Source organism: Sturnira hondurensis, unplaced genomic scaffold, assembly GCF_014824575.4.
Source record: "Sturnira hondurensis isolate 20B ecotype Veracruz unplaced genomic scaffold, ASM1482457v3 Scaffold0004474, whole genome shotgun sequence".
In the NCBI taxonomy this organism is placed as follows: Eukaryota; Metazoa; Chordata; class Mammalia; order Chiroptera; family Phyllostomidae; genus Sturnira; species Sturnira hondurensis.
The window spans coordinates 12,773,082-12,845,170 of NW_028077105.1; the positions used below are offsets into that span (position 1 = coordinate 12,773,082).

At 35.9% G+C, this 72,089-nt stretch overlaps 1 non-coding gene across 1 annotated transcript; it reads left to right on the forward strand.

The window, feature by feature from the left end:
* Nucleotides 1–19,233: 19,233 nt before the first annotated feature.
* LOC118986834 (small nucleolar RNA SNORA42/SNORA80 family) lies at nt 19,234–19,366 on the forward strand. The gene has a single exon (XR_005066465.1). It is a non-coding gene; the product is annotated as a small nucleolar RNA SNORA42/SNORA80 family (small nucleolar RNA).
* The last annotated feature ends 52,723 nt before the right edge of the window (nt 19,367–72,089 follow it).

Genomic DNA, 72,089 nt, shown 5'->3' on the forward strand with positions numbered 1-72,089 from the left:
AGTTATGAGCAACTGGGGATTTCCAGTCAAGTGTTCAGTGTTGTCCCATATAGTAGTGAGGATAAAGTAACAGTTTTAAAAAATTACTGATCCATAAAAGTCTTTTTAGTAGGCACATAGTTAGAATTCTCATATTCTGCTGTATGTCTTCACTGTGTTGTAGACTGCCCAGGGGAGGCAAGGCATTAGAGTTAATGAACAATGAAAGTTGCTATTTTCATGGAGACGGGTGGTGGGGATGGTGGGGGTGGAGGGGACTTTGCTTGCACCACTGGTATAGACACTCCCTTAGTTCTGCTAAGATGTTTTTAGTTACATAGGTGAGTGCACATTTAAACTCACTGAAGGCCAGCAGAGAAAGCACAACTATACCAAGATTAGTGTCATCAGGCAAAGGCAAGTACTTTTATAGTGCTGTTTGGCAAGAAAATTAGTCAATACCCCTCCCCTAGAAAGCTGTAAGAATCTTTCCGTTGGCATAGATGAAAGTGATACCTGTGATAATGGAAATTAAAATGGTCCACAACCCATTTCCTTTCCATTTGAGGATCAAATGGGTTGGTTGACTATGTCTGATTCCTGGAATGGCTGCGAATAATTAGGAAAAAAAGGGGTCCATAAGGAATCTCAATAGAAGGACAGTGTGGACTAGTGACCCAAGGGTAATCCTAGAGCTTAGGAAGTCAGAAGAAAGTGCTGGGTGTAAGAAAAGGTGTAATTGGTAGTCTAACCACTGAACCACGCAGTCTAGAGCAGCTTGAGGGAGCACAGTGAGTGATGACTGCTGGGACTCTGGGGGAAGGCCTGTAATCAGTCCAGCGCACACTGGGCAGGGCAGAGCTGGAAGGGGCTCTCTGAGGATGTGCTGCCATGGAAGCCTGGACCAGTCAGCAGAGACTAGTGTCTGTGAAGATTGGGAGTGATACTGTGGCAGAAGGCACTGGGGATACTAATCTGTGACCCACATTAGATACAGCAGCAGTAAAATGGAAAAGGGCAAATGAATCATTATCTGCACACAGATAACGCCGGTGTGCAGTCCTTATCTACGCCAGGTCTTGGTGTTTTATGAAGTGCCCAGCATTTTTGGTAGAAACTGTGTGGCCCCTTCAACTATGTGAAAGTATATTTGAGGACTGACTTCCTCAGTAGGGGAAAATAATCCAGACTAACTTCCTGGACACGAATAAGCAGCCCTGAGTATGCTGAGACATAACATGCAAGAGGGTGATGAAGTAGAAGAGATCGCACTTTCTGCTAATTTGGGGAGGTGTAAACTTGGAGTCTTTAATTTGGATATTAAAGGACTTATAATTTTATTTGTTGCCAGCTGATGAGATCTAGGGACTTGTATGTTCCAACTTCCGTAAACATATGTGAAGTTATGACAATTCTGTTCATTGGCAGGTGGTGGAGGCACCAGGGGCTTTCCATCTTTAGAAGATTATGACAACCCGACAAGCTGCGTTGTTACAATAAGACTTAGTTCAGCATGATTTGTTTTGAATGCAAGGAAATACATAACAGGAATTGACTTTCAAACCAAGTTGAAACTAATATCACCAGAGGTGTACCTCTGACATTCATCACCAACATTTTAGAAGCGAGATCACTAGAGAGAATCAAGACAGATATTCACCTTCCTATTTAGCTGTATCCCCACAACCTGGATCAAGTTTAGAGATGTAATCAAAAGCAATGAATATTTTTATATAAGCTTTCACATAGATGAAATTTTCTGATGTGTTAATGTCTCAAGAAATTATTCCTTTGAATTGCTAGTTGCAGAGTACCGTTCCTGTTCCACCTGTGAAGAGCAAAGTCATGGAGACTCGTCTTTCAACATGACAGTGACCTAGTGAACTGTCTGTTTTTCAGAATATTAACTTCATGATTTAAATTATAAATCCTAGTGACAAAAGAGCAAATCAAACTACCAAAAACAATGCTAGATTTGGAAGAAATTAGATGTCTATAAAATTCAGAAGAAAAATGAACCTATGAGATGGGAAAAGCAGGTTTACTATTAAATTACACTGCTCAGAGAGGAACTTAAATTTTTCCAAAAGTAAAAAAAATGTTATTCATTTATTTGCATTTCTTTTCCACACCACAAATTTAACACCATCTTTCTTACCAAGAAGTTAAGAAAGACACAGACCTATACCTTCCAAAGACAAAGAAGAACACAAGTACAAGAGCCCTGAAAACAGCAGAGGCATTGTTGCCTAGGAATTTCACTACTCTGAAATTAAACTTGGTGTTGTGGTTAAAATGAATCCACTAGAAGATGAAGATGAGGATGAGATTAAAAGGCTTCCCAGGTATCTTTAGGAAAGAAAAGGACTAAAATTAAAAAGAACTAGAGCTTTAGTGTTTGTACGATGATTAATTGGTAGACTATTTCTTCCAAGAAAATGTGTATTTTGACTTGGCTGTTTCCTGAAATAAGTGATTGAATTAAAATTAAAAGTTCATAGTCATACTATGCCACAATCATAAACGAATAAAGGAGATGCTAGCTAGATGAAAATCAAAGTATAACAAGTATAATAACAGAAAATGAAGGATTTTTTGGCTGCTCATTATTAAAAAGATAAAATAAAACCAGTAGGAACCATGTGTGCTTTCATATTCATCTAAATATTAAAGTAGTTTATATAAAACTTTCTAAATATTAAAACTTTATTATATTAAATAGCAAGTTGCATGACATAAATTATACTTTTTACTTTCTAAATAATTTAAAAAATATGTACAGCTAAGCAATCATAACCCGATTTCACTTTTAACAGAAGGTACTACCCTATTTTTTTTACTCCAAAACCTACTATCAAGACAAACTTTGGAAAACCCATCCATTGAATTCTTTTTGAGAAAATGCATTGATGAAAGAAGAAAAATATCTTATATATAATGTATTAAGGCACACTCATCTATCCTGATTCCTTCACAAAGAATCTCCATTTCTTCCTTCTTTTTTATTATGGCTTTCTTTGTACAGATATCATGCCTATAAATATACTGATATGTGAATCTGCAGCCAATTTAGTATCAATGTAATTATTTTCCAAATTCTTGAATACATTTGATGAATGTGATCTTTTTTTTTCTATACACTTGTATAAAAGAATTTGTAAGATGTGTTTCATAAAATCATTCTTCTCAAAGTAAGGATATAATTATACAATCTTATAGCTTTCCAATTATTCCCAATAGGCTGCAGGAACACTAAAAATAAATTGTAATAACATCAAATACATTAGTGTGGTATAAATGAAGACAAATATTAAAGGAAAAAGCTATTCACAGAATAGAAGTATAAGGGGTAAATTGTATATGAGGGTTATAACATAATCGACACTTAAGTCTTTCATGTTTTAATCAACCTTGCAGCCCTTCAACTTCAATAGAACGGGAAAATGTGTAGACGGTACAACAAAGTGGTTCAAGTGCAGGAAACAATCCTTGCTACAAGGGAATGAATGCACGGAAGAAAATAATGTCTGAAGAAGCTCTTCATTACATTTTGAATATCAAACCAAAACAATACCCAGAGTTTAAAGTAATTCGTTGGCTAGTCATTTAGCTGTATTTTTAAGTTCTCATGCCAGGAAATTGTTGGTTGATTCACCTGAAATTTGATTATGCAGGTAAAAGGTTTTTTTGTGTTTTTTTTTTTTTTTTACCTTCACCATTTATCCCTTCTAGGCATGACATTTACAAACTGATGGGATTCATCGTAGGCTGCACCAAAATGTGTTATGTTGGGAACCACTCTGCCTGGTTTAAGGAGTTGTAATTGCCCTCCATGGCTAAGGCTGAGTGAGCAACCTCTGGAATGCAAGCCACTAAGGAGACAAAGCTTGTCCCCTGCCCCCAGTGCTTGGTTGGTTTAGTCTATGAGGATAAGACCGCTCAGAGGAGGGGCAACCTAAGCCAGACACAATCACTTGGGAAGCCATCATGGAAGGACTCAGGGGGCTGCATGCAGCAAAGAGGGGGTGATGGACCCTCGCCCCCCTCATTCTAACATAGCCTGAGTCCCCATTTACGTCTGGGAGAAGCATTCCTGGCTCTACTCCACTTCAACCTAAAAACCTATGATGGGGAAGGCAGTGCAGCCCTTTGCTGGCTAGAGTGGGATCCCGGGTTATCAGGCCCAAGAAAGAATATGTGAAACCTGCTTTATCTGGAATGTTCTCATTTAAATGTAAGGGTCCAAGCAAGAAGTTTGTTCCTCAAGGTTTTATGGCTCTTTAGCTATCTGACCCTGACTAAGAATAAGCCCTCATAGTTCTTTGAATGCTATCTACTATTTGATCTGTACCTGTATTCTTGTGCCAATGAACCCAATAAAAGCCCATTGAGGAAAAGGATCTTGGCCCTTCTCCTTTGAGGGATTGGCCACCTTTCCTCCTCAAGCAGATCATGTCTTGGTAGTTTCACTTTCATCCGTGGCGGATGGGGGCACTTTGCGGGCAAAATTGCCCCCACAGAGCCACTTTAGCATACTAATGATTTTGAATTCAAATTACTTAAGAAACAGCCAGGGTAAGTATGCTGTACTGGAAGTTAAAGAGACATCCTCATCACCAGATGTAGGGAGTTCAAGACCAAGAGGCTCTATAAACAGACTTTATTATTTTACTAATTAATACCTCAATTCCAAACTTTGCTGTGTTTTCAGTTCTTCACACACACACACACACACACACACACACACACACACACATTATTAGTTTTGGTTACTTCTTTCAGACTTATATTTCTATGAGCTCCTATATATATATATATATATATGACATTAAAGTTTGTCTTTGTCCTGTTAATTTATGTTATGTTAATTTAGTTATTAGGCAAGCCAAAGAACACAGAAAGAAGAAGGTAAAAGTTTTCCTTGCTTACAAAATCATATTAGCATAGCCTCCAGATGGTATCATTCCAAATATTTGTGTTTTATATTTTATAAATCTTACTTCTGCCCACTTATGGTAGATAGAGAAAGCATTTGCATCTCCATTTTACAAATTAGAGACTCAAAGACATTATGCTAGCCCAAGTATAATCCACCCATAAGTATGTATGGGTCAGTAAAATTCTAAAAGGGAGAAGACAGAACTTTTCAACCACTGCTCTGATGTCATGTGACAGTGGGACACAGGAAGTAAGAGGTCTTTGAGCAGTGGGGCAGCCCTCAACAGTGAGCTGTACTGTTCCATTCCCGGGGTTTCTGCTTGAGCCTCTATGTCATTGACATCTTTGCTGCATAACTATAATGGGCTTTAAGGCAATTTCACCATAAAAGATTAAATAACAAGGCCCTGGCTGGTGTAGCTCAGTGGATTGAGCACAGGCCTGCAAACCAGAGGATCGCGGTTCCATTCCCAGTCAGGGTACATGCCTGGGTTGCAGGCCGGTACCCTGCAGGCCAACTTCCAGCAGGGGGCACACGAAAGGCAACCATACATTGATGTTTCTCTCCCTCTCTCCTTCCCCTCTAAAGATAAATAAATAAATAAAATCTTTAAAAAAGATTAAATAACAAAAAGAAACAGTTAAAAGAACACAAACTTTGCTATGACCTTAATTTTAAATTATGCAATTATTAGGTACCCCTCTTGCCAAGTATTAAGTAACTGTCTTTTAATGCAAGTTTTACTTACATAATTTTGGCATCACTCATTTTAGGGAATTAATGAATATTTCATGAGGATATATGAGCCCTTAAATATTCCTATAAACTGAGTTATAATTAAATAATTTCTTCTTGGGCGTACCAAATCTTTAGTTGTATAAAATGGTAAAATGAGGAAAACATTAGAAGCAATAATATAAAATATTTTCAAGAGCTATCAAATAAAATAAGATCATCACATATGTTTTAAAAAAGATAACTGAAGAGTTTTGGTCTAGCAACTCTATTTATGTTATTGTTTCTTGCTCTATAAATTTCAAATGTATACTTCTATTCTGTACGCACCTTATCATGACTGGAAAACAACTAGCCCTAAAAACATTTAGCTCATGGTCCACTGATACACAAGAAATGAAAACTGAGTGGCAGCTTACCCATGAATAAATATGAATTCAAGTAATCAGTGTGAAAGGAAAAGCAATCTGAGGGGAATGCTTCATTTCCTAAGTGATACTGAAAAGCACAATGTTTTTCATTTTAAAATTGGTTAAAGACAAATTATGTTTTTTGCATATTAACAGCAATGTCGAACAATGAAAATGAGGCAGGGTTGCACGGTGATGGGTAGTGTTTATGCCATAACAGAGGAGGTGGCAATGTACAGGGAAGGAGGCATCACTAGATATGTGACAAATNGAAGCATTCCTGGCTCTAATCCACTTCAACCTAAAAACCTATGATGGGGAAGGCAGTGCAGCCCTTTGCTGGCTAGAGTGGGATCCCGGGTTATCAGGCCCAAGAAAGAATATGTAAAATCCTGGGAAACCTGCTTTGTCTGGAATGTTCTCATTTAAATGTAAGGGTCCAAGCAAGAAGTTTGTTCCTCAAGGTTTTATGGCTCTTTAGCTATCTGACCCTGACTAAGAATAAGCCCTCATAGTTCTTTGAATGCTATCTATTGTTTGATCTGTACCTGTATTCTTGTGCAAATGAACCCAATAAAAATCCATTGAGGAAAAGGCTCTTGGCCCTTCTCCTTTGAGGGATTGGCCACCTTTCCTCCTCAAGCAGATCATGTCTTGGTAGTTTCACTTTCATCCGTGGCGGATGGGGGCACTTTGCGGGCAAAGTTGCCCCCACAGTGCCACTTTAGCATACTAATGATTTTGAATTCAAATTACTTAAGAAACAGCCAGGTAAGTATGCTGTACTGGAAGTTAAAGAGACATCCTCATCACCAGATGTAGGGAGTTCAAGACCAAGAGGCTCTGTAAACAGACTTTATTATTTTACTAATTAATACCTCAATTCCAAACTTTGTTATGTTTTCAGTTCTTCACACACACACACACACACACACACACACACATTATTAGTTTTGGCGACTTCTTTCAGACTTATATTTCTATAAGCTCCTATATATATGACATTAAAGTTTGTCTTTCTCCTATTAATTTGTGTTATGTTAATTTAGTTATTAGGCAAGCCAAAGAACACAGAAGGAAGAAGGTAAAAGTTTTCCTTGCTTACAAAATCATATTAGCATAGCCTCCAGATGGTATCATTCCAAATACTTGTGTTTTATATTTTATAAATCTTACTTCTGCCCACTTATGGTAGATAGAGAAAGCATTTGCATCTCCATTTTACAAATTAGAGACTCAAAGAAATTATGCTAACCCAAGTATAATCCACCCATAAGTATTTATGGATCAGTAAAATTCTAAAAGGGAGAAGACACAACATTTCAACCACTGCTCTGACATCATGTGACAGTGGGACACAGGAAGTAAGAGGTCTTTGAGCAGTGGGGCAGCCCTCAACAGTGAGCTGTACTGTTCCATTCCCGGGGTTTCTGCTTGAGCCTCTATGTCATTGACATCTTTGCTGCATAACTATAATGGGCTTTAAGGCAATTTCACCATAAAAGATTAAATAACAAGGCCCTGGCTGGTGTAGCTCAGTGGATTGAGCACAGGCCTGCAAACCAGAGGATCGCGGTTCCATTCCCAGTCAGGGTACATGCCTGGGTTGCAGGCCGGTACCCTGCAGGCCAACTTCCAGCAGGGGGCACACGAAAGGCAACCATACATTGATGTTTCTCTCCCTCTCTCCTTCCCCTCTAAAGATAAATAAATAAATAAAATCTTTAAAAAAGATTAAATAACAAAAAGAAACAGTTAAAAGAACACAAACTTTGCTATGACCTTCATTTTAAATTATGCAATTATTAGGTACCCCTCTTGCCAAGTATTAAGTAACTGTCTTTTAATGCAAGTTTTACTTACATAATTTTGGCATCACTCATTTTAGGGAATTAATGAATATTTCATGAGGATATATGAGCCCTTAAATATTCCTATAAACTGAGTTATAATTAAATAATTTCTTCTTGGGCGTACCAAATCTTTAGTTGTATAAAATGGTAAAATGAGGAAAACATTAGAAGCAATAATATAAAATATTTTCAAGAGCTATCAAATAAAATAAGATCATCACATATGTTTTAAAAAAGATAACTGAAGAGTTTTGGTCTAGCAACTCTATTTATGTTATTGTTTCTTGCTCTATAAATTTCAAATGTATACTTCTATTCTGTACGCACCTTATCATGACTGGAAAACAACTAGCCCTAAAAACATTTAGCTCATGGTCCACTGATACACAAGAAATGAAAACTGAGTGGCAGCTTACCCATGAATAAATATGAATTCAAGTAATCAGTGTGAAAGGAAAAGCAATCTGAGGGGAATGCTTCATTTCCTAAGTGATACTGAAAAGCACAATGTTTTTCATTTTAAAATTGGTTAAAGACAAATTATGTTTTTTGCATATTAACAGCAATGTCGAACAATGAAAATGAGGCAGGGTTGCACGGTGATGGGTAGTGTTTATGCCATAACAGAGGAGGTGGCAATGTACAGGGAAGGAGGCATCACTAGATATGTGACAAATTTTCCCTGAGTTCTAGTTTATTTTTTGCTAATTTATGAAGAACAGTTCAAGTGATTTAAAAATGGAAAATTGCTTTTGATAGCGAATGGATAAAATTTTTGAAAACTTTTACATGTTCATTGTGTGTGTGAAGTGTGTGTGTGTGTTTTAGTTCAGAAAAGTCATAATGGCAATGTGCCTTGGGAAAAAGGTGTTAGTAGCAGATACCTAAAGGCAAGTGTTCTATGTGATTTATTAAAAGTCATTCACATTCAATTAAAATTAATAAATAGTAGTGGGGCATAACAGCATCGGAAATGACACTAAGTTCTCCTTGAATAAAGTTGTATTAAGCTTGTTAAAACTGACTAATGATTTTTAACCTCTCCTTTATCAGTGAGTCTCATCTCACTCACTCTTTGTCAGTGAACACAAAGAGTATGAAAAATGGGCTCCAAGTCATTGTTCAAGGCTGGCCTGCAGCCCTGGGGCTAAATTCGTCTTCATTTTATAGGTCATCAACTTAACACCACTGAAACCTCTCCCAAGGTCCACACGTTTTGGCATGTTTTTGATTAAATGCTTTGTATTAAAGTAATAACAATAAAACAGTAATTAGAAGAAGAAGAAGAAAAGAATGAGTAGAAGAAAAATACAAGCTTTTAGAAGGTAGAACAAAAACTGTGCTGGAGTATACATTTTTAGACACAAACTACTTTGTGTCATTTTCAATGTAAATGCAAGCATTTAAGCTCTCCATCAAAAACTGATGGCAATATAATTAAAATAAGACATCCTCCAGTTGCAACTCGACGGTCCTGTGAATAAAATTATGTAGGAAATAGCAGCCTTATTCCCAAGGGGCAACCTTTGCACACACATACTAATTTTGCAATCTATAACACCCTGATAAAAAATAAATTCTAGACTAAATGTTCCAGTACATGCAGTAAAATATTTATTTTACAAAATTTCTTAACCATAGCTGGTACCTCCAAAAGACGGGGATTAAAGAGAACAAACTTGATCCCACTGTGTTCCAGAAAGTGGCAGGTCTAGGCTGACTGAGGTTTAACTGTGGAGGTTATACAACATGTTCTGGCGCTTGGGGTTCCCAAACGACTCAACATTTCTAAAACCACTGACAAGATGTCTACAAGTAAACACAGAAATGACCAGAGAAAATGACAACTATTCCAGGGAGGAGACAGCTAGGCAATCAAAAGGCATGCTGCAACAGAAACTGTTTACCCATCATTCGAAGGGTCAACTGCAGAGTATTTTGTGATGCTGTTATCAAGAAAGATTTATTTTGAAATAAATAATATAGAGATTATTATACCAAAGTGGTTTTGTAGTAATTACTACTCACTCCCAAAGAACATGCCTCCTTTAGTGTCGATTTGGCTGGAATTGTAAAAGAAAATTGTTAATAAATATCAGAATTAAATAGCTTGAAGGTGAAATCCTTTGTCAAGTCAAAACATTTTTTTCTTTTCAAATGATTGCTTATAATGGCTGTTTGACAAACAGATTAGGCTAAATATCTAAATCAAGAAAAGTTATAAATCCATACCATCAATTTGCCCCATCCATTGCCATAAAAACTAGCAAATACACTGGAGGGGATATCGATGCTGTATCAACATCCTGCCTCTTCCTACTATTGTAGAACACAGGAGAAGGGCGAAAGCAGAAATGAGATGCCTGTGATCTTACCATTTTTTACTTTCCTGTTTGTCAGAGATAAGTTTACAGACATAGAATGAGGGGGAAAAAAAGAAAAAAATGATAAAGAGACCATACTTGAGATCAAGAAGATATTTTTTAAAAGGAAATAATTCTGTAGTTATTTATGACAATAACATAAAACAAAAGCTCCAGAAAAATAGATGCTCTCTTTCAACATTTATATTGCCAAGACATTGCAAGAAGTAGAAAACCTGAAAAGACCAATTACTGTAGATTTAGAAAGGTGATTAAACAGCTACCATTCATCAAAGTACTAGAATTGGATGATTTCAAAGATGAGTTCTAGGAAATATTAATAGCTCTGACCATATTTAAATTATATTAAATCACAGAAGGAAACTTCCCCAAGTTATTTTATGAAGCTTCCATAATTTGCAAAATACAGGGTGGTAAAATGTAGGTGGTACAATGTAGTTGTTCATATGAAAAATAATGTAATAATTAATTAATAATACTACAAAAACAAACTCAGTTTAAAATATTCACAACTGTAAACCTACTTCTGCCCCACTGTGTATTACAAGTAAAAACTTATTTGAATCTTATATTCAAATAAAGATGTAAAGTGGAAATGCAATAATGGAAGTAGAATACAGTAATTGCAAATTTATAAATTATGAAAAAGTTATAGTGTAGTAAAGGAAGGTTGGGTTAATATCAAAATATTTATCAATCTAATTAAGTGCATATGACTTCCTTTTAAAAGGAAGTCATATTAACATACTTACACAGGTTAAAACATTTAACAAAATACATTGCCATTCATGAAAAGTGAAGGAAGCTACTTAAATATAGCAAACACTATTTACTGAATACTAATAGCAATTACGCAATAATTTACAAATACTAAAATCTTTACATTTAAATTCAGAAACTAGATTGAGAGTTTTACTATTACCACATATATTTAACCCTTTCTTAGAGAGTCTTGTGGAATAATAAGAATATAAAAGAAATAATATTAATATTATATATAAGTGACAAAGATTCTATCTAAAGATAGCACCTATAAACACCAAAGATCTGCTAGAAAAACTTTATAACAAGAAAATTCTGATATGAAGAATGTGCCAAAACAACATATTTTCTCCATTTTAGTGATAAACATCTACTGAGAGAAAAACTTTCCATTCACAGTCATTATACATTTGCAAAATATATAAGAACAAATATAAGAAATATAATAAGAAAAGTGCAAATTCTATATGAAAAAAGTATATATAGTCTTAATAAAGATAAAAAACAAAACAAGAGAGATTAGAACGGAATGACCACATGTTTGAATGGGACACCTAAATGTCATAAAGTATCCTTTGAAAAAATTAATTGTTTTAAAACAGCAGCTTCAATTATTATTATAATGTTTTGTTGTTATTAATATAATGACTTTAAATTTAATGTTAAAGAATAATGCTAGAGAATAGCCAAGGAAAGTATGAACAAGTGAAATACTGAACATATTTATTTTACTATCTGTCAGAACACATTACAAACCCATTGTAATCACCAATTATATAGTGACATAGAATACAAATGAATCAGTGGAACAGAATAGATAATTGAGGGAAAAAAACAGTATAAATGATTTTTTTTAATACAAGCAAGATATCTTGATTATCTAAGAAAATAAATTGTGGCCCAAATGATTACCATGAGAAAGAAAATAGTGTCGGTGTTCTTTAAGTACTAACATACATTCCAGAGTAGTTAGAATTTTATGATACAAAGATCAAACAATAATTATATTAGAAGAAAATATAAGATATTATATGTATGCAAAAACTCAGAAATTATAAATACTTTATTGGATAAAATTTAAAATAAAAATTAAAAGTTATTTTGGCCAAAATGACCAAAATAAAAACATGTAATATAAGAGATTTGGATATATTTTCATTACATATTGAAGGATGTCAAAGTAATTTCTATAATATTAAAATAGGTTAATTAGGTATAAACACAAACTAATCAGAAAAAAATAAACAGAAAAAATGGCTAAAGATTTGGACATTTTATGAATTGTAAATTAATTTAATATCTTCAAAGAATAATTACTTAATATACAATTAAATGTAAGAAGTTCATGGTAAGTATAAAATAAGAAGCAAAATGGCATGTATAACACGATCCTAGTTTTTTAAAAAGTGTGTGGATATTAAAGGAGTAGAAAATATAATTAAAAAAATAATAACAATGGGCTATTATCTCCAGCTATTAGAGATTTTAATGTTTTATTTTCATTTTTATACCTTTCTCAATTTTTCCTGGGTCCAAATGTCCTTATCTTTCTTGTCTTCTCTAGGTTAGTAATTGATAATTACATTATATCAATTGTTATTCAAATGTCAAGGTAGAGTAATTGTGAGCTCAGTAAAGAGAGTGTACTATGTACATTAAGTATCGGATAATGTGTTTGTACACACGGACACACAGACACACGCATAAAACTTTTACAGTGCACCATCATCCTATGACTTATTGCCTGCGTGTCATCTGCATTCCTCATAGCAGCTTAGATTTTGGTTTTTACAATGCTGAAATCACAGTGCCTAGGAGAGTATTTTGTACACAGCAAGTACAAAATAAATATCGTACAGTACAATAATTTAGTATCACTATTATAAGAAAATAAATCTATAAAGCTTTTTTTTTGTAAATTAAGTGGGTCTGTAGAGTTAAACATAAGGAAAGTATTGTTATTCCTAGGATTAAGATAAAAGACAGATTTTTCTTGTGTTTAAAGCAATGTTTTCAACAAAATTTTAAATAGATAAATGTCATAAATTCCTTATAAAATCATTTAATGTAGGTTAATCGGCATCTTGCTAAAATGAAATTCAGGAGTAAAAATACCCTGCAAGAACTAAACTGGTACAGTGCAGGTACGGAGCCCTGTTTCTATAGAATACATTACAGAGGCTGTGAGAGAATACGTGGCCCAGTTAACCTTTAACCAACTCTCCATAAATACCATGTGTGTTAACTTTGGCATGTATTGAGAAGCAATGATTTTGAGGTTTTGCTAAAAAGTACTAGGAATGCAGGCAGTCTCTACCACTGGTTAACTGGAGATCTGAGAGCTTTAACAGGCAGTCACCTAGCAGTTGGAAGGGTACCAGAAAGCTGAGGAGTCTGATAAGACTTGTACCTGACAATAAAAACCACTCACCTTGGCACACAGGCAGATTTGGGAAGCATGGCAGCAGGATCGTAGTTTTATTCTAGAGAAAATGCAGGCTTTGCCCTCACTGACAGAGCGACAGCTCAGGAAGTGGTTAAGAGCACGGGTTCGGCAGTTAGAAGGACCTGGGTCTACATCCTAACCCTACTATTTCCTAGACATCTGAGTTTAGTCAGAAGTTTTTTGTGAGGGTCGCATGAGGTTTATAGGATTTGTAAAGAGTGAAGAGTAACAAAAATATGACTCTTACAAATATTACTATATTTTGGTATGTTATACTCTTCTTTGTTTTTATAAAATGTAATAAATTTTTAGCTATTTTGAATTTATTTCTAGTTTGGGGACTGAGTTTCTTCGATTGAGCCAGTGAATCCAAACTCTCTAGGATATTCTTCATTCTTTCAAAATAACTTAAAATAACTTTGTTAAATAGAAAGAAGCAAAGAAAATGAAAGAGAAAGAAAGAGAAGGAAGAAAAAGAAAGGAAGGAAGAAAGAAAGGGAGGGAGGAAGGGAGAGAAGGAGAGAGGGAAGGAGGAGAAAAAAGGAAAAATGGAAATATTATTGAGCATTATGACAACATGTCCTTGGGCAATATCACCAAGAAAGCTGCAATTCCCTTAGAAATTAGAAACCTACACACTCCTTATATTATTTTAGAAAATGTAAAGGAGCACATTCATTAACATTTTCTTGTCATGAACTAATAAACATTGAATATTCCTAATCATATTTTACTTGTGTTAGGCCCAAATGAAGAAGCACTGGACAATTCCATTTATGACATAAGGTAATGTGTTTTGTGGTAGCCATTGTGTGTATTTACTTAGGAATATTCCACTGGAGTTCATCAGGACATCTTTTTTCGACCAATACTGTTGAAAATGACACATAAAGATGATTTCCATGAGTTCTAGCTTCAGAATTCCTCTGCTTGGAATTAAAAAATTTACTCTTACTTTCTCTTAACGTATTATATTCCTTGAAAACCAGAGGCCCCCTCAAAGGGTACTACTGAGTTCTTTTTCCAATTAACTGTTTTGAATTTAATTTTTTCTTCTTTACTATTTAACTTACCAATACTCTCAGAATTTCATTTGTTGCTACTGTGCTCAGTGTTTCAGATAATGTCCACATGCTCTGAGGAGCATTTTTCCAATTAAATAGAATAAAATACCCTATCAATAAATGAAACTCTTTATAAACAGCAAATATGGAAAGGGACGTATTTGCTTAGACTCTACTTCAGGGCATCTGCCTTCTTGTTTTAGTAGATTTAGACCTAAAGATAATGAAGACTTAACACCATACTTTACAAAAATATATAAATTTTACAATGTTTAAAGCAAATCACAAAGGGGAAGGAAGTCAATTTTAGTAAAAGAAAAATAATAAAAAATGAACATTTATAATATTTAAAGAGTTAATATTTTTACTATGTGATATATATATATATATATATACACATCCCTAGAGTATGTGTATACATATGTATATGTATAGATATAGTATAAAAGCTTATATATATGTATGTACACACACACACACACACACACACACACACACACACATATATATATATATATATATATATATATAAACTTTTATATAACTAGAACAGGAATTGGTACTAAAATTTAAGTGGCACAGTAACACAAACCCAAAACACGCAGCATTAGTTTTGAGACAATATGACAGGTGGAGGACAATATCGTACTCTGTCCCCCACTTGCCATATTATCTATCAGTAGAGACAGACACAAGAGTAAAGAAGTTGTTTTAGAGGAATGGAGACAAGAGAATTCGTGGTAATTGATGTCAGAACAATTAGCCTGACTACAGCCTGTAAAAACTGGGAAGATAGAAAGTGCACCTATAAACATGTGGACCCGGCTACGGGGTCTTCCCAGCAAACAATTGATGGTGTCACTTATGACCTTTAACCACATATAAAATTATGTTGAACAGAAAATTGAACTAAAGAAAAAAAGTTTATTTTTCAAGTATAATTTAGAGGATATATTTCCAACTCAGGATGTGCTGATTTAGAAAATAAAAGTTTCACATTTACAATATTGTCAGCAGGCAAAAGATTTCCCTAGTTAAGACATTGTCTCTAGGAAGAGATTAATTTCAGAATGCTGTCTGCAAGTCAAGATCAAATCAGCGATGTAGCTCTAAGACACATTGTTAAGACCTCAGAAAGATTTCAGAGACTTTTTGAGCTATATAAAAGTTCTAACAATCTTAAAGATGTCCCATGGCATCCATTTTTACCTTTCATGCTAGAGAGAACAGCATGTCTTGAAAGGATTTGTGGGTATGTATTTTATTCTCTAGATAGGGATGGAATTATAATTTGATACACAGAAATCAAGTAAAAATTTTTAAGTAGATTGGAATAAAAGGGTAGAAATAGTTCAACTAACAGCTTGGAATACCTTATTCGATTTTAAATTGCCTGCCAGCCTATTGCTAGTCTATAGAGTTTAGTATTATTTTCAAATAATAACAGCAATAAGAGAAAACATAGCTAGTATTTATTGGCCAATCTTAAACATCAAGCATTGTGCTAAGGTTATTTTATAGAATATTTCATTTACTCCTGAAAATAAACCTCTGCATTTTTAACTGTACAAACATTTTTATCCCAAGGACCTCATCAGAAATGGAGATGGTATATACATCTGTATGATGCCCAGAATGGCATCAGTTATAAGAATAAAATCAATAATTAAATTAAAAAATTAAAAAAAAATCATGGAGAAGCCTCAAAGTCTGATAAAAAGAAAGTTAAATGAAAAGTCTTTCACATAATGGCTTATAATGCATTCATTAATTGAAGCATATGACTTAAAGTAATTATTGGTTTCATTTTAAAGATAGGAACACTAAGAATCAGTGAGATTATGCTGTCTAAAGTCACACAGAGGTTGGCAGATGCAAGATTTCAAACTAGGTATTATGACTTCAGAAGACCCACTCCCAAACCCTGTAATATTGTGCTTATATTGGATCAAATTACAATTTATATCAGAAAATGAACCATACTACAAATATCTGTGCATTGAAAAACTTCACTCTGCAACAGAACACATCTGTCTTTTACAAGATTTACAAGGCTACACGCCTTTGGAGGTGACGTGCACTCATTTCTGGGTGTGTACTTTAGAGGAGGAGACTATGAACTTTTCACTCATCCTTAGCCAGAGAGGGAACCCCTGGGTCCCACCTGCCATCATATTGCCTATTTCTGAGCCAAGGAGCAGTATCTAGATTCCAGATGACAAAGGGAAGAGGTCATAGGGGAAATTTTATGTGAAGGAGGCCTTCGCGCAGCCGGAGACAACCTGCTGGTTTCTGTTGAATAAGGCAGAGCTTTACCTGTGCTATCTTCTCTGTGTGCCTTTACCACAAACTCACTTTATATTTTAAATAAATGCCTATAGACTTTTCCTTTTGTTAAAAAAAGAAACAGAAAAATGATGAGACTGAAAAAAACTACATTAATGAAGAGCTATAGCTGAGATCTGAGGCACATGCAAAAGTAAAAAATCCTAAATCATGGTTCCCATAGCAACTGCAATGCAGTTGGATTTCACTTTCATGTTAAGTTAAGTTTAACTCGGGTGGGAATGCAAAACACTGCCTCTAAGCCAAAAAGGGAATCATAGAGAACACAGAGATATTGGTCCAGATTCTTCTGGCTTTCAAGTGTGACAAATATCAACATTAATATGTGTTAACATTTTCACAATGAAACTATAAGTTCCTTCATATTAATGTTAAACTATCTTTATTCAATTTTAAAAACGTGATGATTTAAAATGGGAAAAATTCCCATTAAATCTATTAAATCAGAGGCCAAGACTTTATAATATGGAAATACAAGGGTACAGTTCTACTTCTAGTTACAGAAGAAACTTCAATGAAAGCACAATTGATAAGAACAATCTGATTACATTCACTGTCACGTGCTGTCAACATGACATTTTAAGTTATTGTAGATGTAACCCGAAATTATGAAAACAAACACATAGCACTTCAAGGAGAGAGTATACATACACATTGTAAAGACATTTTCATATCTTCTATTTCAATAACATTTTTAAAAGGCAAAAAGAGTACTTACTCCTTTTATGTAACGAGGTCTATATTGAATAGTTCCAAATAAACCAAGAATGACGATAATAATATGTACAAAATTTGCCAGGATAGGTGCCCACTGATATCCAAGGAAGTCAAATATTTGTCTCTCCAGCACACAAACCTAGAATATTAAAAAGGGGTATATATATATATATGAGCATACTGATGAGAGGGAAAGAAGAACACATTGACACTATACTTAGTGATTATAACTCTGTTACCATATCTGGCATTTGCCTTTAACAGTGAGAATGACCTCTTCAGGTGTATTTCAAATGAAGACCCCAACAGTCCTCTCAGGGATGAGTACATCGAGACTTCAAGCAATATTCACAGGACATCATCTGTGAGTCACAGGATAAATTATATTGTCCTACTCACTGTCAACAACTTGAACTCATCCACTAGAAAGTTTGGAAGTCCATGTGACAGGTTGGTTGTCACATTATACAAGGGAAGAGAACAAAGGGGGTGTAGTAGAAAAAGAACCACTCAAGTCAAGAGACACGGATTCTGCACGCAGATCTGCCCCTAAGCAGGTGCGATGCCCTAGGTAAGCCATTTCCCTCTCTAGGGGTCTGATTCCTCATAGGCAAAATGCAGGACCCCACCAATTTCTAGGGTTCTTCTAACCCTAAGAGTATTGGCTTATAAATCAAACATGGCTTTTTATCATACTGTTACCTATAGTAACCAGGTAACAGGAGGGCTCTGAAAGGGAATTAAAAATAGAATTAAATTTCCATTCCAATGGAAAAAATAAAGCATTTTAAAATCTCTCACATTCATATGCTTATAGTATTACAATTAAGGCACATGTAAAAATCTAAACATGAGAGGAGAAAAACAAGTCAACAAACCAAGTAACCAAAAAATAAAAAATAAAATTAAGGTTGGTTTACACTACAGCAGTGCCATTTTATATTAAAAAGTGAGATCCAGACAGCTGGTAAGTCTCTCTTGCATCTCACAAAGCCAGGAGGGCTGGTGTGAGTGAAACCCAGCTCTATTCTTCCGGCCGCGGTGGCACACTGTCTGCTCGGAGTGAGTGAGACATTGTGAAAGGACCTGATGTTCCAGACTAAGATCCGGCACTTTTCTCACACAGGTTTTACAGGAAAATTATTTTAAAATCCCTAATTTACTAACATCACTATGCTTTAAAGTTATTTCTTGTCAGAAGGACATACTAACTCTTGAAACAGAAAATAGAATTTTAAATTAGATACATGTAGCTCAGTTTGAAGACTTCTTGAATAAAAATCATTACCCCTCCCTCCCTCCCTCCTTTCTCTTTCCTTCCTTCCTTCCTTCCTTCCTTCCTTCCTTCCTTCCTTCCTTCCTTCCTTCCTTCCTTCCTTCCTTCCTTCCTTCCTTCCTTTCTCTCTCTCTCTCTCTCTTTCTTTCCCCTCTGCCTCCTTTAGCTGAACAGCACATTTTTCCATCAGGCACTGAGAGAAAAAATAAGCTCATGACAGCTATTTGCATAACACCTGTATTTCCTAAGACACACTGGGTACCACTGTAATGGTTGGGTTGTAACAGGAACAGTCCTGCCTAGTCAAATCTCCATTTTCAGTGCACGGGTTTGGATTTATGGCAGGACCATTTCCCTGAGTCTCTTGTAGTGCCCCATGCCCGAACAAACTGTGGCCCTGAACCGTTGCCAAGCTTCTACCCATAGGCTGCAGGCAAAGAGTGGGTTAGACAGTGGAAAAAATATTTATTTTCACTTAGTCACGGCAGTGGTTACTAAAAGAGAACCCAGGTCTGTTCTACCCTGCATAATCTAAACCCAACAGAGTTTAGATCCCAATCCCAATCCCAACAGAGTCTCAACAGTGGAATGTAATATTCTGATTGATTAATAAACAGACTGTCATAGAACTCACACATATGCCCCAGACTCCTAAGCCTTGAACTGCCTTCTGATGAAACCTCCCTCTAACTGTTACCACACGGTCAATAATTCATAGAAAGGAGGCCCACTGTGATGTAAGGCCGTGGTGCACGTGCCTTGTTGGAATGCATCAATAGCATCAGAATTAGGCGGTTAGTCTCAGAGTACCAGTGCTAATCACCTATGTGAAAGCTCACTCTTACAGAGAGTTCTCTCCCCCTTACTCTATGAATAAGCAGTAAGCAGGAATGCAAAATATCAGCAAGAAGAATCTAAACTCTAAATTATGAGCATCATAACTGTGGGGACACGACAGGGAAGAAGTAGGGAGGATGAAGTACATCAGTCAAACAGTGGGTAATCTCCCAATAAATGTTCAATTAGGGAAGAAAATAGCAGTACCATCATTAATTGTAAAAACATAGAGAGAGGATGACACACTTGCCACAACTGCAAAGCTAAAATGAAGTTACATCAACATGCATCAGCCTTTTTATGACAGAACTAATAGTTTCATCAAACATTACTTACAAGGTTATGCAGACTGAGTAAGTTAATGTGCCATTCTTCACTTATAATTGTTCTACATTTCTCCTCTTTTTGATTGGCCCTATTAGCCATCATAAGTAGCTTTATCACCGATTGTGTACTTTAGAGATAGGACTGAAGAATGGAAGGTTTTCTGAAAAATTCAGTGAGTATCGAGGGAGTGGTAACTTAGAGAAGCAGCTATAGTTTTTTCTAGCAATGCCCTCTCACGGGGTGTGTGCATCCACTGTGAAGTTTCTGGTCAGGGGGGTGGGGTGCGGGGTTGGAGGAAAGACAGAACAAATATTTGTTAAAACATTGTGTGCGCTGGGGATTTACAGTATTCACAATTCACATATTATCTCATCGACTTTGCACAAAACCCAGGGAGGTAACTATTACTGTCTCATTTTTCATATTAAGAACCAAAGAGGCGGTATGGCTAAGCGATTCTGCTGAAGTCTGAGAGGTGGTAGGTGGTAGAACAGAAATATAGGTCTCGGTGTACAGCCCCTGTGCTCTGTCCCCACTTTTTGGACTCCATCTACCAAACAAACAAACAAACAAGATAACAACAAAACAAAACAAAAACAAAAAATGCTTTCACTGTTTATGTTGCAGCCCTCTGCTCGTTAGAGGGTATATGCTACATTCTTGCCTCATGTTTTTAGTGCAGAGAATCTCTCTGATCACACTGGTCAGATCATGACATTATATCATCATCAGTCAGGGCAAAGCGCTTGTTTTTCTGTCTTGTTAGTTTTATTTTCTTATTGGCCTCTTTCAACCCATGTTCTTAGAGTTATTCCCCTTTCTCTCATTGTACCCTTTGTAATATACAGACTTTACATCCTTTCAATCACCTGACTTACAAATATATGTTTATGGCCTTGAAAAACATACACTGCTATTGAGTGTGTGTCATTTTTATATAAAGTATCTTACAGAGTAAGTCTCTTTTATGCTTGTCTATTTTATTCTATACAAATTTGTGTGTGTGTGTGTGTGTGGTTGACTTCTGCATATTAGCTTATTATAAATTCATAACTTGTTGCTTTCCAAAAAGAATTCTGTTCCCTTCCATTATTACCACTCATGAAGTTTTTACTTTTTAAAATAAAAATAGAGGCCAATCTTTAACAATCATTATTCATGTATCTACTAATGTAATTACTCCATTCTCTCCTTTTAGATCATTAATATAATTGATTATATTTTTAGTTTTTGTCATGTTCAATTCTAACTTTATCTCTGAGAAAATCTCTACTTGAAATATTTTCATCACAGTTTTAGTTTGGGTTAAATAAAATTTTATTTGGCAGCTTTGTATCAATAAACTAACCTATAATTCAATTTTCTGTATCTCTTTTTCTCTGGCTCTGTTATAAAGATTGTTCCAGCCCTAAAACATAATAAGACACAACGTTTATTTCAATACTTAAACTTGAGATAAACCATCCAGTCTTAGTAACCTTTCTCAGTTTGAGGAAGCACACTTCGGTGCATAGCTTTTCAAAAAACACTGTGAGGAGATACCAGCATATAGGCAGATATACTGGGTGGGGCAAAAGTAGGTGTGCAGTTATTCACTTGAAAAATAACACAATAATTAATGAATAGCAGTGCAAGAATAAACTCTGTGTTTTGTGTACTCACAACTGTAAACCTACCTTTGCCACATCCCAATGTGTATGTAAATTATTTTCACATCACTTTATTTACAGAAACAGGACTATATGTATACATGGCTTTTCATCTTGCACTTTTCACTGAGCGATGTGTGATGGAGGTTTCCCAACATTAGCACATCCCTCACTTATACAGATCTATCTCATTATGCCCTTAAATAGTCAATTTTATCATACATTTATTTTTTCCCCAATTTTTGGCTATAACACACACAAATGCATTAAACATCCTTGTACATGTGTGTTGATATAACCACAGGCTAAATCCCACAAAACAGAAATACTGGGTCAAATTATGATTATAAAATGTTAAATATTATAACAACTATTATTAATTCTTCTTTAATATATATGTATGTACTGGTAAAACAGGAAATTAACTTTTTGCATCATAGTAAATGTGAGTTGTAATTCACTTCTGCATTATATAGTAAATGTGAATTCTAATAGTTATTGTTTACCTAGCAGAATAGGCTTAAACTAAAAAAGTTTTCAAAAATCTAATAAGTACCATCACACAAAGTTTATTTTACCATAAATGACAACAAAATTCACAACAAGCTTCTGCATATTGTCAAGATAAAATAAATGTATTGACTTTTCAAACTGGAAGAGATTCCATACTCCTCAATTTATACCTGAGAAAACTGGGACAAATAAAATGACCCTTTCTAAAAATACTTTTATTTTTTCCCCAATTTTTTATTTAATTATTTTTCAAGTACAGTTTTCTGTCTATTACTTTCATCCCATCTCACCCTCGTGCTCCCCCCTCCCTCCCATTTCCACCCTTCTTAGTTGTTGTCCATGTATCCTTCATATATGTTCCTCTAAATCCCTCCCCTATTTCCCCTGAAATTCCCTCCCCTCTCCCCCCTGGTCACTGTCAGCCTGTTCTCTATTTCAGTGTCTTTGGTTATATTTTGCTTGCTTGTTTGTTTTGTTGTTTAGCTTCCTGTTAGAGGTGAGATCATATGGTATTTGTCCTTCAACACCTGGCTTATTTCACTCAGCATAATGCTTTCCAATTCCATCCATGATGTTGCAAAAGGTAGGAGCTTTTTTTTTTTGCTCCTTCTTTCTTTCTGCAGCATAAAATTCCATTGTGTATATGTACCATAATTTTTTGATCCATTCATTTACTGACAGGCACCTAGGTTGCTTCCAACTCTTGGCTATTGTAAATTGTGCTGCTATGAACATTGGGGTGCATAGGTTCTTTGGGATTGGTGTTTAAGGGTTCTTAGGATACAATCCCAGCAGTGGAATTGCTGGGTGAAAAGGCAAGTCCAATTTTAGTTTTCTGAGAAAATTCCATACTGTTTTCCATAATGGTTGTACCAGTCTGCAATCCCACCAACAGTGGACCAGAGTCCCCTCTTCCCCACACCCTCTCCAACAATTGTTTATTGCTTTGTTTACGATAGCCATTCTCACCGGTGTAAAGCAAATCAGTAAATGTAATATACCACATAAACAAAAGCAAAGACAAAAACCACATGGTCATATCAATCAATGCACAAAAAGCTTTTGATAAGGTACAACACCCATTTATGATAAAGGTTCTCAGAAAAATGGGAATAGAGGGAGCATTCCTCAATATACTAAAGGCCATATACAAAAGACCTACAGCCAACATCATGCTCAATGGGCAAAACTAAAAGCTTTTCCACTAAGATCAGGAACAAGACAAGGTTGTCCACTTTCACCACTTCTATTTAATATAGTATTGGAAGTTTTAGCCTCAGTGATTAGGCAAGAAAAAGAAATAAAAGGCATTCAAATTGGAAAGGAGGAAACAAAACTGTCATTGTTTGCAGATGACCTGATAGTGTACATGGAAAATCCTATAGCCTCTACCAAAAAACTGCTGGAACTAATAAATGAATTTGGCAAAACAGTGGGATACAAAGTCAATATCCAGAAATCAAAGGCATTTTTATATACTAAAAATGAATCAGCAGAAGCAGAAATCAAGAAAAAAATCCCATTTGATATAGCAAAAACAAAAATAAAATATGTGGGAATAAACCTAACCAAGGAGGTAAAAGACCTATATGCAGAAAATCACACAACACTGAAGAAAGAAATCAGGGAGGTAACAAACAAATGGAAACATATACTGTGTTCATGGATTGGAAGAATTAACATCATCAAAATGTCCATACTACCCAAAGCAATTTACAGATTCAATGCAATACCTATTAAAGTACCAATGGCATATTTCACAGACATAGAACAAACACTTCAAAAATTTATATGGAACCATAAAAGACCCCAAATAGCAGCTGCAATGTTAAGAAAGAAGAACAAAGTAGGAGGGATCACAATACCTGATATCAAACTGTATTACAAGGCCACTGTAATCAAAACAGCCTGGTACTGGCATCAAAACAGGCACATAGACCAATGGAACAGAATAGAGAACCCGGAAATAAACCCAACTCTCTACAGTCAATTAATAGTCGACAAAGGGGGCAGTAACATAAAATGGGGTAAAGATAGCCTCTTCAACAAATGGTGTTGGTAGAACTGGACAGCTACATGTAAAAAAATGAAACTCGAGCACCAACTTATATCATACACCAAAATAAATTCAAGGTGGATAAAAGACTTAAATATAAGCCATGACACCATTAAAGTCCTAGAGGAGAACACTGGCAGGAAAATCTCAGATATTTCACGCAGCAACATTTTTACTGATATATCCCCTAGAGCAAGGAATATAAAGGAAAGAATAAACAAATGGGATCTCATCAAAATAAAAAGCTTCTGCACGGCTAAAGAAAACAGCATTAAAATAAAAAGACAACTAACTGTATGGGAAAACATATTTGCCAATGATACCTCAGACAAAGGTTTAATCTCCAAAGTATACAAAGAACTCACATGACTTCACTCTAAGAAGACAACTAACACAATTAAAAAATGGGGAAAGGACTTGAACAGACACTTATACAAGGAGGACATACAGAGGATCCAGAGACACATGAAGAGATGCTCAATATCGCTTGCTGTTAGAGAGATGCAAATTAAAACCACAATGAGATAAAAATACTTTTAAGATTTTATTTATTTATTTTTAGAGAAAGGGGAAAGGAGGGAGAAAGAGAGGAAGAGAAACAGTGATATGTGAGAGAAATATAGATTGGTTGCTTCTTGAGTACTGGCCCCCAGCCCAGACATATGCCCTAACTAGGAATCAAACCGGCAACCTTTTGGTTCACAGACTGGCGCTCAATCCACTGAGCCACACTGGTCAGGGCAAAAATAATACTTTTTTAAAGTAAGTTTGACATCTTAATAGAAGAGAATTCAGTCGCCAACAATTTGCTTCAAATGTTTGCACTGCATTGGAAACTTTAGTATTTCTAGTTAGTTGTTGCCATTTAACTTTATTAACAAAAAAAATCACATGTACATGTACATATTAAAATTTTTTAATTTATTTCTTGTTCAAGTACAGTTTTCTGTCTTCTATTTCCAGCCCTGCCCCCACCCCTAGTGCTCATGTTAAAATTTTTAAAGCCAACATGGTATATTTATAGGTGGTTGTTTTGACTGGTGGGAAAAAAAAACGGTTTTCTTGAGACACTGCATTTTGCTCAGAATAACTAAGATTTATTAATAGCTTTCCTCCTACTATTAGTATAATTTTCTGAAATCTTTAAAATTTAATTTCTGACTCATTGCAAATAATGCAAAATAAATCTTATATGTGGCCTTTGAGATAAAAAAAACATCATCTTTCAATTCTATCATTGTGGAATATGAACTTCTTGATTTTAAAAACAGGAGAGTGTTATTAAAGTCTAGGAAATAAATCAAATTTTAGTGCTAAATTATAAAATGAAGTTATCTATGGGCCCCCTTGTTATTATCCTATACTCTCCCTTTTTCAGTATCTTCTCCCTCCTTCAGGAACCTGAGCTTCTACCTTGTCTTAATACTCAAGTCCCTGAGGACTCAAGGTCAGGTGCCACTCAAGACAAGTGCGCCCACCAAATTTCATTTTTATCGTCCAAGTGCACTGCAGAGAAATGACAAAGCTTGTCAAAAGTTAATAAAATAGAAATTGTGGGATTTCAGGAATTCATAAATAAATGGTTTGCATTTTAGTTGTTTGCAGAAGATTACTTACCTAACAAGTAACGTTAGCCATGTTACGGCAGAGAAAGTAGGAAATACTACTTTTCCTACTTGAGAGAATGTCAAGATGAAAATTGGAAAGGGCAAAAGAGTTCCCAAAATAGCCTGGAATTTTTATTTCTTTCATTGTGCCCATGGAAGTTGAGACAGACTTGCATGTAGACCCACAGGATGGCCATCTGTTTGTCAGAATTTAGTTAATAGAAATGGCTGCCGACCTTTGTTTCTACATTCCAGTCAGGTGTGCACAATTTATCACTCCCAGTGAAGGAGATACGAAATCAGTTCTAGCACTGTCTCCTTGATCCATACGTGACTCTGCTCCTTCAGTGAGACATTCCAGCCAGCGATCTTGCCTTGACTTTAGTTTCTCCTATACTTGACTCACTGCAGCATTTTCTGTTTCTTTGCTGTCTGCTTACCTTGGTAAAGCCCATAAATTTTAATCTTGAACATATTCTAAACCTGTCTGGCTCCATATTCAAAAAGGAATCTCCACGTTGGTTTCTGTTATTTTTAAGCCAATCTCTTGAAAAGCTGTAAAAACTTTAGAAGTACTTTGGGTCTTTACGATCTTGTTGAGCTGCTGAGGTCTTCGATGTTCTACCACCTTAAGATTCTTTGTTGTTCATAGTGGACAAAGTGAGTGGGAACATGCATTCCAGTTTTAACAATCTGACATGCATGTGATATAATGGAGACAATTTGCTATCATCGTACCAAGAGGCCTGACTCATATATGAAGTGAAGATAACAAACTTGAAGAAGGGTCTGCAATGATTATATATGTAAGGTAGCACAAAGATAAACACATGACTTTCCCTAAAAAGTTTTGGTTTCTTTTGAGTAACTGGGGTCATTCAAGTATGTGTATGTGTGTGTGTGTGTGTGTGTGTATGTGGTTCACTAAAGGGAACAAAATAAAATTGTAAGATTTTTTAAAAGATGAGCCACAAATAACAGTTAATCTTTATTCGATTGAACCAAGGATTTTCTGTCTTTTTTTCCTCATAATTGCTTTTAAAAAAAAAAAAACGAAAACAAAGAAAGAAACTACAACAACAAGCAACAAAAAACACTACCAAAAAGTCATCTGGCCCTAATGACTCTGACTATAATAGAAATCAACATGTCACAGTGGTTCAGAACCCAAGTTTTAGACATTGAAAATCATGTTGGAATCGTAACTCACTATGTGACCACAGGAGGTTACCTAATCTCTCTAAGCCTCAGTTTCCTCATCTACATAATGGGGGAATTGTAGTACACAACTCCTGTGATTTTTGTAAAGGTTAAAGCAATAATGGATGTAGAGTACTCATTTAAATGCCTAGGTTGTATCTTAACATGGCTGCTATTATTGATTTATAACAACATACAAGTTTGGGTTCTGGCATTTTAGCACAAATAGCATTCCAGACTGATACTTGTGCCAGGATATTTCAGTCAGAGAGAGTCCAATGTTTCTTATTCAATTGGTCAGCAATGTAAATAACATGGCAGACATGGGTAACTTGTTTACTGAAAAGGGAATTTTTCTTAATGAATATTTTCTTTCGTGATTCAATACCCCATGTATCTGGTCTACTGTGATACTATGGTAAAAAAATAGATTTTAAACATCATCATTTTCTGTGTAATCTTCCTTTACTTTCCTCATCTTTCACATGTGATGTATAACAACATCTATTTTTTAAAAAAAAACTTTTTGTCCATCTAGGTAAGCATAGTAAAGATTTTCAAGGAAATATTGGGGAAGGTTTGGCATAATCTCATAGTAACTCAATAAAACTAAGTGTTTATATTTCTTACATTTTATTATAAGCTGCATTACTGAAACACAGTGCATGGCATTTCTTAACAGACCTTTATTAAAATATAAAATCAATCACATATTTCTGAGGTTGAATGAATAGGGTTATTTAATTGTCCCACATATGAGTCAAATAGTGTATTTTAGGAATTTTCCTACTATTTCATCTACTAATGCCAATTCTATAAAATTCTAAATATGTCAGCTAATATTCTAGTTGTTGTGATACCAAAATCATTTATTATTCCTCACAGCTGTTGATTCTGTATAGCAATTTATAATCATTTCATAGCTAACACTCAAGCTCTCAAAAGACAACTTGATGAGTAGCATATTATACTAGATTAAAAAAGAAAAAATAGACTTCCAAAAAGTAGCACATTAACACTGGAGTACAAATAAAATACTGTTTGACTGCTGTTGACCTGAAGTAGCAAGTCATATGATTGTTTGATCTGTGTGTTCATATGCCACATTTTGTGTTTGTGTGTGTAACACCAAATATTATTTGACTTTTGGTAGGAGGGATTTGAATGTTTTTAACTTAATACTTCCTTATCATAACACTAATCTCTGACCTCTTACTGAACAGACAGCAAGTCTAGATTCTGATATAATAATTATTAAAAAAATCAACTGAGTATTTACTATATCCTAGGCACTATGTTAAACACTTTAAAATGTTAGTTGGATGAGTTCTACATGGATTATCTACCAGTGCCTTAATTATAAAGATAAGGAAATTAAGATAAGATAATGCCCCAAAGGAGACAGTGATGATAGGGTTGAGATCTAACCCTAGTCATTCCAACTTCAATGTTCATGTTTTTAACTACAAATAATTTACAACTAATTTACTAGTAGGACCTTAAGTGTTTCTTTCAAAATTTTTAAGGGCACCAACTAGGCTTTATTACCAAATACTCTCCTAATTCAATAAGTAAGTAAACAAGAGATCCTATGTTCTCAGTGCAAGATAAAAGATAAAAAAGATATTCCAATTACTGTTTTTATATATAGCTTTATGGTTTTGAAACCTTACATAATTATTGTGATAACCCCATAAAATAATATTTATTATTACTATAACTCTATTACTATGAATTGTGCAATTCACTTAGGACATAAGCCTTTTGGAAAAAAATAAACTAAAAGTTTGTACTATCAATGCACTTAATAGACTAATAATCCCACTAAATCTGAACAAAATGACATTTATCAGGAGTTGTGCCATAAAATGGTTTTGTACCTTAGAAGTCAAACTCTCCTTTATTAAGTTTTAAGTTTCCCTGTATTTATATGAAATGAGCTAAAAAAAATCACAGCACTCTTGGTAGATGGATCATTGTTGGGAACTGCCCTGCCTGGTTTCAGGAGCTGTAACACCCCCACGGCTAAGGCTGAGTGAGTGACCTTCAGACCATAAGCCACTAAGAAGACAAAGCTTATCTCCCTGCAGGGGCACTACCTCGGCCCCTTTCACTTCATCCATAACTGGCCCCCAATGCTTGGTCCATTGGCCAATGATGGGTAAGATTCCCGAAGTGGGGAACAACCTAAGACAGGCACGATCATGTGGAGGCCCCAAGGAAGGACTTGGGGGGCTATAGCAAAAGAGGGTGACAAAACCCCATCCCTCTGCTATGACACAGCCAGAGTCCTCATTCTGTTTCCTAATCTTTTGGCTGCCTGACTTAAGCCTGAAACAATGCTGATGGTGGGTACCACCCTGTGCTGGAAAGGGGTGGGTTCCCTAGGGCAATCAGGCTTAAGAAAGAATATGTAAAATCCTGTGAAACCTGCTTTGTTTAGAATGCTCTCAATTAAATAAGGGTCCAAGCAAGAAGTAGTTTGTTCCTCAAAGTTTATAGCTCTTTAGCTATCTGACCCTAACTCAAAATAGGCCCTCAGAGTTCTTTGTTATCTATTGTTTGGTTCTTATTGCCTGAGAACAATTAATGAGCTTTACCTGCATTCCTGTGCAAAAATGAACCTAATAAAAGCCCAATGAGGAAAAGGCTCTTGGCCCTTCTCCTTTCAGAGATTGGCCACCTTTCCTCCCCAAGATCATGTCTTGGTAGACTTACTCTCATCCATGGCGGCCAGAGGGGCCCTGTGGGCACAGCCCTCCCATAGATCATTGTTTTCATTTTTCCACAGATTCTGTAATTTTACTCAGTGAAAGTCTAACTTCCCTGAAGAACCAGAAGACAGCAAAATGACAGGTGTTTTAGACAGTTTTCAGAGCTCACACCAAGCACATAACTGGCAGGAGTTAGAATGGTTATAGTGTCCATTTGACCTTGAATTTCTAGGCTCTCCACAACAAAGTCTTAACTGATCTGAGACTAAGCTAACACCCAAAGAAGTTAAATATTTATAACACAGGAAGAAGTGTCTAATGTTCAGAAGACTGTGACCACAGACTTTTAAACCTTGGATTATATAGCCAGTGATGATGTCTTGTAAGTATTGAGCAACATAAAGCATATATAAGACACTAGTGAATATATGGGATTGGGAATAGGGGATAAGATGAATCATGGAATTTTTATGTTATCTGGCAGAATTAGTTTTATATTATGAGATGTGCTAATATCTGAAATGGTTCGTAGGGAAGAAACCCTCAAAACTCTTGAGAGAGCCCAGGTGTAGTTATTCAAATGACACCCTCACTATAGATCTACTTAATTGGTTCTCACCTGTTTCCAAATCTCTTTCTATTCACATATAAACAAAAACATTGTGATGTGGCTAACATTACTGATACACAGAAAAGCAGATGAGGAATGGGTTAGTTTTATTTAATAAAGAACTTCGGGAATTGTGTAGAATAAGTTGCTAAGTTCATCACTTGCATCATTTATTTGTTCAGTACTGACTTTTTATTCACCAAGAGCTCAGTTAAAGCTGAATAACAAAAGTAGCTTGCAATGTTCTTATTTTCATGTATCATATGTTATTGCTTTCTCATAGCAAATGACTTTCTCTAGAGATGACTCTATTGCTATTTTTTAACAGCATAATTATATTAAACATATTAAAGCTGCCATCTGGAGAATTTGAAATTTGTCAACTAGGTAAAATTGCAGATGTGTTTTTTTCTGAAAAGCTGATAAAGAGTCCAAAAACATGCCACATATATCATTATCGGAGAAGCAATATCTAGGTTGCTTTCAGTTTTGGTCTTAATAAATGCTCATGCACCTTTGTATGAATTTTTATTTTGTGAATTCAAAACAAAGTAAAATGCCACTCCCATACTCCTGTCCTCTCCCACTTGAGGCAATGAGTAAATAATATAATTACCACCATCAGTGTTTCTCTGTTTAGCAAATGCTATATATTTAACAGGACTGGAGTGGGAAGCATGGATAGTGCCGAAGGGAACAGAAGTGGCTGGTGTGTCATAGTGTCCTGAACCCTGGTATTGTCCCAACTTCTTTCCCTCCCATCTGTTCCTCCTGTGCTTATACAGAGGCCCAGCAGTTTTAGGGCACTGTTGTCTGTGTCTAAAGCAAGGCAGCCATGTAGAAGATGTCAATCAAAGCTCTCAAACTCTAGGCTCCGTCTCTTTCATAAAATTCAATTTCATAAGGATGGAAGATGGAATGACAGCCTCACTTACTCTGACTGCTAAAGGCCAATCACGAGTTGAAATGAAAGCCCAAATGTTATCAAGATCACCACCATGTACTGGCAGTCCCTGTGGCAGTGGGTTAGATCAGAAATTGCAACAAGGAATACAGGAAAATGCCATTTTAGATATCTATGGAAATATTTTAGAATTTGTTGTGAGGTGTACTATTTTTGGCATTGTAAATACCATGTCTGCTGTGCCCTTTAAAGTAACCATATGATCAAATTTAACACAGATATGGAGATTCTGTTTAGAAAAGAGGCAGTCATAATACTCATTTTCCTGTTGACAAAAGGTGTCTGTGCCTCTCCAGGGATGAATGTAATAAAAGATGATGTTCTCTATCAGCTTCAGGTGTTCTACCATAGGCTCCATTAATGTAGCACAGATAACTGGAACAGGCTCCAAATAATAAATTCTGTCAAGCTATGAAATGTATTTCATACCTTATGCTTGAGAAGTCAAAGCATTACAAGTACTCCCAGATCATACACATGGTTTCTGTCTGCATGCACACACATCTTATAAACACCATTACTGTGTATAGCACTCCTCCAAGCATATTACAGATAGGAGCTTATTTAACGAGATAGGAAGTGCTATTTCCATTGTAAAGATGAAAAAACCAAGGCAGAGAAGTTAATCGCTCCAGGTTATATGGCTGTTAATTGGTAAAGATAATTTGTCTCAAGTCCTAGGTTTGAACCACAATCACATCACTCCCCAGGTGATATGAAAAACATATGTGCATATATAATATATACACATATATGTATATGTATACACATAATATATACATTCTATATGTATGCCTATATTATATGTATGTTGTTATAGTAACAAATGTGTATATGCATATTTTGTTATACTTTGTTTCAATAATGATTTTTTCTTTTTAGTTCCATGAACTCATCATACCCTTTCTTTTCAGTGGGTCCAACAATAACTCGATGAAACCACACAGAACATCAACTGAAAATGTTTTTTAAAGGAACACAGTTTTTTCTGTGTATAGCTCTTAGCACGGCACCATATCACAGCCACAGTTTGTCTTGCATCTTCTAATAATATGCAGGTAAATTTCCCTGGAAATAGGACATTTCTTAGATGATATCTCAGAAGTGATGCTGTCATATGGGAGAGATCAGGATGCTAACCATCTGTAAGGGTCCGATTTACTTATGAGGTGTTCGGAGCACTGAACTACTGTGTCCTGTCCCTTCAAATATGAAGTTTATACAGCGCTTGGCGAACACACAAACTCATACCTTGTTATGTCAGCTGTACTCATACCATACATCACTACAGGATTTGTTACAGATACAATTAACTTATGAGTGTAAAAATACAGTTTAAAAAATGTAGTTTAACATGCTGGAAAAACTACATAAAAGCATAAAAATAAGTTTCTAGAGAATAGTTGGAAAAATGATGATAAAAATCTCAAAACTATCTTTTTCCCAAATGATTTTCCAAGTCTGTAAGCTCTATTCCACTGTAAAATAAATAAATACATAAAAATCCATAGATAATAAATTATGAATTTTTATGTAAAAAATAAAATGTCAAATTTCAGCCAGTGATCCTCACACAAAGAAGAGTCTTAAGCACTACATCAACAGAAGGGACTTTTATAATTTGAGTTAAAATAAAATGTGTCAGGTATATATGTATGACTTTCATAATTCACTACCTTAAAAAAAGGTTTTGGATTAACTGATCCAATGTCAAAAGAGAGGGTTGTATTGTGTCATTATCTTGATACACAGCATATTTTTGTAACTGTGTGTACAAAATGTGTAACCTATCCACTATACTAGGCCACAGTCTAAGATATTCAAATAGTTCCATACATTCTAATTCATGATATTGTTTTGCAAAGATAAAGATCTCATACTTTGGAGCAAACAGAATCCAGAACAGTGGTAACAACATGATTAACTTCCTTCATGAGAGTGTTTTTAACTTTTTGAAAGTTACCAATTATTTTTCTTCAGTCCATAGATAAATATTTAATCAGGACTTTAATTTCATTTGCTCTGTGATTGACAATCTCAGTGGAAATAATTATCAGGTCTAGAGCTATATTGTTCTTCAAAGTCCTGACAATAATTCTGACCTTTTCTAAATAGAGCATCAAAACTCATTTGTTGGCAAGGCTTCCTAAAACTTAACATATTTCACTACAGTTGAGAGTTTCAAATAATGCTGAAAAGTCCATGCTATCTTTAAGAATTCCTTTATCATTAGGATGAAGTTTCTTAATTCTTCAAGTAGGCTAACCACAGAAAAGAAAGAAAAGCTTGAGAAAAGAGTGACTGAGTCACCTTTCCCTTGTATCTTAAAGATATAGTAATTAGGACCAAGAATTGTGTCTATGTGTGTACACATATGTGTACAACCATATTTACATATATGCACATCCTCTATCAGATTTTATTAGTTGGTATCTCATCTAATTGCTCAAATGTGCAAGGTAGGTATTATAGTCTCCATTTGATGGAAGAGTAACTGGTTAATCTGAGGATTGAATAACTTGCTTAAGGACAGTAAGTAGCACAGGTAGGTTTTGAAGCTACATCTGAAGACTGAAGCCCATTCCCTCTCCCTATGACACATTCCCTCACTATGCTAAACAATGTCTAAGTAACTTGGGTCTGTATAAACATCTTCGATACCTGTAAGATGCCATCTGTCTCTGTTTCAAACAAGTTACATGTGCTGGGGAGAGGTTAAAAGAAGTCAAATATCATTGGCCAAAAATTTAAGTATACTTGTTGTATGCTATAAAGCCTTGGAAAAGAGCCAAATGTAATACAGTCTGGAGAATACCAGGGTAAATGAAAGCAAAGCGTGTGTGTGCACATTGTAGAGAGATATGGATACAGGTATAGAATCAGACATACGCATCTTGGACATGAATGCAGTGAGAAGCCAGCCATGTATGTAGTTTTACCTAATAGATCACTCAAAATGTTAGAGAAAACTTATAAGGAATCATTTGCCAGTGAAATCTTCAAACTGTTTTTATATAAAGTGGCATTGTGAGTATTGTGTTGTGGGTCACAGATTCTCAAAAGATATTGCATTAAATTATGCAGAATGTATTTTGTGTCACATATGAACAGTCAACAAAATACAAATTGCAGTAAAAATGTTTATAAAATCTCAACATAGTGGTGCTTCCTGCTTTGCCTTTTTAATCTCAGGGTTTGAGGTTGCCGTTGTTTGTTTTTCTCTGTCTCTTTATTTCTCTCTGACTGGCTTTATGTACTTCACTGACAATCACATCTCACATTTCGCTCTGAAGGAAACAATGTCCGTCTCAGGCCCCTGTCCCCGGGCTCCTGTTGAGCTCGGCCGAGTCGGCCATTAGTCAGGCAGCTCGTCCAGGCTTGACATCACCAAGTGCTGCACTCGAGCTCCTGCCACTTTCCCACTGCCCGTTGCTCTGAGAGGGCTGAGCGCCTTACTGACCAAGCCAAGTCTAACCCCTCCTATGTAATTATAGTCCTACAAATGCGTAGAGAGGCAAGCAGCATCACGGTAGGAATTAGAAATCAGCCTTGCCAGTAAAGCACAGTCTACTAATTACTTGCACTGGTAGTTTTTCTGGAAGAAAATAATCATGGGTCTTTTGATAAAAACCAAATAAAATGGTCTCAACACCCATATGTTATCTTGTTTCAAAATAAGTTTGCAATTTCAGGTTGTGTCAATGTATCCATTCTCAAAGTTCAAAGTAGGAATTATACTTTAAAATTGGGTAATTTTACAATAAATTATATGTGCCACAACTCATTTAAATTGATTTTGTATATAATAGTATTGAAAATAAACCATAAGAAATCAACATATTTATATTTTAATACATTTAGAACTATAATAATGTATAAATTATAAAATTATCCAACCTTTTTTGTATTTTTGGAAATAAACATAATTCGAATTATTTATTAAAAATTCACAAATCTGAACCTATAACAGACATAATTTGAAGTTTAACTAACAATGAAACTTAAATAGTATATTTTAAAATTAATTTTAGCATATTTGATTGAAGGTACTAGAAAGGAACCAAACACCATAGGTTTCTATAAATTATGGAAATATATGTTTGTATATTTCTATTGTCTACATTTCAATATTTATGTCTATGTTTATATCTGCCTATGTATATAATATGCATGCAATTTATGTGCACTAATATTTTGGATGTGGGCCTGTCTTTATAAAATTGTGACCTTTATCAACAGACAGATAAAAAGCAGTGACTTTTATCGACACACAGATCATGTATATTATAAAGTGTACATTATGACCTGATTTGTTTCTAGACTCCAAATATATTAAGGGTTGAAATACTGTTTTATTACCAATTTAAATAGCTGGAACACAAAACTCCAAACATTATTTACATTGAATATTGATCAACACTATAGAAGATATACATTTTTTAAAGATTTTATTTATTTATCTTTAGAGGGGAAGGGGGGATAGAGGGAGAGAAATATCAATGTATGGTTGCCTCTTCGGCATCCCCTGCTGGGAACTGGCCTGCAACCCAGGCATGTACCTTCACTGGGAATTGAACCACGGTTGTTTGGTTCACAGGCCCAAGCTCAATTCACTGAGCTACACCAGCCAGGGAGAAGATATACATTTTAAATACCAACTGAAAATTGAACTATACTTTGATGCTGAATCTATAAGAATTTACTAAATGGTAACTATGTGAGACAATGGATATGCTAATTAGCTTGACAGTGGTAAGCATTGCACAGGGCATACTTGTATAAAATATCACATTGTTCACTTTAAAGATATACATTTTTTTTCAATCATTATCTCAATATATCTGGAATAACATTGAAAATAAAAAGAATTTGCCAATACTCAATAGGTACAAAAATAAGGAGTCATTCCAAATGACTATTGACATTTGTTCTTACTGGAGGTTCAGTCTTATTCTAAAGTTACCGAGTTATGTTAGTCTTCACATTTTACAGTTGTGGAGAGCAGGACCAATAAAATAGCATTAGTCTGGTCAAGATTGGGTAAGTATTAAGTCTGTTCAAAAAGTATCCAACCATGTAATGTGAAAAATAGAGCTATTTATTGAAGAAGATACAAATATAAGAAACATTGTGCATAGGATAATGACACCTCAGTCTCCTTCAAAGTAAGAACCTTGGGATCTCACACAGTTCTCCCAATTGCCATCAGCTGTCCCATTTTATTTTCCTGAATTTCATTGACAGTCTGAAATCTCTTCCCCTTCAAGAGTGATTTTAGTTTTGGCAAAAGCCAGAAGTTGCAAGGTACAAAATGTGGCCTGTAGTATGGGACTGAGACACCTGGGTGACTTGACGTTTCATCAGAAAAACCTGCTGGAGATGTGGTGCATACATGGGCACATTGTCATGATGAAGCTGCCAATCACTAGTTGCCCATAGCTGGAGCTTTCTGATTCAGCAGAATAGTTTCTGTGGAGGAATGCTTAAGCTTAATAGCAAAATCTGGCGCAACTCTGTTGCTCTATTTGCTGTCATTTTGAATGTAATGGCCGCACAGTAGTACGCATGCTCACTTAACAGCAACTATTGCCCCCACTAACTGGTACAGTGAAATGTGTATGTGTATGTTCACACATACACATTTCAGTCCATTCTGCTTGGCTACCTGGTTACATAGATGTCATGAAAATTGTCCTTGTTATATTAATAAAGGCTGGTCTCTTTCTGGACAGACCTCATATATAAAACAAAATGAGTCACTCCTATCAACCAAGATGGCTGCCAGTTAGCTGAGATACTTTGGTTGAAGAAGGATACAACCTAATTCACTCTAGACACATCTGGCAAGGAGACACACCTAACATATTTGCACATGTGACCAGAACAGCCGTGTCTGCAGAGTGGGACTACCCATTGACAGGCTCCTAGAGAAATTCCCCAGTTTCCATCAGGGGTGCCAAGCCACTTATCAAGAGACCCAGAAGGGTGGAGTGCACCTCTCTCAAAGCTATAACTGAGGCAGGCTCCAGACCACTGCTGAGAGCTGAGCTCCACACACCAGTGTGCTTGTCCATGCCACACTGATCTCCCTTGGCATCGGCCACTGGAGGCTCTGCCCTAGTGGACTGAGGACTTGTTCTACCCTGCTGCCCAGTTGATTCTGAAAATCCTTCCTTGTAAGATACTGATGACACCCTTGCCTACTGTGCAGTGTCCCAGACCTGCAGACTGAGACTCTAGGACTTGGGTTCATTATTCCCCATTGATTGCTGTGTGTGTTATATTTCTCTAGGATTGTTAGAGTATGAGTAGGATATTAAAGTTTGTTAAGGTTCTACTTTGAGTGAACTCACATTCAATAAAAGCTGAGTGAATAGCATAAGTACCTTGTGTGACTCTTGTCTATTCCTTGGTGCTGGGTAGCTAGCTCAGTAGGCAGCTAGCCAAGCAGTTGCCCTGCTGACTTACAGGAAAGTCTCTATCACAAACATACTCTTGCGACAACAATGTAATTGAGATTTAGTGACCAAGGTGGTGTTATATCTATTTTATAGAGCAATTTCATCAGGAGTAACTGGTTGGTTGGAGTAACTAAGTCTAATTTTTTTCTATATTAATTAGAAGAGTAACTTATGATTGCCCTTGCAAATCAAACTAAAATTTGGAACTGTGTAAGAAAAAGTTAATAATCTCTAATCAATATTAAAAGTTTGATGCTTATTTTCCCACCATGCTTACTGTTCTACACACTGGCAGGTAATGTTTTAGAGCCTGTATGGTTTAAGAGATCTTCCGGATTGGACGCTGAGAGAGGCTAGTATGGGCGATACAGAAGTGGTTGCTGAGATGAGGGGTCTGCATACTAGAAGCGATGAAATTTATCATATGAAAGAAGAGTTTCAACAATTTGCTATTAACTAAAATTTGAATGTGCACTTTTAATATAATTCTCCAGTTCTGAATAGCTTCTCGGTCTGCTTCCCCTGCTATAAACATAAATTGATATTCAGAAAATTAATAGAAATTTTTACCCTGTGAAAATGTTCTGCCCATATGAGCTGAGGAAATGCAATGTATTGAACTCCGAACTTCAAAGGCTAAAAGAAATGCTAAGAAGTAGTTAGGTCCTATCCATAGGGTAATGTATTTCCTTTGCCCTCTATGAGCAGACAGAGTTTTACCAGGTCCTTTTTAACATACCTGAAAAATGCATCTAATAGTTGCTTAAAATTTGCCATTTCTCTTTGCATGCACATTGGAAATGATAAACCTCACCCAGCATGAACCACTTGGGAAAGCATAGATGCTTCTCCAATTTGAATTTGTTATTGGCCACGTGATATTGTGCACCTCTGAGAAGTAGGACAAAGAGCTGCATGTCTTAAAGAACCACGGGACACATAGAACATCTGTTAAGCTGGCAGATGGTGTTGTCACCTGTTCTTACAAACAGATGAAAAAACAGACAGGCATTGCAGGATAGATGATATGATTTATAAACCAGTTGTAATGTTGACCTTATCTGTGCTGTTAGTTTGACAGAAGGCTAGGAATTAACTACGTGATGAATTTTATTTTCTTCCTGACATGGAACACAACTTTGTAAAATATATAAACATGGCCGTATTGTGAAACTAAGCGTCCACAGAGTGCCTCTTCAGTTGACAGGTGAAATATAGGTATGGGGTCAGGGAGATGAGGGTTGCCACTGCAGAGCGAGGCCAGGGGACAATGCTATTATTTACAGCCTCTACTTTTCAGCTTTATAGTGCCAGATGTCATATTCTGGATATGCCATTTCGTTGCTTAAGTTCTTCCCCAATCTGAATTCACAGGAAAACCAAAGAATATGGGAGCGTCATAATTATATGATCTTAATACCTCTAGCAAGTTCAAAATCCACTAACAGATAGTAAGCTCTTACTCTGCCCATTGTCTCATGATCAGTTGTATGTATATTATATAAGCAAATATATGAACTGCAGTGATTAATCATCATAGTTATTTAAAGCTTAGAAGCTTTTGTACTCATATCTGTAAAATGGCTATAAATATTGCATCTCTCTCATAGTTTTTATGCTGTTTGAATGAGATATTAAGGATAAGCACTTATTACATGATTACTATGATCACAAATTTTATATGCATAGCTTAATTTAATACCTATAACATCCCTATATGTAGGTTTCATTATTACGTCCATTTTACAGATGAGGAAACAGAAGCACTGAGTACTTAATTAAGCTAGATCAGACCATGGAGACCAGAAGGCAAACACGGTCAGTCTGGATTGAGAGTTCACATTTCCAGCCGAAACATTGCATGGTGTGGTATCCTACCAAAGTTTGTTATCAACTTAACTGGTCTCTCAGTCTTTGGTCTTTTTGTTTTGTAATGCATCCTCCTTACGCTACCAAAATTACCTTTAAAAAATATAATTCTAACCCATTATTTCTTTATAACTTTCAGTGCATTTTCACTGAATGCATACATTCAAATTCATTCTCATACCTGAAAATACCCTCATTACACTCACCCCACAAGTTCTCAAATAAGCCTAAACTTGACCTTAAAATTGACAGCATACTTTCTCTCACGCTTCCATACCTTTCTATACCCAGTGCACACTTCCTGGAATGAACTTCCTACTCTTTATCAGACAAACAACATTCACTTTTCAAGATCCCTATCAAACTTCTCTCATGAATCCTGTGAGTTTCCAGAGTGAGTGGAGCAGCCTCTTCTGGGCCGCCTACCTCTCATATTAACTTGTTACAGTCACAACCAATTGTGTCCCAGTTATGAGTTATCAGGTCTCTCTCCCTCACCGGACTGTGAGCTCCTCCAGAGAGAATGGAGTTTGATGTAGCCTTGGGTGATAAGTGCCTGATTTATGGTAAATATTTGGCCCTTGAAAGACATTTATTCAATGTCTACTTGGTTTTCATGTGAAAATCATTTAAGTACCATATCAGAAGCAAGTTTGGCAGTTTAATTCAACAAACATTTATGGAACAGTAACATCTGTAAAGCACTGTTGTGGGTATAAACAGGTGTCAACCACACACGGCCCTGTCCTCAAAGAGACAGCAGAGTGGAACCAGCATATTCCCAGTTACTTTTGATACATTCAACTAATACGGTTATACATGGGGTATTTGGTGAGCACAGAGGAGAGACAATTAGCCCAGCCTTAGGAGAGAAGGAAAGAAAGTGGATATTAAGGTTGTATCCCCCAGAATTGACATTTAAACCTCCATTACTAATAAAATAGAAGGCTTTCCATTTGGCAGCTGCATCCACCCACATCTTGATAACTGTGACAGTCAGCTAGGTTGTTACTTAGATAGTTCCATTACGATCGGAGGAATCCAAAGAGGTCAAGCAGTTTAACTAGTCCTGCTGAAGTATTCATTCCCTGATAATTCAAAATGGAAGATGGCTGGTTGTTTACAAATCTAGCGATTTGGCAAACTCATCAATTAATGCTGTCAACATGCTTAACAAAAGGAGAGGAGAGGGACAAGGTGAGGGAGGGGTGTGGAGAGAGAGAAAAGAAGAAAGAAAAAAAAGGGATAAATAAAAGAAGACTCTATTGGGCCACAAATTTACTTGATTATTTCTTATACTTGATACATTTATAGATGACATTTTTGTCTTAAAAGTTTTTGGCAGAGACCTGAACAACCACAGCACTGCAGCCAATCCTTTATATTTCCCTTCTCTGTCAATGTTTTAAAGGTCTGCATATTTTCAGGTTCTATAGTGGCTCCTGAAACATAAATTTCTTGAAAGTAGTTCTCTGTGGTTCTCCAGGGTATTGCTCTCAGTACTCAGAGCTGTATCTTACACATATTGCCCACAGCACAGTTACTGGGTATTGAGTGGAAATAATTACAAATGCAAAAGTTAGAGTTTGACTTTGTAATTCTTAGATTGTGTTAAATAAAAGGAGAATTTATAGAATTAGAATTCAATGGGTCTTGAGTACATTGAAATGCTCTCTGTAATAGCTCATAAGCTAGAGAACTTCTACATGTCCTTGTTCCCTTGCAGTCGATTTTCAAGACAAAAGCCAGTGTGATCTTCTCAAAATATCCTCAGATCTTGTTGCCCCTCTGCTCAAAATTATCCGATGGCTTTGCATCTCAGAATAAACGTGATGGCCTGAATCCTCCCATTATCTGTCTCACCACCTGCTTCTCACCTCTCTGACTTGGTCTTCTGTGACTCTCCGTGAACTCACTCCACTACAGGCACCCTGGGCTCCTTGCTGGTTTTTTAACACAGCCAGCCTTTCCTGCCTTAATTATTGCTTTTTACAGGTTCTGTCTTGTCTGCCTGAAAAACTCTTTCTCAGATGCCTGTGTGGCTCATTCCTTATTTCCTTTAGTTATTTACTCAAAATCCATCATTTCTTTGAGACCTTTCTAGCCACCTTATCTAAATTTACTATCCCACCATCATTATAAGTTCTACTCCCCACACTGGCTTTATAATTTCTTCTTAGCACTTACCACTCTCTAATATATTATGTATGTTAGCTTCTTATCTTACTTATTTCCTGTCCTCTCCACTGGAATGTGAGCTCCGTGAGGTCAAGGAGCTTTCTCTTTGGTTTATCACACCTGGCATAGTCGGCACCTAGAATAGTGCTTGCCATAGTTCAGGTGCTCAATACATATTGCTGAAGGACTGAATAAATCTCAATAATAATAATATATTCTTAAAAATAACAAGTGTTAAAAATTAGGAAGGGCATTAGCTTGCTACTTTAGTGACTTACAGTTACTATTCTAACTTTAATTAGTTGTGTAATCATTACTACAGCTGGCCCATTATTTTTAACAGCCCATTACCAATGAGAATCAACAAATAATGTTAATCATTAGCCTTATCTATTTTATACATCACTAGAAGGTACAAATCCCTTGGGATGTCTTATTCATGGAGTGGCCCCACAAACTTTTAGTTTTGTGTATAAGCTTGAGGAATTATGAAAGGGAAGACAAAGGTGTCCACAGAGAACATTCCATCTCAGGCATGCATGGTCTTTAACCTGGGCTTGCAAAGTACTTTATAAATGATAGAGAAACTGCAAATTATCCCATTATTCTAATTGTACCGTATCATTGGAAGAACTTCCACTGCTGTTTCAATGGCTTAGAGCTGCAACATAGCTTACTGCTACGTTGACCAGAGTGCATGCAGGGGAGAGCTCCCCAAATGAATAAGGTTAAACTTTCCACCAGTAAAGCAGAATGAGATTTTAAAACAGAATTCAGGATCTTTTCTGATAAAAAGTAATGAGTGTATCTCTTATCCAGGTGACATTCATATCTGCTACACATATACTATTTTCTTTAGGAAACAATTCTATGTAGGAGCAAGTATTTCCCCTCATTTCCAGTTGGAAAAAAAAAAGGTGCCTAGGGAGGTTAGTTGGTAACATTCCTGAAGGTCTGACTCTTTCCAATGTTCTTAATCACTGCATCACACATTTTCAAGTCTTGCCAATATTATACCACTAAATACTACAAAGCTTTGATTTACTATATTGCTTTCCATTGTTTCCTGGATGTACTGAACCAAGAAGCTAAGAAAATAAAGCAAAATTATGACTTTATTCATTGGATTATTTTTACATTAACCTAACGCTTGCACACAAAAAAGAGAGAATACATTAATATATTCTCCATGACACAGCTTCTGATTCGTCATTTCCTTTGGAAGTAGGCCATAGCGAAACAACCAAGCAATGCAAAGATACAGATATACAGAGTGTGGGAGGACAAACTCTGTAGTTATGTTTTCTGAATTCCAAACTCACTCAGTTTGATTCTTCTGTCTATGCTTCATTTCTTTTAATCATTCAACAAAAGTATTGCAGTATCACATGACAGTTTGAGAATTGAATGAGTTCATATATAGCAGGTGCGTAAAGGAGGGCAGGCACCAAGTGAGGGCTTCAAAGACTGGCTAGGCACAATTTACAATAGCCAAGAGTTGGAAGCAACCTAGGTGCCCGTCAGTAAATGAATGGATCAAAAAACTATGGTACATATACACAATGGAATTTTATGCTGCAGAAAGAAAGAAGGAGCTCCTATCTTTTGCAACAACATGGATGGAACTGGAAAGCATTATGCTGAGTGAAATAAGCCAGGTGTTGAAGGACAAATACCATATGATCTCACCTCTAACAGGAAGCTAAACAACAAAACAAACAAGCAAGCAAAATATAACCAAAGACACTGAAATAGAGAACAGGCTGACAGTGACCAGAGGGGAGAGGGGAGGGAATTTCAGGGGAAATAAGGGAGGGATTTAGAGGAACCTATATAAAGGATACATGGACAACAACTGAGAAGGGTGGAAATGGGAGGGAGGGGGGAGAATGGGGGGTGGGATGGGATGGGAGTAATAGATAGAAAACTGTACTTGAAAAATAATTAAATAAAAAAATTGAAAAGAAAAAAAAAGACTGGCTAGGTTTTAAAGTAGACACTATCTCAAATTTGTATTTTCTCTCATATCTGGGAAATGATGGTAGAACTTTGTAGGTCTTAAGTAATTGACATTTTGTCATGTACTGTTTCAAATGGTACATGGAAAATGGTTAAGGAAATGGTTAAGGAAAAAGAATGAGTCTGTATGGACTCTAACAATTCTAAGCTTATAATCATGAACACTCCAATTAAATATGATATACTCCAAGAGAAAATTCACTCTCCTGACAGTAGTGAGGGAATACATTACTTCGAGGCAATGGGCAAGGAGAAGTTCATACTCCGAGTCCAGAAGAGCTGTGAAAGGTTTGGGCAGCCTGAACTCTGAAGCAAATCTCAAATCGCACATCTGGAACCTGGGTCCATCAGGTAGGGGTCTCTGTCAATGGAGCACTTTCAAAAAATGCATGCAAGAGCAGCTATGGCTTCAACATAGAGACTAGCAGAGAATATTTTACCCTCTGGTTAGTTGACTAGGATTATGAAGCTTATAAAAAAACATTAGTTCAATCTTCGTTGGTCATCTGCCTTCCTCAATCTTGACAATGGAGTAGTTTTTGGATGGCCAATCTGATGAGGGCTGTGGAAATCAGTCTTCCGGAAAAGAACCCATTCAGTGACATAGCCTAGGACAAAGGCATGACAAAGGTTTTTATTTATCACTTCTAACAGAATGTGTCGTTTTTCAAAATTGTGTATTGTTTCTCACCTAACTTTTTATCCAGAAAATGACATTGTTTATCCCAGGAGGAAAGGCACTCCAGAAAAAAACAGTGAAGATGAATTCTATCCCTTTGAAACATGCAAATATTCTATTTGCTAATGTTTACTAGTAGCAAAAATCGAAAATCCTAAGATCATTGTATTCTTGCACAGATGAAGAAACTGAGACAGATATTTTAAGTACATTGCACAAGACCAAATATTAGAGGAGAGTTTGAAACTAAATATTTCTGAATTCAAAGAACACATACTCAACAGTCATACTAAACTACTAGAGGAAAATGTTTGTGGCACAGGGCTGTTAAGTTTATAGTCATAAGTTTTCTCTTTTTATTTTTATATTTTTCTGGTAGTGGTGTTGAAGTTACAAAGAACTTTAGTGATCGTCAGTTTCCATTTAGTTTGTGAGTTACCTTTCTGAGGGCTCTGAAATGGCAAAGGTCAGTGGTTACATTTAAGATTAATCAGACTGTCTCACACTTTTTAACAAGGCCATGAATTATACATAGGCTTGTCAGGGCTCTCTGTACTATCTCATTTTTCACAGAAATATGTGAAATAAAATCACCCTCCATGAGAAACCAATGCAGTTTTCCTGCATAAGCCTATGACCTGTATCTGTGGATGAAGACCTTTTGGATTTTTTGCTGCAGCAACATATGCTACACCATCAAATTATTTCACCGAGATGATGATCTCAGAAGCCAAGGATGAAAGTTTCCTTTTTGCCAAATAGCTGGCTGAGACTAGGGTAGCATGCCAACACTACAAGGTATGACTAGCCTGTAACAGGTGATTTAATGAGATATCTAAAATGAACTGCTTATTCCATATCCATTTGTCCCATGGAGAGGAGCTTCCAAAAACAGTGATGCTGCTCCTTTACAATTATTCACATTTGGAAGAGCAGCTGACTGAGCAAGGAAACGATGGCCAGGAGAACCCAGCACCACCAAGTATCTATGACTGGGGTAGATAAAGGGAGAACAGAGCAGAGACTGGGATTTCTAAACCAAAGAATAAGAATGAGTAAATTTTAATATAAGCATCCTATCACTGACTATGGATGGTTTGAATCATGATTTGAACAAATCAGGGCTCCATGTTGTTTGTTTGGGTCTCAATGAGCAACACTGACTGTGATGGGCTTTCTCTCATTCATTATTCACAGGACGCCCTGTCTCTGACTTTCCATTTGCAACAACTTTACAAAACGAAAGCTTTCTTGTGTTGCTCCATGACCTGCCGCATGAAAAGCAGCACCCTCTGAGGGACTGAGTGATCACATGGTTATCCAGCAGCTGCACCTCATTCAAAATATCAGCATGAATTAATGCGCGTATTTTCTTTATAGAGTGAGAGGGTAGACAGCCACTTTGCCTCTTCCTCCCAGGTTGACACTCTTCAAACAAATGTTTGAAATTGGACAAGTGTTCTTTATCCTTAGCAGATTATGAGAAACTCGCAAATCCTGGTAGAGGAGCACATAGACATTTCACCATTTCCCAAATATACCAGTGCGAAATGGCTGTCATAAATATGAATGTTCGCGGCTGCACACGTGATGGTGCCAACCACATTGCAGCTGCATGCTTCTTGCATTTTATCGCAGCACTAAAATATGCAATTCCTTCCCTTGAAAAAGCATTGTTATAAGCATTATAAAGAGATAAGCCACAATGTGGTCTGGGCAATTATCACTCTGGAGGGAAACACAATGATGCAATTGAACAGGAATAGCTATTTAGCCAAACGGACAGTATCAGTTCACTATCAGAGCCAAGGGACCTAATTCATCACCTGGCCTCAATTTGAGGAGAATTCCATTCAGCGTGAGGACTAAAACAGTTGGGGACTTAACAAGAAAGCCTATTAAGCACAATAAAAAGCTGCCTATAAATAGAAGTGACTACATTAGAGTAATAATTAGAGGTGCTCGTGAAAAGATGAGGCATATGTTAGGTTGTACTTCTGTTTTTAATGCTTTTTTCGATGAAGCATTTCACTATCTACTTTTAATCTTTGTTAATATCAATGTTTAAGGTTAAGGACGGAGAAGGAGTGCTTAGCCAAAAACTGCATCAAATTGTAGTGTCCTTTTAATGATGAAATAATGTCATGAGACTTTCAAGTCCTTCATGTATGACTTCTTTGTATTCAAAATCATTATCTTGGGTTGAAGCATAGCTATACTTATCATAGCCTCTCATTTTTTGAAAACTCCTACTATTTTGGCTTTTACAATGAAACAAATAAACCCACCACATAAGAAAGGGAAGAAGTACAAATCAATATATATATAGCATTGCTATGCTCTCTAGATCCTTACAAATCAAAAACCAAACAAACAATTCACCACTTCCTACCTAAAAGCAGTTTCTTTATAAAACAAACTATAATATTTGGCATATGTTTGTCTCATAGGAATGGCCTTAAATATCAGCTCCATAAAACAGAACAAGGGTGAGGTTTTGCGAGATTGGGAAAATTACCTCAGTTGATAGTAGAGCACTTAATAAAATAACAGCTGCACAGAAAAGAACATATTAAAGAAAGGACGACCCCACATTGTCAGAGCCATAGAATGAGTTAACACAAACTAGAAGAAAACATGCACGCTACCACACTTTTTCAAACAGTGCCTATGGTTCATCACACAAATTTCATAAATGCTATTAGAAAGTAAAGAGAGCTCATTTCTGACTCTCAGAGTGAGTAATAGTGATAATTTGGACACACACACCTCACTCAACATAAGAAGGGAACAATTCAATTAAGGGGTGGAAGCCACCTCCAACCCAACAAACCTTCCCTGGATGTGCTGATGTTGAATCTTTACTCGGCAAGGAATGCTCTGAAAGTATAACTCTTTCCCCATCTTATTTTTTAGTCTTTTATTTGGAGAAAAATAGCATTATCACTATTTGCAGAAGACTCATTTTTCTATGCAGCAAATATTGAGTAAAAAGGAATACACAGGTAATTATTAGAAATAGAATGTGAAGGTAGCAGATTTGTTGTATACAAAAGCAAATGGTATTTATATTGAGGAACAACACACACTTAAGCTGACATTTTGATAAGAGGTATATTCTTTATAGCAATGACTTCATCAAATCAATTAGAAATAAACTGAGTGAAAAATGCGTTAAGACCTCTACACTGAAATTCCCAAACACGACTGAGAGAAATGACCAATCTAAACAAATACAGGAATAGACCATGTACATGAACTGCAAACCACAATTCTTCCCAAACGGATTATAAATTCAATGTAAAACCAATCTAAATATCTTTATTTCCCTATCTTTGTTATCCCACAGACACCGAGAAGTAAATATACAACCACAGAAGGAAGACAAAGGGGTTTACTTTCACACATTATTTTAACTTGCTCTATGTCAGGCATTGTTCTGAGCGCTTTACAAACATGAATTTATGTAGTTATCATAACAGCCTCATGAACTGGGTCCTATTATCCCTAATTTAAAGATAAGAATACTGAAGCACAGAGAAACCAAGTAACTTGCTGGGTAAAGCTGAACCCATATATAATGAACTGCACAATTTAGTTTTGTTGGCTGGGAAAATAATAAACCAAGCGGAACTTTAAATGAAATTATCTCCTGAGATTCATCCCCCTTCAAATAGCTAATGTTATTTGAATTAAAAGTGACATAAAGCTTTGCATGATTATAAATTCTTGGCCACACAAAATGTGGTTGTTTCTCAAAGTTTTCCTTGTCTTGCACCAAGGCTGAGGTAGGGCAATGTTTTTCTGCTGTCTCCTTCTATGTGACACATTTTGGCCCTCATTCACCCTTGTAGAAAAAGACAGTCTTTTTGGCTTCCAGCATTTTGTTGAGTTCTAGGTTTTAACTTCTGTCCTCTGTGGCTCAGGCAGCGTCTAAAGTAGGAACTCCAGGTCATGAGAGTTCAGCATAAATCTTCAGGATGAAAGCAACCTCAGTGCTCAGTCAGCTCCCATAGTTTCAAATCCCATTTTATTTCAGTGCTCTTGGATCCTTTCTTGTGTGTGTGTGTGTTATACCTGCAGTGCCTCTGAACAGATTGTTAGAACTATTTTTATCTAGCATCTTATTGATTCAATATGAAGAACTGCTTGGGCTACCTAATTCGTTATACTGGTGGGAAGTGGAAGCCTCATCTTATCTGAGTGAGAGAATCTGGAACATGAACAAAAAGACATAAAACATTTCATATGATGAGACCCCCACACCTTTCCCTAAAATGGGTCTTGAGCCACTTGCAGTCTCTATAGGTGAAGCTGACCTGAGTCAAACTGAGTGATAATAAATGTCATGGTGAACATATATAGTATAGTCAGCAGACAACAGTGATGTGTCAATGGCTTCTGAACAAGAATGTGGCTTATCAAACAAGTGCATTACAAGGATCAACCTAATAGCACTATGGAGAAAGAATAACAGTAGAAATAGAGCATGAATAAGAAACCTCAAACCACTACTTTATTAGCTTCAATGAACTGCAAAGTAAACTGAAATTATTGCTAAGGTAGAGAAAATAGCAGTGTTGAGATGCCAAAGAAAACCAAACCCAAACCCCAAAAACTGGCTTGAGGAGGGGTGTTGAACGCAAGGTGCAGTGGGGGGAAAATAATTCATGATCTGAGACTTCTGCCTATAATCATTTTGTGGACATTCACCAGGTATTCTTTACTCAGCTCACATAAATTTACCAGTACTTAACATTACTTAAGCACTATATTCAGGGGCTCTACTTTAAGTAAATGTATTAATGTTCTTCCAGTTCCTGGTGCAATGTAGTATTACATTTTGGTGAAGCTTTGAATTTCAGAGGAAGTTAATTTTATTTTTCTTAACATCAGTTACTGAAGCATCAAGGATAGTGTATTCCAGTTAATCTAGCAACTGAGGATAAAACAAATTCAAGATGCAAAATAATAAGAAACTCAAAATTCTTAGGAATGAATATAGCCTAGAAACTTGTAATAGCTAAACTATAAAGTCTGTATTTATGAAACTATAAGTACATATATACCATGTGTATGAATTCTCAACTCTGTGCTAAATTAAGTCAAAATGTTAAATTTACAGAATTGGCATAAATTGCCAAATTTTATGTCTCATAGTAAGATCTTTTAAATCCTCACTTTGCGGCTTAGTATCTTTTGGATCAAAGACTTTTATAATACACTGAAGTGATAAAATGAAAAGTGTAAGAGCTAAAGTGATAAGCCATATGGGCCTGGAGAACACTATACTACGTGAAATAAGCCAATCAGAGAAAGACAAATACCATATGATTTCACTCATATGTAGAATCTAATGAATAAACAACTAAGAAACAAAATAGAAACAGACTTATAGATAGACAGTAGGCTGACAGCTCAGGGGGGAGCTTGTGGGGGATGAGGGGACAGAGAGAAGAGGAAACAGGACTCACGGGCTTGGACAACAGGGTGGTGATTGTGGGGAGGGGATCGGGGGGATAAATGGTAATGGAAAAAACAACAAAGTTGAGGATGCCATGACATAAAACTTAAGAGTGGGCATGAGCTTTGAACTTCATGTCTATTGATGTTATTCATCTGGTATGTATCTGCATAGCCTTTACGCATATTGAAACATACAAATAATTTATAATAACAAAATAAACTGTACAGATTAAATGTCTCTCAAATACTATCAGATTTTAACTCTGAGAGGAAAACACTTTGAAGGAAAACAAAGAACATAAGAAAATGTTATTACATTGACCAAGAGCAAACTTTTGAGAAATAACTTGAAATGTGTTCAGAACTAAAAATGTGCTGGCTTATCCCTGTCTAATGAATGCCAAAACGTCAATTTCAGTTAAAATACACTTTGAGGATGGGGCCAATATGCAACAGAAATGGATCCAAAGTAGTTGAGTTGTGGATTAAAAAACAGTTCAATTTTTAAATTTTGAGAAACCTCCATATTGTTTTCCAGAACGGCTGTACCAATGATCCCTCCCACCAAGAGTGCACAAGGGTTCCCTTTACTCCACATCTTGGCCGAAACTTTCTTCTTTTAGTAGTCATTCTAACAGGTGTGGGAGGTAATATCTCTATTATTTTGATTTGCATTTGCCTGATAATTGGTGATGTTGAGTACGTTTCCATAAACTTGTAAGTCATTTTTATGTCTCTTTTGAGAAATGTCCGTTCAAGTCATTTGTCCACTTTAAACTCTGTTTTGTTTTTTTTGTTGTTGTTGTTTTGTTTTGTTCTTTTTACTATTGAGTTTTAGGAATTACCTATAATTTTAGATATTAACCCTTTGTCAGACACATGGTTTACAATTATTCTCTCCCTTTCCAGAGATTGGCTTTCATGTTGTTGATATTTTCCTTTGCTCTGCAGAAGCTCTTTCATTTGTTGCAGTCTTACTTGTCCCTTTTTTACTTTCTTGCCTTTGCTTTTGCTCCCATATCCAAGACATCATTGCCAAGACTAAGGTCAAGTATATCCTCCCCTGTGTTTTCTTCTAGGAGTTTTATAATTTCAGGGGGCACATTTAAGTCTTTAATCAATTTTGAATTGATTTTTGTGTATGGTGTATGATGAAAGACCAATTTCATTTTTTGAATGCTGATTATTGTGGAGACCATCCTCTCTCCATTGTGTTGTTGTAGCCATGCAGAAGATTAGTTGACCATTAATGTATGGATTTATTTCTTAGCTTCTAAAGAAATTGAAATCAGGATCTCAAAGAGAGATCTGCACTACCAGCTTCATTGTAGTATTACTCACAATAGCCAAAAATACTGAAATGAACTGAATGCCTGTCAAAGGATCATGGGTGAAGGGTATGAAAGATATCCATCCAAAAAATTATTATCTATCCTAGAAAAGAAGAAAATCTCTTCATTCACAACAACACGTATGAGGCTGGAGGATACTATGCTGAGTGAAATAAGCCAGAAAAAGAAAGACCACTTCTAAGAGGAATCCAGAGCTTTCAAAGAGAACCAGAGGGAAGGATGGTGGTTGCTACAGAGGAGGACGAGAAAAATGAGAAGGTATTAGTCAAATGATAAAGAAGTTTCAGTGATATAAGTCCTAGAGACCTAGAGCATCGCATACAGCCTATAGTTAACAATGCTGTATTAGGTATTTATAATACACACAGATAATAAATAAACAGTGTGGGAGGAAAATTTGGGGGGGATTGATAGGCGTATGACATACTAAAACTATTTTCATATTGTCAGCATTATAAATAACAAGATACGTTGATTCTCACAAAAAGCAAGCTCTTGATAATATTTTGAGAAATGAGTAACACTTTGGGACAAATGTGGCATGTGGTTGTAAAGTTTCTTACATATAGCTTGGGTACACAAAGTTTACTATAGATAAGAAAAGCAATCAGCCAAGATAAAATTGCTGAAAGCTGCAACCTTATCTAATAATCTAGGATTCTGCTCTGTGGCTGAATAATTGTAGGAAGAGTGAAACCAACAAATGTTGAGCATTTAATTGGAGGACTCATGTAGTTCTTCACACACAAACAATGAATAAAAGAAGAGCAACATTTATGAAAGATTATGGTACCAATATCTTGGTGATTTCCAGATCCACATGGATAACATTCCCAATATCCTAGTTGGCTGATTCCTCTTATTTTTCAATTCCAACATCTTCCCCTCCATCTTCTCCTCTCCTCTTCACCTCTTGCTTCAGAATAGGTACCAATCGTTAGTAAGTCTGCTTCCCCCACTTCTGTTCTGGACCTCCCTCACTGAATTTCTTCTGGGTACTTTGTCTCTTTCCTCACTTTCCCAATTTTTCTGCCAGTGTTTCCTTCCGTTTCCTATACATGAGAAAAGCTTTCCATGGGAGAAATTACTGCAAATTTCCCATTGTAAGATACCTTCCTTTGTAAGATCTATTTAATACCACCTTTTTTAAAACACTACCAAATAAGTGAAACTGTACATGGCTCATGAAAGGAAATGTAACATTTAATAGTGATGGAGGGTGCAATTGCAGTGGCAAAGTTTTGCAGATTTTCTCTATATTTGAAACTTTATTTAAACTTGGATAGCTGTTATATTTCAAAACCTTCCCTTTTATGTTATTTTCTATGTTTATGAAGTGAAAAATTAAAAAATTGTATAAATTTATTAGCATCTACACTCACTATTTGCCCGGCACTCACCCTTTGATCTACTTTAGTCTGATTTCCTTTTTTTCCTACTTAATTAAAATACCTTTCATGCAGGCATCCAATGACATTAAAAACCATGAAATTATGTAATTTAATATTTTCCTGTATTTTTAATGTCTCAGATATGTTTGTTATAATTAAAAACTGTCATCTCCTTGTAATCCCTTCTCTCTCAGTTGCCTTGTATATCTCCAGGATTTCCTTCACCCACTGAGTTGAGTTTCCTCTCTGACTAACCTTCATCCATTTATTCTTCAGATGTCAGAAAAGGAAGAGGAGCTACTGAATGAACTTTCCTGCCCCCCTTTCCCCTACTTGTTTATTTATTTTGTTTTATCTTATTTCATAGCTTCAATTCTCACTCCTTTGCAAATGAATCTTAAATAAGTCTCTGCAAGGTTCCCTTGAGCTACACATTTAATTGTCTGTTCAAAATACCTTAAAGAAGACTTAATGGCATCTAAAAAACCACACCACCCAAGGCACTCATCATCATCTTTCTCCTCAATGCAATTTCTTTTTTATGTTCTTTATCCTCACAATACCATCACCTATCAGTTAGTTATCAAGCTTGAACTATTGGGGTTACCTAAAAATCCTCTTCTTGCCAGGCACATTCAGGTCATTGCTACACTGTCAGCCAAGCCTCATAGTGTTTAATGCATCTGAACTGCATTATCTGGTATTTCCATTTCCTTGTTCACTCACTGCTGCTTCTGTGGAAGAAGTATGCCTCCTACTTTGCAAACACTGTATTCCATAGGAAAGCTGTCCTTAAATACACATACACCATCATATATGTGTTGCCTTTCTGCATATAGTTCTCAGTTGTTTTCCCTCATGAGAATTTTATTAATTTCTTTTTCTACTGCTGCCTTCTGCAACAAAATAAAACAAAAGATAAACTCCTTCTACACCTCTGTCACCACTTGCTAACTATCCACTTATTCCTTAACTAACTGCAATTTGCTTGGTTCCAGATATGAGATAAAAATGCCCTTACTCCAGTTATTACCAATTTCTAGCACAAACCATCTAACTTTTTCTCAGTTTCACTTTCAACTGTTCTGCAGTGTTTCACGTTGCCACTTATACCCAGTTTTCTAAATGCCATCAATTACTTCCACCATGGGATTTCCCTGCTGGTGCTGTACTATACTATACTATACTATACTATACTATACTATACTACACTACACTACACTACACTACACTACACTACACTATACTATACTATACTACACTACACTACACTACACTACACTACACTATACTATAGTACACTACCCTACCCTACCCAACCCTACCCTACACTATACTAGATGACTATTTTCTTAGATTAATCTCTTCTGCTTCATAATGTAGATAGTGTAAGAGTTGTTAATCTGATTTTTCCTTTCTGTAGTTTCCCTCAGAGATCACCCATTTCTGTGTTTTAGACTAGACTATGTAAGTGGGTCATCCAAATCTTTCTTTTTGAGTGTCAGAGCTGTGACCACAGTACCTAATAGATGTCTCTGCCCAAATGGATCCTTGAGCATTCAGAACCTCTCACACCCTTTTGTGTGGCCCTCTGTTCAGCATCATCTATTCCACATTTAAAACTAACCCCATCCAACCCCGACTTTCAGAATCACAGTTGCCTCTGCCTAAATCAGGACATCTGTGTGTTTAATAACCTTCCCCAGACGATTACTCTAGGCACCCAGGTTTGGGAACCTTATACTCATGAGTTCATTATTCACTCCTCCATTCTAGAAATTCTGCAAGCAGCTCAGAGACCTATTTAACTTTTCACATTATATGGCACATGGCATAATGCCTTGTATATATTAAGCATTTAATAATTGTTAAAGAAAAATGTAATTACTAGATTTAACCCATTTACTCAGGTAAAGTCACTTACAATTAAACATATTAAAATACACTCTTTACAGTTTGCCATTCAGAAATACTTCTCAAATACTCAGTGAAAAGAGGGCAATTACCCTACATAACTACATATTTCCTGCCTCTTTTATGGTTCTTAATTATAATTGCACAGAACAGGCCATATGAAAATGACTCATAAAAAGTAAGTAGAAAAAAATGAGGTTTTAATTAAAAACTCAACATTTCCATACAAAGTATACAATATTTTTCCTTGCATGCAAAATTTAAAACTGTCAGCCCTCCAGGTATTATGAGTTGTTTTCTTTATTGATATTACAAACTTGCTTTCCTAATGAGTACTGTCAATGTCTAAACCTTTCAAAACCTTAATAACAAAAAGAGGTGGTCTTTAATATATCTAATAATTCAAGGAGTATAAAATATACTAGTCATTTATACATTTATATTACTGCTTATGGACCCAGGCCTTCTGCTTTTTTAAAGCTGCTAGGTATTTTTTTTAAAGCTGCGAGATATTTTCTATAGAATAAGTGTAAAAGCCCAAGTGAGAATCTGCTGTTCGTAAGGACTAAACCAGTGTGCTATCTCAACAAAGGTGAGGAGAGATGAGCACGTGGTTTTAGCCTTTAAGATTTCTAAGCCTCCCGTAAGCTAAAGTTCAAATTTATTTTAAAAATGGTGTTTAGATGGAAAAAAGTGTTTGAAGTGTATAACAAAATGCACTCTGCCCTTTCTGCCTTGGATAGAAAGTAGAGAACAGATGGAAAATTCCATTGTGTGTTTTCTCTACCACCTGTCGCCATCTGAGTGGTGGCCAGCACCACGGCTCTACCTTATTAAGTCGCACGATGGAAAAACGGCACTTCTGGGAACTACTGTTCTTGAAGTTAATGACACTTACAGCTTATAATAAGTATAAAAATATGGACTGCACTTGTAATAAAGACTTGGCAATCTGACATTCTTAATTTATTCAAAAATATAAAACTTTTGCAATATTTGCTAGTTATAGAATATGATTTATAATTTGTAGCAGCCAGTGAGCTACTTATACAGTTAAAAAAATTTACAAAGCTGACACCATAGAAGTTTACTACCTTAGGCAGACAACATTGATGGAAGGTGAAGGAAAATGCTTAACAAAATTGAAAATGAAGTATGGGAATGGTTAACATTTTATCAGTACATTTGCAAACGAGCATTATGTCCATATTGCATAATGGCTACAAGAGTAGAGTCATGATTGGCAATTGATTAAAGAGGAACAGATAAAGGAAGTATATAGCACTTACTTTTCTAAAGAATATATAATATTCACAGTAGAATTTAGTGCTTGATAATATGCCTCTAATTGAGCTCTCTAATTGTTTTATTAGGAATTATTCTTTTATTTATTTATTTTTTAAATTTATTTAATTATTTTTCAAGTACAGTTTTCTGTCTATTACTCCCATCCCATCCCACCCCCCGTGCTCCCCCCTCCCTCCCATTTCTACCCTTCTCAGTTGTTGTCCATGTATCCTTTATATATGTTCCTCTAAATCCCTCCCCTATTTCCCCTGAAATTCCCTCCCCTCTCCCCTCTGGTCGCTGTCCCCCTGTTCTCTATTTCAGTGTCTTTGGTTATGTTTTGCTTTTTTACACACCAGGTCTCCTGATTATTATTGATGATTTTAAGAACATAACTAACATTATTCTGAATCAAAATAGATGATTAATAAATTTATGTTGAAATAATTATTATTTAACTGAAAAGGAATAGAATTTTAGGAAATATCTGCATAAAGGGAAGACGAACTAATATTTGGCTAACTGTATCATAACAGTGTCATGTTCAGTTTCAACGATGCTTTAAAGACAGAAATAGATATATATGATTCGAAAAGTCAGTCTTCAAAGACTTCTGAGAGAAAAAAAGAGACAAGAGGAAGAGCTAGAGAAAGTGAAGAAGGTACGTTGGCTGGATGAACTTGAGGGGTACTTACAGACACGATTTAATTTCCAGGATAACTTTGAAGAGGGCAATGATCTATAAAGCCTAAGGTATCCAAGAAGGTGAATGCATTAAAAAACTGACTATTCAAAACAAAGCTTGTGTTGATTAATAATTTAGAGAAGTAACTTTAAAACAAATGTTGATGCTACCTAAAAGATTTGGAGATGTTCATATAGTACAGTGAGAAAGCATAGTTTAACATATAAGTAGGTCAATTTTACATCTCATTTAGGTTATTTCAGAATTTTTGAAGATCCCTATACTTTCCCTAAGCATTTAGATTACACATTGCATAAAAATAGCAAGGTAATAATTTACAAAGATCATAGGGACATGAAGAATAAAATCTATACAAGGTCCCGGCATCCCATGTATTAAAATTTGAAGACAGTAAAGATGGCTTGTTTGGACCAATTTTCGCTGTGCTTTCTTATATGTAAGTGTGAACTCTGAGGAAGAGTGAAAAAGAAAAGCAAACAAGCGTATCCCTGGCTCTGTTACGAACTGCTAGACAGGGAAGATGGGTAATAAGCAAGATCTTAGTCATCTTGCCTTGGCAGCATCATAGTCGCCATCAGAACTCACTGTAGGGAACAGACTAGCATAGGTGGGACACCTAGATACTAGGTAGGAGGAAGCAATGTCAACGAGGCAATAGACCCATCCAATTGTGCTTCCGTGCTATGGCAGAACATGTAATGATGGGACATAACAATGGTTTGTGCAGAATTTTCAAAATTACAGATATAAAGAGAATGTCTTCTATTTTCTCTTAAGAGGGCACACTTGTCCTCTAAGATTACCTCTAGAAGGCTCATTAAAGCACCGGTTTTACATTACAGCAATGTACAATACATATTTTGATATGCAAACACATGTACTGACATTATGGGAGTTCATAAGCTTCCAACTCTTAGGACCAAATAGCTCTTCCCCAGGCCCAGGCTGGCTCCCCAAGTGCTCCCACAGCCCTGACTTCTTCCCTTTCCTATTTAAAGCAACCACCCAGACTATTTCTTGTGTTTTCCTTCTCTAACGGGTCAGTATGGAAGGACTGTAATCTCCCCATTCCTACTGAATAACGTAAACTGTCACAAATTAGTTACAATGTTGTCACAACATTAGTTACAATGTTGTTAGTTACAAAAGCCAAGCAGACTTTTCTCTTAAAAATCATGCCATTCATGTAATGACAAGCTCTGATAATTAAAGAATATTTTATGTAAGTAAATTACAGAGAAAAATAGATAAATTTAGTAAGGAAAAGGGGAAATACAGACTTGGAAATATTTAGATTTAGAGAGCTATCTATGTAAGGATAAACAAAGACTGGGATTAAGGATTGATGTCTCTTCCTTACAAGCGAACAGTTTATTTTGTATTGTGCCTCAGCTTCTCTTAAAGATCTGCCCATTTCTCATTTCCAGTTGGCTTATTCTTTCCACTGAATTTATGTATTTTTCTTTACTTCAAATACATATTCTGATTATTTATAGTTTTGTTTTCCTTCGCTCTTAGGTTTATCATAATTTTTCATGGCTTATGGTCTATTATATCTCTTCTCTCTTTATTTCATTTCAAATCTAAGTTCCCATTAATAACCATATCACCATCCTTGGCATTTTTTTTAGTTCATTCAACAAATCTTTTTGAATAAGGCCATTTTATAGTTCACTGAGCAATCTGTGGATAAAACACCCTTGTGGTATTTGCCCACTTAATTCTAGTCCTTCCTACTCAGAGGAAGGGTTAGGTTCCTAGCCTGCTCAGAAGAGGCTGGAAAATTGGAAGTCCCCATGGTTGGCATGTCCAATACTAAGCTGAGAAAGTAGGAGGGGAAGGGAAGCAAATATTTGAATGCTGACAGATTTAAAGATGTTTAGAAGCTCTTGTCTAAATCATATTCACTTACAAAAATGAAGTTGAGGAGATTTGATATCAAAATGTAACATTGTAATTAGTCATGGAGGTTAAAAGAAAGAAGACAGAAATGCTAGTGCCTGAGAAATGAAAAAGCATCTTTAATTATGCATTTTTGAATATTCTTTCCAGAGATATGCTTTTTTATACATACATATTTTTGAAAACTACCTGGAGATAGTGTGAACATAACATATTATTAGGAAACAAATGGTATGATTCTGTACATTATGAGATAACTTCTTCATGATGTATTTCTCTTAAGGCCCAGACCCAGAATTGTCGCACAGGTGGACCCTATACTATGAAGATGAGGTTGGGTGAATCTTCAGTTTGTTTAGACTTACTGGATAGTGAATGGCTGTTTGCCACATTCATATAAACCCATCTTTATTCCTGAGCTATTAACTTTGTCATGTTTGCATTCCCCTGTTTCTTTTACGTTTGCTACTTTTCTTCCATCTTGCCTGCCAGCCAGAATATTTCCATTTTTTAGTACTCTCAGCTGAGCAAGGCTAGTGTCGAAAGTAGTTTGAAATGTTCTGGCCACTACCTTATCAGTAATATCTTTTCCCAACTTTCTACCCAACATGACTCAAGAAACACACTTTTAATTCTGCTCTGTTTATATGATTTCTCCACTTGTAATATAAGGATTTGATTATTAGACTATCTTTTTTCTTTGCCTCTGTGGAAAAGCTGACTGTTAGAATGCATGATATTGAACAATAGACACTATGTATATCTTTCCACTGTATATTATTTGCACTGGTGAATGGTTTAAAAATACCTTTTAATATTAAAACTAATTTGCTACATATTAAATATCAATTTCAGCAAAGTGGAGTAAGAACTGAAAATAGACCTACGGTAAACACACAGATAAGTGGGTAGGAGACTTGCTTTCTAGGCTGCAGGCGCTCACCCTAAATAGTACAGCTGCGTAAATAGCAGGTTTATGAAGGGTCAGAGTGCAAGCTGAAGGAAATGGGCCCAGGTTAATAAATGGCCACTACCCTATTTAGTCTTATATATTTCTTAGGTCTATTTATTTGTCTCCCACCACCACGGGATTGCTTGTGTGTCCCATGTGGGCCCAGAAGGCCCACCTTCCTTCAGCTCTGAGGCATTCTTTTCCATAATCTAAGAGGTCATAACTGAGTCTGAGTTGGTCACTAGAGGGATGGCCTGAAAGGTGCATGGGCAAATGTATTCCACCCAAAACAGAAGTCATTAAGGAGAAGCAGATACAAGTAAAATTTGTGGCATCTTTGGAAAACTGGGTGGTCTATGACTACTTAAGAATGGTCTCTAAGTCTAAAATTATATTAATATTAATAGCACTCCTTTAATTTAAGGGTATTCAGATCTGCAAATATTCTAAACGTCATATAATAAAAAGCAGATTAAAAGATTAAATAGTCACAAAGCTTACAGAAACCACACAGACACTGAAATCCTTAGAGAAATGCATGTAAATGTAAATGCCAGCTTTAATATTAGATTATTTTGCAAAACAGCAAAGTTGTAACTCCACGTTAAAAAAAATCAAACACATGAACCGTCTCATAGAAAAAGCTACACAAGATCTAAAATATGGGGAAATTCAGCCTGTAATCAACATGAAAAGAATCCAAATAGAAATGTGTAATCACGTCTCTCTAAGTGCCTTAAATACACTCAATAAGAAGGTTTGACATCAAACCATCAGCCTCAGAGTATTATTAGACTCTGCTTTTTGGCCTTTGGGAGATTACAATGGTGAATCTTCCAAACTTGAACAGACATTTCTCTCAAAGAGCTAAACATATAAGAATAAAAATGTGAGGTTTCAGCAGCTTCACCTGTGAAATGGAGGTTATAAATACTCTATTTCTATTTCTTACAGGGTTATTGGGAGAATTCAAAGATATTTATAAAGTGCTTCTCACAAAAAGACACTTGTGTTTAAGTGCTAAATTCATCATAAGTAATAACACAATAAATAAAATCGAAATACCTCCCCAAATACCTCCGAAAATCTTACCTGGAAGATTTAGTAGCATTACTGAAAACAATCCTTATTTGTTAAAAGCAGACACCACACATTTTCATCGTCAATAAAGTAAAGGAACGGCCTTGTGCCTTACCAAAGTCTAGGCTCTCATACTACTATTCGTCAAGTAAGGAGATGCAGAAAAATTTCAAGTCAAAAACAATAAAACAAAAATATTTAGGAATACTTTTGTAGAAAAGAAACTTATTTTAAGAAAAGTGTGCTTCTTGGAAATTTGTATATCATATACATTGTTATAAACAATAAAAACTACTTCAACATACAGGAAGTCAAATTCCACTGATTCACTACTCACAGAGAATTGTGGTTCTTTTACAAACTTTCCGTATATTTAACAGCTCGCAGAAAAGTCAGCTCCTGTCAACTCATATAAAATATATATTTTTTAAATTCACAAAATTTCCTTCGACCTAATAGCTCACATTAAAAAAAATAAAGGGTATTCCAAAGCTTTCAGTAATATAACAATGTTTCTACTGGAACTGACGATATCCATCCTCATCTATCACATGTGGCTTATTCTTTGATACTTTCATTTCTTTAGTTCTACTTTCCAAGTCTCCCACTATTTTATAGTAAAGAGAAGTACTAAATATAACTGATATTTCATCATCTGTTTCCTTAAATAATGGTCTCTGCTAGAATGAGGCGTGAACAGACAGTGAATCAGAACCACTCATCACACCGTATACCTCACACCACCAGAGAACAGAGCTTTTTCTGATAAGGGTTTTCTAGATGGTCTGACAAAACTCCTTCTGTGCCTCAGAGGCATTTGTGCACCTGGAGAAGAAATTCTGCAACCAAAATGAAAAAAAAAAATCTGTACCAAAACCAGATGCTTATATTTCTATAGGAATATAATATATATTTCAAAATAACCAATAAAACAGTATTTAAACTTTTACATATTATACATATATTTTATATATTCAGTTTTATTTCAAAAACATACTACTATGTTTGACATAGCAGCAGCTTTGTGGTGCTATAAAGGTTTCAAATTATCATTTATAAAGTGATGTAATTTACTTTCTGATCCTTAATCCAAGATAAAATGAAAAATAATTCCAAAATACTTTCTCTGAGTGGCAGGGATACCTTAGAGATAAAAGTAAAGTTTAAAGAAAATTATTTTAGCAAATGGAGGCAGATGGTAATCATCAAGCAGGACACAAACTTCCACATGATTTCAGAAAATCAGGAAGAATAGCTTAATATGAAACCGTTGTATTGGAATGGTATCAGCTGGGCAAGAAACACAGCTAGAGATATGGTATTAAAATTTTGCTGCCATTTTATACCGTCCTTAAGAATATAAAGTACCACTTAGGTAAATTTATCAATTCTTTCTTGAGAAAGTCTGGCTTCCCCCAAATAAATTAATAGTATTCAAAGTTATAAATTTTAATTAAGATAACACTGATCAAAGCACAGATTTGAAAATATTTTAGTTGAATACCCTATAATTTCATCATCTTTTTTAAGAACAGACATCTCTTAACTCAGAGCAATCCATATTGAATGTCCAATAAACATACATAGAGTGAAAGAATGGATGGATGATTAGATAGCTGTAACTACAGGATATGCATATGAACCTTAAGTTTTCACTTTCCGAGTTACCTCCAAGGCACACTGTAGTATTTGACTGAGTATGATGAGAAAAATGGCATATACTACCAAGTCAACCTTTGTTCCTGTCCAAGGAATGGCAACATTCTAAATATTATATCCACTAGTCACAAATACTAAAAAAGCAGATGACATGACACTATACATAGAGAACCCTAATGATTCCACCAAGAAACCACTAGCAGTGATACATTAATTCAGTAAAGTAGCAGGCTACAAAATTAAGAATATTCAAGAATTAGTTGTATTTGTATATGCCAATAATGCACTGTCAGCAAGGGAAACTAAGAAAATAATCTCATTCTCAACTGCTTCAAAAAGAATAACACACCTAGGAATAAATTTAAGGATGTGTAATTTTCCTGTACTCTGAAAATTACAAGACACTGAAGAGAGAAATTGAAGAGGATACTAACAAGTGGAAGCATATACAGTGTTCATGGCTAGGAAGAATCAACACCGTTAAAATGTCCATACTACCCAAAGCAATGTATAGATTCAGCACAATTCTTATCAAGAGACTAATGACATATTTTTTATTTTTTTTAAAATACATTTTATTGATTATACCATTACAGTTGTTCTATTCCCCCCTTCATTCCCCTCCACCCTGCACACTCCCTTCCCCACCATTCCCCCCCTTTAGTTTATGACCACATGTCTCAAGTTCTTTAGATTCTATATTTCCCCTACTATTCTTGACCTCCCCTCTATCTATTTTTTACCTACCATCTATGCTACTTATTTTCTGTATCTTCTCCCCACTTCTCCTCCTCCCACTCCCCTGTTGCTAACCCTCCATGTGATCTTCATTTCTATGGTTCCACTCCTGATCTAGCTGTCCTCTTAGTTTGCTTTTGTTTTAGGTGTGGTTGTTAATAACTGTGAGTTTGTTGTCCTTTCACTGTTCATATTTTTCATCTTCTTTTTCTTATATAAGTCCCTTTAACATTACATATAATAAGGGCTTGGTGATGATGAACTCCTTGAATTTGATCTTATCTGAGAAGCACTTTATCTGCCCTTTCATTCTAAATGAAAACTTTGCTGGATAAAGCAACCTTGGATGTAGGTCTTTGGATTTCATGACTTGGAATACTTCTTTCCAGCCCCTTCTTGCCTGTAAGGTCTCTTTTGAGAAATCCGTTGACAGCATCAAGAGATAAGGGGACAGTCACCTACAAAGGAGTGCCCATCAGACTGTCAGTGGATTTCCCAATGACATATTTCACAGAACTAGAACAAGTATCAAAAAAATTTATATGGAACCATGAAAGACTGAAGAGCAGCAATGATCTCAAGAAAGAAGAACAAAGCTGGAGGAATTACATTACCTCATGTCAAACTATACTGTAAGGCCATAGTAATCAAGCTAGCCTGGTGCTGGCATAAAAACAGGCACATAGACCAATGGAACAGAATAGAGAGGCCAGAAATTAAACTGTAGCTTTATATTCAATTAACATTTGACAGAGGAAGCAAGAACATATATGATGGGTTAAAGATAATTTATTCCATAAGTGGTTTTGGGAAAATTGGACAGATATGAGCAGAAAAATAAAACTAGGGCACTTCAAGAATTTGAAATAGATTGAAGACTTAAATGTTAGACTGGAAACCATAAAAATCCTAGAAAAAAACATAGGTAGTAAAATCTCAGACACTGCTTGTATCAGTATGTTTTCTGACATATCTCCCCAAGCAAAAGAAACAAAAGAAAAAATAAACAAATGGGGCTACACCAAACAAAAGTTTCTGCACAGCAAAGGAAACCATCAACAAAACAGAAATACAACACACTGGATGGGAGCACATATTTGCCAATATATTTAATAAGGAGTTAATATCTAAATTTTATAAAGAACCTAATAAAACTCAACACCAGAAAAACAAATAATTCAATTAAAAATGTGTGGAGGACCTGAATAGACATTTCTCCAAAGAGGACATACAGATGGTCAATGGACATATGAACAGATAATCAGTCACTAATCAGCAGAGAAATGCAAGTTGGAACCACAATGAGACATCACCTCATTCTGGTTAGAATAAGTATCATCAAAAACCCGACAAACAACAAGTGCTGGTGAGGATGTGGCAAAAGGGGAACCTTTTTGCACTGTTGGCGGGAATGCAGATTGGTGCAGCCACTGTGAAAAGTAGTATGGAGTTACATCAAAAATTAAAAATGGAACCCAGTGATTCTACTTCTAGGAATTTATCTAAAGAAACCCATACTAATTTGAAAGAGTATAAGCACCCTAATGTTCGTGGTAGCATTATTTACAATTGCCAAGATATGGAAGTGGCCCAAGTGTCCATTAGTAGATGAGTGAGTAAAACAACTATGGTGTATTTACACAATGAAATACTATACGGTCATAAAAAAGAGAAAAGTTTACACTTTGTGACAGCATGATGGACCTGGAGAACATTCTATTAAGTGAAATAAGCCAGTCAGAGAAAGACAAATACCCTATGAATTCACTCATATGTGGAATCTAATGAACAAACTGAATTAATAAGCAAAATGTAGGCAGACTCAGAGAGAGCAGGTTGACAGCTCTGGAGTGAGAGGGTTAGGACATGGAGGGATGGAGCAAAAAGGAAAAGGACTCATGAACAGGGATGACAGTGTGGCGACTACAGGGGGAATGGGAATAGGTGGAGGTGGAAGAGGGTAATAGGAGGATAAATGGTAATTGAAAAGATGCAATAATAAATAAATAATTAAAAAAAGAAATTATTTAAACTTAAATATCTAGAAAGGTTTCAAGGATTATGAGATTTCAGAAAGGTGTAAAAGATACCACTTCTATTAATGCCAATGATCCATTTCTTAGGAGATTATTTTTTAAAATATTTAATTCATTTATATTTAGAGAGGGGGAATGGAGGGAAAAAGAGAGAAACATCAGTGTGTGATTGCTTCTTCTGTGTCCCCTACTGGGGACCTGGCCCACAACCCAGGGATGTGCCCTGACTGGGAATTGAACTGGCGACCTTTCGGTTTGCAGGCAGGCACTCAATCTACTGAGCCACACTAGCTAGGGCAGGATATAATTTTTATATAATGTGAAAAGACCTGGATTCCTAAAACTTTTGTACAGAAAAGGAATTAAAAATAAGTTTCTAGATATGTGTACTCCGGGCTAGAAAGAAACATATGAAAGATGGCTTGCTATGCTGGTCATCAATCAGTATTGCAATGTCTTTTTTTCCAGAACAATATTTTCCAAGTAGATATATCTAGGCTATTTCTGGGAGTTACAGATTTCTTACTAGCACTTAGAAAGAGCAACACAATAATAACAAAACATATACTCCTCAGACACAGGGTTTTATTACCTTAGGCTACCTATACTAATGTTTCAAGAGAACACAAAAGCAGCCTTCACTAATCAGTATATATTTAAATGAGTTGTCTCTCACACATGTTAGCTGAACCACTGTCATAGCAACTTTGGGTCAAATAATTCATTTATTTACGATTATGCTTTGGTGTAACTGACATGTCCAATATTACCAGCTTCACTTACGGACCTCAGAGTTATCATAGAAGCATAATGAATTAGTCCCACTAAAAACAACCATCAAGAGTCCCTCGCTCAAAATATAAATACAAATATGTATACATACATGTGAACATATATGAATTTATGCATATATGTGTATGAATGTATGTAGGTGTCTATGTGTCCATATGTATACACAAAAAAACAAACCACAAAGAGGTGTAGGCCCTCCGACAGTCTCTTATTCTTGATTGTGACAGACTGGAGTATCAGTTAAAAATAGATTCCAAATCCCATACTCCTAAAATTACAGTTTTATACCCAAATTATACTAACAAAACTATATCCTCCACATGTACCATCTCATTTTAAACATTTGCTCTCTGCGTTCTTTTTGGACATAAATATACACAGGCAGTAAATGCTCTCATTTGGTATTACTCTACAGATCTCAAACCCTGCATTTTCTTTGTGCATCATATAGTGATAGGTGTTAACTATCCCAAGTCAGCAGATGATTCACTGGATGCAAACAGTCTAAGTAAATCTCAGTAGGAAAGAATGTCTAAATGGAACATAGAAAAAGAACACAATACAGAGTTCAATTGGTACAAGTAAGTTGCTAAAACAAACAAAATGATAACTGAATTTAATTTTATATTTTGTATAGAACCTTCCAAGTGGTCCAAACAGAAAAGTATTTTAAGTCCCTTTATCTGTCGATATCAAGCCCTAGGTAGAATTAAATTATAGGAAAAATATTTAATGAAAGAAGGGGGAGGGTCATCAAGGAACATGTAATGAAGAACCCACGGTCAAAGCTAAAGAGGGTAGGATTGAGGGTGGGACCTGGGGGTGGGTGGGGCAGGGGAAAGCGGTGGCGGGAAAATGGAGACAAGTGGACTTGAACAATAATAAAAAAATTATTTTAAAGAAAGAACAGTACATAAAGTATAAAAAATACATTCTTGTACATTCCTTTATAACCATAATATCTTGTGTAAGTAATAGTATAAAAAAGAAGCATCTATCTGGGGTGGGGAAAGGATATTTAACTGGGGAAAAGATTTTCACAACTAGGGTGGGAAAAATTTGCCCCTGGATTCTGTTCCCTTTTGTTTAATCTGAGACTTTGCTTTAGCATTTCCTCTTATTTCTCCTGCATCATCGATCATTTTTCTCTTTACTGGATATTTCCCATCAGCATACAATCATGACCTTATTTCTGTCCCCAAAAGGAAGAACAACAACCGAAAATCTTACTCTTATTCCTATTTCCCTCTCCAATGACAAATTCATTATCATTCTCTTTCCCATGAGCAAAACTTCTCATAATTTTCTATGTTCATTCCACCCCCCAACTCCTTTCTTTCTGTTCTCTTTTGGACATATTACCAGTCTGGGTTTTACTCCCACAGTGGAACAAAAAGTACTTTTGTGATCAATAATGATTCCATGCAGACAACAGGTCAATTGCAGTCCATATATTATGTGAATTAGCAGTAAGTGACATAGTGACTGTTTGCCTTTGAAACACTTTCTTCATCTGGCTGTCTGTACACACCACTCATCTGGGACTCTTCCCACCTCACTGGTCTCTCCTTATCAGTCTGGTTTGCTGGTTTTCCCTCACCAACTTGACCTCCTAATATGGGAGTGACCAGAGCTCCTGACTGGCTCTATAGTCTTACAGTTTTCTTTGCCTGTAATACATTTCTTCTAGGTGTTCGCTTGTGTCACTCCTTCCACTCCTTCGGGTCTTTATCTGAATATCCCCATCTGCATCAGACATTCCCTGATCACTCAATTTAAATTTGCATCCCATCTTACCCATACTCCCAACTCTTTTCCCTTTCTCCATAGCACTAATTACCATCTGAAACTCTCTTTCTTATTATGTATGCATGTAAATATTTAGTTAATGAATTACCCAGTTTTTATTTAATTTTCTGATTTCCCCTAACTGAAGTGTAAACTCCATGATGACAATACTGTGTATTTCTTTTTATTGCCTGATCCAACTAATAATGAATAAAAGGAGATAGTAACCTAGTATGTCATGATTGAATACTCACCTCATTTTGGGGACTAGATAAGACTTATCTTTGTACCTTTCAACATAGAACAATATTAAATTTAACAAAAGAATAAAGTAGAGCAAAAATGCCAATGACATACCATAAGAGTATATTTGTCCTTTCCTTATAAGAAAAGAAGATCCTTGACAATCAAGAACCATTCTTTTGTACTTAGCATGTTTCCCATGTACCATGAAAGTAGAACTTTATTTTTCTCCAAGACGTAACTGTTATTCGATTTTGGTAGAATGGCGAGTTGCTATCTTGAGCACATTTGGATTGGCTTCTCCATAAGGAATTCACTATTTAATAACCATAAGCCTTTGCTTGTTGCCTCTTGCATACTAACATAACAGAGGGATCTGGCCAGATAGCTAGGCACAGGGGGAAGGATCCCCAGGAGAAGTCGGCAAGTACTGAAGGCTGCAGGACTGAAATCGCTACGGAAACTGTGTGACTGACTTCCTTACCCCTGGGGAAGGGTAAACAACTAATGCAGCTTTGCACAGTTGCCACAGAGCATGCAGGAGCTGAGAAGTTCATGAGATACATGCACCATGGAGGTAAATATGGTAACACCCTACCCCCGGCAGAGACGCTGTGCAGACTGATGACTACTATGGATGACGGGGGGAAAAACCTTCCCCAGAGGTTGGGGGAAGGTTCAGAACTGCCTGTCTAGGATGGAACTGGCTGGCAAGTTGGATGCTTCCACAGCATGCAGGATTTGGGGGTGGAACTTTTAAAGGGAGGAGGCACAGAGACTCGCTCCTTCTTCTGGTTTCCTTTCACTTGCCCGGTTGGGGGCCTGAGTGTTCTTAGCCAGTGGGCCATGGAAGTATTGTAGCCAGGCGACAAGCCCTTGATCCCCTCCCAAAGTGAAATGCAGCGGCAGTGCTTGTGACTGGTGCTGTATTACCAGGTCCTGCTCAGGGACATATTTGTGAGCAGACAGCTGGAGGGATGAAGTGCAGGAGCTGGGCTGGCAGGCAGGTGAGCAGGGAAGGGCAGCGCACAAGCAAGACTCTGATGAGGGCACAGACTCGGAAAGATGCCTGGAGCTGAACCGTGACCAGGAACCAGCTAAGTCGCCTGCATCATTATGTTACAGCCACCTGTGTATCTCAAAGGATGAAACTTTAAGTGGGAGGAGAATTTTAAGCACAGCCCCGAACTAATCTGGCAAAGCGTGGGGAAATTATTATTCTTTGGGTATTTTAAAGGGAAAGGGCTTTGAGGCAGAAGCCCATTATTCTTACAAAATTGTATAACTATTGAATAAACAAGCCTTTTCATTTTTAACCAAACTTCTGCCTCCAGAATTTACAGGCAGCAGGCAACAGAAACCCACATTATTGTTCAGTAAAAATAACACACATTTTCTAACAGTTTCATCATGGACTTATATTATCCATTGCCAGCTGACTATTCATATAATTCTTTATGGAACAGGTAGAAGTTAGTCATTCTGATGAAAATATATAATGCTAAAAAGGATCTGAGATTGTTTCCTTTCCAGACTTATCAGAAAGAGAGTGAAACACAACAACTGTTGCTCAAGGAAACATTAATTTCTTAATAAAAAGTATAAAATACTGATTGATTCCTGTCTTTGTTTATTTTTATAGACAACAATTTTGCAATATAAAAAACATACTGAGCAGATAAAGTAACCTTAGACCAGTACAAGCTAGAGTTACTAACTCACTCTTTCTGACTATGAAAATTTATTTAATTTTAATCAGGTATAGAGGCATTTTTTTTTTGTAACTGGCATCTCCAACAAAATGAATTCTTCCTATGAGTACCTTAACAAAAGAGAAAGCAGAAAGATAAAGATGGCATCATAATTCCAGATAATTACAGCCTCTTTATGTATGTAGTTGAGGTTCAAAGAATTCCGTGATATAATTTCTAGCACTATTTCTGGTACTTTACACACAACAGACTGTTTTCTGATGTGAATATAAATACACTTAATACTAGACATTTTTTCTGGTTAGCAAAAAATCTCTTATTCGCAACTTTCTATCTTTTTTTTTTTAAAGATTTTATTTATTTATTTATTTTTAGAGGGGAAGGAGAGAGGGAGAGAAACATCAATGTATGGTTGCCTTTTGTGCATCCCCTGCTGGTAGTTAGCCTGCAAGGAACTGGTTTGCAACCCAGGCATGTGCCTTGACTGGGAATCGAACCCCGATCGTGTGGTTCGCAGGCCCGCGCTCAATCCACTGAGCTATGCCAGCCAGGGCTCAACTTTCTATCTTAATTACTTAACTTCTTATTTGAAAGCTAATTTTCTTCCTAGGATCAGTTTCTAGTCCTAGCCCTTGGCTGGAGCCATGAACCCAGATATGTTCCTTTAAATAAGTTGGTTTTAATTATTTTGGCTTCTCACTAGGAAAGATGATTTCTTTTACATAGATCAACCAGATTTTGAATCTAAATAGGTGAGTAGTTTGGATTAAAATTACTTCCTTTGAAAATTTATTCATTTAATCAAATATATATTTATGAACCTCTTGCTATATTCCAGGAATTATGCTAGGCTTGTTTGAATTAAACCAAAGCTTAGCATCATTATGAGGCTGACATTCTAGTGGGAGACACAGACAATCAGAAAATCAACCCACACACATGTTGGTACAATCACTTTGTATATAATTTGCAACAAACTTACTGGAAGCAAATCTTCAATATACATATAAAAAGGCTTGAATGTGACCATATTTTGATGATGTTATTAAAAGTCTATGAATTTATTTCAGGAAAAACTCAAGAGTGCACATGAATATATGTATTATATGCATGCATACGTACCCATATGTTAATCACCACAACAAACTTTATATTAGTACAGTTTTGTAAATAAAGATAATTTACACAGCCAACAAAAAAAGATGTAAAAATCAAAGAGGATGCATACAAATTAAGACAGTGCAGATGATGGTGCACAGGGAGCCATGCCTGTGAGTGTGTCCACGGATAAATTTGGAAGGCTCAGTTGGCCACATGAAAAGGGGTCAGGACTACGGGAAAAAGGCGTCCTCTGCTTGGTTCTGTCCAGTTAATCGGAAGTTGACAAGAAAGTTCAGAATGCAAGACTCATCATAACAGGACTGAGGAGATCAAGAGTTTTCCAGACAGGCAAAAGTTAAAGGAGTTCATCATCACTCAAACTGCCTTACAAGAAAAGTTGAAGTGGTTTATTTAAGTTAAAAAGGAAGAATCACTAATTTGTAAAAAAGAAAACATATGAATGTATAAATCTCATTGGTAAATACATATTTTACATAGTGGATTCATCATTTATAGAACTAATATGAAGGTTAAAAGATGAAGGTAATAAAAATAACTATGGCTAAAATAATTAAAGAATATACAAAATAAAAAGATTAAAATGAGACATCAAAAACATATCATGGGGAGAAGTAAAAATATAGTTTAGAATGCATTTAAATTTTAATTGCTATCAACTTAAAATAAACTGTTACATGTGCTAAGAAATTATATGCAAGCCTCATGTAACCACACAGAAAATTCTGTAGTAGAAATGCAAATGATAATAAAAAAAGATAACTAAAAATAATATTAAAGAAAGTGAAGAGAGCAAGAGTGAAAACAGAGAGGAGCTATGAAATTGCCAGAAAACAATGAACAAAATTATAATAAGCACATGGCAGTCAATATTTACCTTAAATGTGAGTTGATTAAATTATCTTATCAAAAGACATAGAGTGGCTAAGTGCATTAAAAAGCCAACTTATATGCTACCCACAAAAGACTCACTTCATATAAACACACAGAGGGTAAACGGATGGCAAAAGATGTTCTATGCAAATGGAAACCAAAAGAAGTTGGAGTAGCTGTGCTTATATCAGAAAAAGTAGACTTTAAAAAAAGACCGTAATAAAAGACAAAGAAAGCCACAACATAATGATAAAGGGGTTGACAAAGAAAGAGAGTGTAGCATTTGCAAATATTTATGCACCCAACATAAAAGCACCTAAAATATTAAGGAAATATTGACAGACATAAAGAGAGAAATTCACAGTATTACAATAACCTACTTCAAAGAATAGATCATCCAAACAGAAAATCAATAAGAAAACATTGGCCTTAAGCCATTCAATAGACCAGATGCACTTCATAGGTATATGCAGGTCATTCCATCC